Source organism: Heptranchias perlo, chromosome 35 (genome assembly GCF_035084215.1).
Source record: "Heptranchias perlo isolate sHepPer1 chromosome 35, sHepPer1.hap1, whole genome shotgun sequence".
NCBI lineage: Eukaryota > Metazoa > Chordata > Chondrichthyes > Hexanchiformes > Hexanchidae > Heptranchias > Heptranchias perlo.
The window spans coordinates 6848797-6920885 of NC_090359.1; the positions used below are offsets into that span (position 1 = coordinate 6848797).

At 45.3% G+C, this 72089-nt stretch overlaps 7 non-coding genes across 7 annotated transcripts; 1 reads left to right on the plus strand and 6 right to left on the minus strand.

Annotated features, from left to right (window-relative positions):
- The first annotated feature begins 14889 nt into the window (after positions 1 to 14889).
- On the plus strand, positions 14890 to 14961 carry trnah-gug (transfer RNA histidin (anticodon GUG)). The gene has a single exon. It is a non-coding gene; the product is annotated as a tRNA-His (tRNA).
- Positions 14962 to 31285: 16324 nt separating this feature from the next.
- Positions 31286 to 31357, minus strand: trnaq-cug (transfer RNA glutamine (anticodon CUG)). Its single transcript has one exon. It is a non-coding gene; the product is annotated as a tRNA-Gln (tRNA).
- Positions 31358 to 33303: 1946 nt separating this feature from the next.
- Positions 33304 to 33375, minus strand: trnaq-uug (transfer RNA glutamine (anticodon UUG)). Its single transcript has one exon. It is a non-coding gene; the product is annotated as a tRNA-Gln (tRNA).
- A 1022-nt stretch (positions 33376 to 34397) lies between these two features.
- Positions 34398 to 34469, minus strand: trnaq-cug (transfer RNA glutamine (anticodon CUG)). Its single transcript has one exon. It is a non-coding gene; the product is annotated as a tRNA-Gln (tRNA).
- Positions 34470 to 37509: 3040 nt separating this feature from the next.
- Positions 37510 to 37581, minus strand: trnaq-cug (transfer RNA glutamine (anticodon CUG)). The gene has a single exon. It is a non-coding gene; the product is annotated as a tRNA-Gln (tRNA).
- Positions 37582 to 39525: 1944 nt separating this feature from the next.
- Positions 39526 to 39597, minus strand: trnaq-uug (transfer RNA glutamine (anticodon UUG)). The gene has a single exon. It is a non-coding gene; the product is annotated as a tRNA-Gln (tRNA).
- A 25849-nt stretch (positions 39598 to 65446) lies between these two features.
- Positions 65447 to 65528, minus strand: trnal-uag (transfer RNA leucine (anticodon UAG)). The gene has a single exon. It is a non-coding gene; the product is annotated as a tRNA-Leu (tRNA).
- Positions 65529 to 72089: the final 6561 nt, after the last annotated feature.

Consider the following 72089-nt stretch of genomic DNA (forward strand, 5'->3'; position numbering starts at 1 on the left):
AAATAAATAAATCGCAGTATGTGTGCAGAGATACTCGTTTTAACGGGACGTCATTGTGTACTTTGATTGATACTTCACGTTATTCACATCTTGCACTCGCAACATCTCCGAGCGGCAATCAGGTCTTTGCAGATTTGACCAGAGCTCAGCGAGCAATGCAAAATTCATCCACCGTGGCTTTGGATTGGACCGAGACCCTGGACTTCTGGTTGAATATAAAGAAGAAACCAACACATCAAGCGGCAAATGGAATAATGGCGCGGATGTGATACAAAACCATGCATGCAGAGCACAATGGATTAGGAGTCCATCACCTCAACCACACGGTCACCTCGTCGCATGAACAGTGCTCAGAAAGCCCATTTTTTTTATTCGCTCAATTGAAAATCCTCAACGCAAAGTTTAAAAATCAAGAAAGCCACATTTCAATCACCAGATAGCAGATTCTGAACAAAAGCCATACACAGGTGATAGCGGGGCCGATTGGTCTGAAGCGCTGGATTAAAGCTGCAATCGCTGCGGGGGGTTGTTCGAATCCCGCTGCGGGTAGATGGTATAGTAATATGCAGTCAGGAGGACGTGTCCCTGTGAGTGCTCGACATGTCATCAGGCCAAATATGGGCAAGGCAACCTCTTAACGATTACCAGATGTCACCTGCTCTCTGCTGATGAATCAGTCCTCCTGCATCCGCAGTATTTTACATCTAATATCTCCTTTTGTGGCTCGGTATCAACTTTTGATTAAAAACGCTCCTGTGAAGCGCCTTGGACGTTTTGCTACGTTTAATGCGCGATATAAATGCACGTTGTATTTGTCGTTGTTGTCGTTAAAACTGAAAACAGCTTCACCGTCACCCAGTGTCCATGTCAGTGTTTACTGTCAGTCTGCAGCAGAAAGTTATCGGTTGATCAATGGCGATTACAACAATTATTCATCTTTCACAGAGTTTCATTTATTTTCTGTAAATAATGTAATCAGGTTCTTGACGCTGCATCCTCAAACTTTAGCTCGGTGAATTAATGGTTTATTTTGAAACAAATCGTGTTACCTGCGAAATGCAGCCGCACACGAGTTCCAAATCCACACTCTCAGCACCATAACATCATTAGACCATAAGAGATAGGAGCAGGAGTCGGCCATTTGGCCCTTCGAACCTGCTCCGCCATTTAATGAGATCCTGGCTGATCTGATTTTATCTCAACTCCACTTTTCCGCCTTTTCCCCTATCATTTGACTCCATCGCCACTCAGCAATCACATTAACTGAACTTTACTCTGGCCCAGTGTCACCGCGCTGAAATCGCGTCTTTCTCGGGCAGGTGATTTTAACATCAGGGTTGCTGGTTTACGAGTGAAAAATGATCCCGCTTCACTCTAGGGTCATTGGACAAATTTGTAGATGCCGTGTATTCGGTGCTGGGACCACTGCTTTTCTTGATATGTATTAATGATTAGACTTGGGTGTACAGGGCTCAATTTCAAAATGTGCAGATGACACAAAACTTGGAAGGGTAGTAACCAGTGAGGAGGATAGTGACAGACTTCAAAAGGATTAAACAGGCTGGTGGCATGGACGGACAAGTGGCAGATGGAATTTAACAGCGCCGGTTGAGAAAGCGGTTAAAAAAGCATACGGGATCCTGGGCTTTATAAATAGAGGCATAGAGTACAAAATAATGGAAGTCACGATGAAGGCCTTATAGAGGGTGCAGAAGAAATTTCTAGAATGATTCCATGAATGAGGGACTTTAGTTAGGTGGATTGACTGGAGAAGCTGGGGTTGTCCTGCTTGGAACAGAGAAGCTTGCGAGGAGATTTGATAGAGATATTCAAAATCATGAAAGATGAGGAAACAGAGGGGATAGAGGAGGGTAATGAGCTTGATGTGGTGTATATGGACTTCCAAAAGGCGTTTGATCAAGTGCTGCAAAATAGGCGTGTCATCAAGATTGAAGCCCGTGAAATAAGGGGGGCAGCAGCAGCATGCATACAAAATTGGTGAAGTAACAAGAAGCAGATTGTGTTTGTGAACGGTTGTTTCTCGGACTGGAGGGAGGTGTACAGTGGTGTTCACCAGGGGTCCGTACTGGGACCACTGCTTTCCTTGGTATATATTAATGACTTGCACTTGTGTGTACAGGGCACAATTTCCAAATTTGTAGGTGAAACAAAGATTGGGAGTGTATTGAACAGTGAAGAGGACAGTAATAGACTTCAAGAAGATATCGACCGGCTGGTGAAATGGACGGACACGTGGCAGGTGAAATTCAACGCGGAAAAATGCAAATTAATAAATTTTAGTAGGAAGAATGAAGAGAGGCAATATATACTAGAGGGCACAATTTAAAAACGGATACAGGAACAGAGAGACCTTGGGGTATATGTGCACAAATCATTGACGGTGGCACGGCAGGTTGAGAAAGTGTTTTAAAAAATATGGGATCCCGTGTTTTATAAATTGAGGCTTAGAGTACAAAAGCAAGGAAATCTTGAATCTTTATAAAATAATGATTCGATCACAACTGGAGTATTGTGTCCTATTCTGTGCATCACACCCTAGGAAAGATGTGAAGGCCTTATAGATGGTGCAGAGATAATTTTCTAGAATGATTAGAGGGATTAGGGCGTTTAGTTACGTAGATAGATTGGAGAAGTTGAGTTTGTTCCCCTTGGAACAGAGAATATTGAGAGGTGATTTGATAGAGGTATAAAAAATCATGACGGGTCCAGACAGAGTCGTTGGAGAGAAACTGTTCCCATTGGATTAAAAAACAAAGGTGAAATGAGGAAAAACGTTTTTGCACAGCGAGTGGTTCGGATCTGGAATGCGCTGTCCGAGGGGTTGGTGGAGGCAGATTCAATCATGGCCTTCAAAAGTGAACTGGATAAGTAATTGAAAGGAAAAAAAAATATCAGGGCTACGGTGATAGGGCGACTTGCTGGATTGCTCTTGCATAGAGCGGGCGCAAACTCGATGGGCCGAATGGCCTCTTTCCGCGCTGTAAACTTTCTGTGATTCTAGGATTCTAGTGGGCCAAATAAAGGGTCGGGGCAGATAATGCCGATAACAATTTAAAAAGTAGCACAAGTTGATAAAACCAGCGCTGGTGAAAATGATGGATGGATATTTAAAGGCCTGGCCGTGGGAGAGGCTGCACCGCTATTCTGCCACAATTTGAGGCGCTGCTTATTTGGCTTCTTCATAAAAAATCCTTCTTTGCAAAGCAGTGCGGCGCACGCTATTGCTGAGGTTCGGGCCCATTGTTCACAGCTGAGGTGTGGCGACGTGATCTGATAGTGGTTAGTACTCTGCGTTGTGGGAGAATGGGTCCTCTGTGCGGGAGGAATAATCCTGGCCAAAGAAATGGGCGCGGAGGCGAAGGAGATGGAAGAACAGCTCGGCATCATGTCGAAATTTCTTCCACAGTGCTGTTCGGAAGGAAGTTTCAGGATTTTGTCCCAGCGACGATGAAGGAACGGCGATATATTTCCAAGTCGGGATTGTGTGTGACTTGGAGACTAACGTGCAGGTGGCGTTGTTCCCATGCAGCTTCTGCTCTTGTCCTTCTCGGTGGTAGAGGTCGCGGTTTGGCAGGTGCTGTCGCAGACGCCTTGGTGAGTTGCTGCAGTGCATCCTGTGGATGGTACATACTGCAGCCACAGTGTACCGGTGGTGAAGGGAGTGAAAGTTTCGGGTGGTGGATGGGGTTACAATCAAGCAGGCTGTTTTTTTCCTGGATGGTGTCGAGCTTCTTGAGTGTTGTTGGAGCTGCACTGCACTCATCCAGGCAAGTGGAGAGTATTCCATCACACTCCTGACTTTTGCCTTGTAGATGCTGGAAAGGCTTTGAGGAGTCAGGAGGTGAGTCACTCGCTGCAGAATGCATATTCTCTGACCTGCTCGTGTCGCCACAGCATTTATATGACTGGTCCAGTTCCGTTTCTCATCAATGATGACCCCCAGGATGTTGAAGGCGGGGGATTCGGCGATGGTAATGCCTTTGAATGTCAAGTGGAGGTGGTTAGACTCTCTCTTGTTAGAGATGGTTATTGCCTGGCACTTGTGTCTGGCGCGAATGTTACTTGGAACTTATGAGCCCAAACCTCGAAATCAAAACCAATACAAATAACTTTTAGATTTATATTAGGAAAAAGAGGGTTGTCAGGACCAGTGTTGGCCGCTGAATAACTGAAAGTGGGGATATTGTCATTGACAATGGGGAAATGGTGGACAAGTTGAACAATTACTTTGTGTCAGAATTTACAGTCGAAAAAGAGGAAAGCGTGCCGGAAATCCCAAGGAAACTAATATTGAATCGGGGACAGGGACTCGATAAAATTAACATAAGTAAAGCAACAGTAATGAAGAAAATAATAGCACTATAGAGTGGCAAATCCCGAGGACCACATGGTTTCCATCACAGTGTTTTAAAAGAAGTTGGTGAGCACATTGCAGATGCCATAACTATAAGCATTCAAAGTTCTCCAGGTTCAGGAACTGTCCCACAAAATTGGAAAATTGCAGATGTCACTCGGCTTTTTATGAAAGGAGAGAGAGGGAAACCGGGGAATTATAGACCAGTTACCGTAACATCTGTTGTGGGGAAATTGCTGGAGTCTATCATTAAGGATAGGGTGACTGAACACCTCGATAATTTTCAGTGAATTAAGGAGAGCCAGCATAGATTTGTGAAAGGTAGGTCGTGCTTGACAAATCTGATTGAATTTTATGATGAGGTGACTAAAGTAGTGGACAACGCTAACCCTAACCCCAATGCAGCGTCAATGGATGTTATTTATATGGACTTCCAGAAGGCGTTTGATAAGGTCACACATAAGGGACTATTAGCTAAGTTAGAAACCCAAGGAATCGAGGGAAAAGTACGGACTTGGTTAGGAAATTGGCTGAGCGAAAGGCGCCAGAGAGTAGGGATTTTAGGTAAGCAATGACATTGGCAGGATGTGACTAGTGGAGTCCCGCAGGGATCTGTCTTCGGGCCTCAATTATTCACAATATTTATTAACGACTTAGATGAAGGCATAGAAAGTCTCATATCTAAGTTTGCCGATGACAGAAAGATTGGTGGCAATTTAAGCATTGTAGATGAAAACATAAAATTACAAAGGGATATTGATAGAGTACGTGAATGGGCAAAACTGTGGCAGATGGAATTCAATGTAGACAAAAGTGATCAAAAAAAGGATAGAACAGGGTAGTTTCTAAATGATAAAAAGTTAAAAACAGTGAATGTGAAAAGTGACTTCGGGGGTTCAGGTACATAGATCATTAAATTGTCATGAACAGGTGCGGAAAATAATCAAGAAGGCTAATGGAATGCTGGCATTGATATCGAGAGTACTGGAGTACAAGGGGGCAGAAGTTATGCTGCAGCTATACAAAATCCTGGTTAGACCACACCTGGAGTACTGTGAGCAGTTCTGGGCACCGCACCTTCAGAAGGACATATTGGCCATGGAGGGAATGCAGCGTAGGTCTAATAGAATGATACCCGGACTTCAAGGGTTAAGTTACGAGGAGAGATTACACAAATTGGGGTTGTATTCACTCGAGTTTCGAAGGTTAAGGGGTAATCTGATCGAAGTTGATAAGATGAATGCATGGCTGCAGGGATGGTGTAGTAGGGAGGGATTTAGATTCCTGGGACATTGGGACCGGTTCTGGGGAAGGTGGGACCTGTACAAGCGGGACGGGTTATACCCGAGCAGAACCGGGACCAATGTCCTCGGGGGTGTTTGCTAGTGCTGTTGGTGAAGGTTTAAACTAGAGTGGCAGGGGGATGGGAACCTGAGCGGGGAGTCAGAAGAGAATAAATTTGAGTGCAGCAAGAGAGGGGAAGAACCAGCGGAAATATACAATACAAATAGTACAAACAGTTGTTCATGAACAAGTGAAAGGGAAAAGCGTAGACCAGCAGAAGGAAAGTGTACTTTAGGCACGACAGATAAAATAAAAACTAGAAGACCTAAGGCGATTAACCCAGCATCAAAGCTGTGGCAGTGGGTTGGGAACCTGAGCAGGGAGACAGAGGAAAGAGTGTCGGGAAGGGACAGAAGGTATGGAGTAAAAGATAAAGTGTTAAAAAAGGAAAAAGCAGGAACTAAGTGTCACAAAACATATTTGAAAGTTCTTTATGTGAATGCACGTAGCATTCGTCATAAAATGGACGAGTTAACGACACAAATAACGACGTGTGGGTATGATCTTGTGGCCATTACAGAAACATGGCAGCAGGGTTCAATGACTGGGAATTAAATATGCCAGGGTATTTAACAATCAGGAAGGACAGGCAGGAAAGAAGGGGAGGTGGGATGGCTATGTCAATAAAGGATGGAATCACTGTAATACAGAGAAATGATATTGGGACAAAAGATCAGGACAATGAAACAGTTTGGGTAGAGATAAGGAATAATAAGGGGGAAAAACATTAGTCGGAGTAGTATGTAGGCCTCCTGATCGTTGCAACTCTGCTTGAAGAAGTATTAATCAGGAAATAGTCGGGGCATGTAATAAGGGAACAGCTATAATTATGGGGGGTTTTAACTAGCATATTAACTGGACAAATAAAAATTGGGCAGGGCAGCCTTGAGGAAGAGTTTATTGAGTGGATTAGGGATGGATTTCTTGAGCAGTATGTAACTGATCCTACAAGGGGGCAGGCAACCTTGACCTGGTCCTGTGTCATGAGTCAGGTTGAATTAATAATGTCCGAGTTAAGGATCCCCTTGGAATGAGTGACCATAACATGGTTACATTCCATATCCAATTAGAGGGTGAGAAGGTTGGTTCTCAAACAAGCGGACTGAGCTTGAATAATGAAGACTATGTTGGTATGAGAGCGGAATTGATTAAAGTGGACTGGGAAAATAGATTAAAGGGTAAGACGGTACATGAGCATGGTGTTCATTTTAGGAGTTATTGTACAACTTTCAAAAAATATATGTTCCACTGAGGAAAAAAGGATGTAAAAGAAATGACAGCCATCCGTGGCTAATAAGGAAATTAAGGATAGTATCCGACTAAATACAAGGACATATAAGGTAGCCAAAGTTAGTGGTAGGATAGAAGATTGGGAAGTCTTCAAAGAACAGCAAAAAGTAACTGAAAGATTGATTAAGAAAGGGAAGATAGATTATGAAAATAAATTAGCAAAAAATATAAAAACAGATAGCAAGAGTTTCTATCGTTATATAAAAAGAAAAAGGGTGGCTAAGGCAAACGTAGGTCCCTTAGAGGATGAGGCCGGGAAATTAATGGTGGGAAACATGGAGGTGGCAAAAATGCTGAACAAATATTTTGTTTCAGTCTTTACGGTAGAAGACACTAACAATATCCTAACACTGGACAAACAGGGGGCTCTAGGGGGGAGGAGCTAAATACGATTAAAATCACTAAGGAATTGGTACTCAGTAATTTAATGGGACTCAAGGCGGATAAATCCCCTGGACCTGATGGCTTACATCCTCGGGTCTTGAGGGAAGCGGCAGTAGGGATTGTGGATGCTTTGGTAATAATTTTCCAAAATTCTCTGGACTCGGCAAAGGTCCCGGCAGATTGGAAAACTGCTAATGTAACACCCTTATTTAAAAAGGGTAGTAGGCAGAAGGCTGTAAATTATAAACCAGTTAGCCTAACATCTGTGGTGGGTAAAATTTTGGATTCTATTATTAAGGAGACAGTAGCAGAACATTTGTATAAATATAACTTAATAGGACAAAGTCAGCATGCCTTTATGAAGGGGAAGACATGTCTGACAAATTTGCTTGAGTTCTTTGAGGACATAACGTACAGGGTGGATAAAGGGGAACCAGTGGACTTACAGAAGGCATTCGACAAGGTGCCACATAAAAGATTATTGCTCAAGGTAAAGAATCACTGGATTTGGGGTAATGTTCTGGCATGGGTGGAGGATTGGTTATCTAACAGGAAGCAGAGAGTGGGGATAAATGGTTCATTTTCGGACTGGCAACCAGTGGCCAGTGGTGTTCCGCAGGGGTCGGTGCTGGGTCCCCAACTCTTTACAATCCATATTAACGATTTGGAGGAGGGGACCGAGTGTAACATATCAAAGTTTGCAGATGATACAAAGATGGGAGTGAACGTAGAGAGTGAGGAGGACATAAAGCACCTACAAGGGGATATAGACAGGCTGGGTGAGTGGGCGGAGATTTGACAGATGCAATACAATATTGGAAAATGTGAGGTTATGCACTTTGGCAGGAAAAATTGGAGAGCAAATTATTATCTGAATGGCGAGCAACTGGAAAGTACTGCAGTACAAAGGGATCTGGGGGACCTAGTGCAAGAAAATCAAAAAGTTAGTATGCAGGTGCAGCAGGTGATCAAGAAGGCCAACGAAATGTTGGCTTTTATTTCTAGGGGGATGGAATATAAAAACAGGGAGGTATTGCTGCAGTTATATAAGGTATTGGTAAGACCACACCTGGAATACTGCATACAGTTTTGGTGCCCATACTTCAGAAAAGACATACTTGCTCTCTAGGCAGTACAAAGAAGGTTCGCTCGGTTAATCCCGGGGATGAGAGGGTGGACATAAGAGGAGAGGTTGAGTAGATTGGGACTCTACTCATTGGAGTTCAGAAGAATGAGAGGCGGTTTATTGAAAAATATAAGATTGTGAAGGGGCTTGATCGGATGGATGCGGTAAGGATTTTCCCAAGGATGGGTGAAACTAGAACTCGGGGGCATAATCTTAAAATAAGGGGCTGCTCTTTCAAAACTGAGAAGAGGAGAAACTTCTTCACTCAGAGGGTAGTAGGTCTGTGGAATTTGCTGCCCCAGGAAGCTGTGGAAGCTACATCATTAAATAAATTTAAAACAGAAATAGAAAGTTTCGTAGAAGTAAAGGGAATTAGTGGTTACGGGGAGCGGGCAGGAAATTGGACATGAATTTAAATTTGAGGTTAGGATCAGATCAGCCATGGTCTTATTGAATGGCGGAGCAGGCTCGTGGGGCCGATAGGCCCACTGCTGCTCCTATTTCTTATGTCCTTATGTTCTTATTAAGGAACAGATAGGGTGGATAGAGAGAAACTATTTCTCTCGTTGTGGATTTTAGGAGTAGGGGGCACAGTCTAATAATTAGAGCCAGACCTTTCAGGAGCGAGATTATAAATCATTTCTACACACAAAGGGTTATAGAAATTTGGAATTCTCTTTTAGAAAAGGCAATTAATACCAGCTCAATTGCTAAATTTAAATGTCAGATCGATAGCTTTTTGGCAACCAAAGGTATTAAGTGATATCGTCCAAAGGCAGGTATATGGAGCTAGATCACAGATCAGCCATGAACTTTTCAAATGGCGGAGCAGGCACGAGGGCCTGTTTGGCCTATTCCTGTTCCTATGTTCCTATGTTCTGCATGCGGGCTCGGACTGCTTCATTATTTGAGGGGTTGCGAATGGAACTGAACACTATGCAATCATCAGAGAACATCCCCATTTCTGATCTAATGATGGAGAGAAGATCATTGATGAAGCAGGTGAAGATGGTTGGGCCTAAGACACTGCCTTGAGGAATTCCTGCAGCAATGGCCTTGGGCTGTGATGATTGGCCTCCAACTACAACTACCATCTTCCATTGTGCTAGGTATGACTCCAGCCACTGGAAACTTTCCCCCCTGATTCCCATTTTACTCGGGCACCTTGGTGCCACATTCGGTCAAATACTGCCTTGATGTCAAGGGCAGTCACTCTCACCGCAGGAGGTAAGCTCTTTTGTGCATGTTTGGAACAAGGCTGTAATGAAGTCTGGAGCCGAGTGGTCCTGGCGGAACCCAAACTGAGCATCGGTGAGCAGGTTATTGGTGAGTAAGTGCAGCTTGATGGCACTGTCGACGACACCTTCCATCACTTTGCTGATCATTGAGAGTGGACTGATGGGGCGTAATTGCCCGGTTTGGATTGTTCATGCCTTATTGTGGACAGGGCATACCTGGCCAATTTTCCACAATGCGAGCAGATGCCAATGTTGTAGCTGTATTGGAACAGCTTGGCTGGAGGCGCGAGACGTCTTCAGCACTGGAGCCGAGATATTGTCGGGCCCATAGCCTTAATCTGTATCCAGTGCACTCAGCCTTTTCTTGAGGTCAAGTAGAGTGAATCAATTTGCTGAAGACTGGCTTCTGTGATGGTGGAGATTATCGGGAGGAGACCGAGATTGGTCATGCGCTCGCCCCTTCTGGCTGCAAACGCTTTCTGAGCCTTGTCTTTTGCACTCATCTGCTGCACGCCACCACAGAGCCTAATCCACCACAATTCACGACTGCAGAGCTTTGATTTTATTCGTTGGTGAAGGAAAATGTCTATAAGCATGTGACTTCGACTCCGTTCGTCACCCCTCTGTTCGGTATCCTGATCCTCGATACTCCTCATTGAGCCATGTGTATGCCCTTCGTGTTGTTTCGGTCACCATCTGCTGCTGCAGGCCTCGTCTGGCAGCTATGTCCTTGAGGACTCGGTCAGCAGTGGTGCTGTCAAGCCACTCTTGGTGATGAACGTTGAGGTCCCCCACCCAGAGTACATTTTGCGCCCTTGCCGTCCTCAGAGCTTCCTCCAAAGGAGACTCATCAATTGCTGAAGGGCAGTAGATCGCAATCAAAAGGAGGTTTTTTTGTCTTGTTTGATCTGATGCTATGAGATTTCGTGGGGTCTTGAGTCAATGTTGAGGATTACCCAGGAGCATTCTTTTCTGATTTGTCTTGCAGGCAGCGGTTGGTTTCGAACTCACGCCCACGCAGCGACTGGAACCTTAATTCAGGGACAGAGACAGCTCCACCAATCTACCATCTGTTTACGTTTGCAGTTCAGAATTTGCTATCTGGTGATTGAAATGTGGCTTTCTTGCTTTTTCACCTTTGAGTTGAAGATTTTCCATTTAACGAATAGAATAAATGAGCTTTCTGAGCAATATTCATGCGAGGAGGTGAGCGAGTGGTTGAGGTGATGGATTCCTAATCCATTGCGCTCTGCACGCATGGTTTTGTATCCCATCCGCGTCATTATTACATTTACCGTTTGATGTGTTGGTTCCTTCCTTATATTCAACCAGAAGTCTTGGGTCTCGGTCAAATCCGAAGCCACGGTAGATGAATGTTGCATTGCTCGCTGAACTCTGTTTGTTCAAATCTGCAAAGTCCTGATTGCCGCCTGTCGGTGTTGCGAATGTATGATGTGAATAACTTGAACTATCAATCAAAGTGCACAATGACGACCCGATAAAGTGAGTATCCCTCCACAGATACTGCGATTTATTTATTTATGCAACTGTCTTTTACGAAATGAACGAATGCATTTATTTATATATCTGTACGGGTAAGGATAACCCCACTTTGATGATTTCCAGGAAACAGTCAAGTACATAAATTAGTTTGTCAAACAAAAAACAACCGCTGGGATTTGCTAATTGAAAATTTCAATGGAAATCCAGACCGTCACTAAATATTGGAACAAATATTCTGAAAGTGACAATCACCTGTTTACTTTTTTCTTCTGTTCTATTTTTCTCCGTAGTTTTGTAAGAAGAAGCTAGCCGAAGATATAAAATTAAAAGTTGGCTTCATAAAATTCTTCCTCCCCGTGGGGGAATTGAATCCCGGACGAGGGCGGGGCAACTCACCACGATAAGAGAGAAAGAAATACCGAAAGAAAGACAGAGTCAGTTGTTCGTTGCCTAAAAAAAAGATGGGAATGTGAAAGGTTTTATCAACAGTGGCCCGTGGAAAATCAAACAAACTGTCATCAAATAAATAATTTTTAAAAATGCACTGACACACGAAGGATGTCTCACGCCATCTGGGGTGAGTGCACCATCAGTGCAGAATTTCCTCGTTAGTATAGTGGTGAGTCTCCTCGCCTATCACGCGGGAGACCGGGATTCAATTCATCCAACAGGGAGTTTAGAATTTGATCCGCCTTTAAAAGCTTCATTTTCGTTTATCTGAAGTAAAAACAATGTAGAACTGACTCGGAGTTGACTCCCACTTGACTTACTTTCATCCCGCTGATGTTCCAGCGGTTTTAAAATCTGCTCTCTGCGTCAATCTTCACCTCGATGTTAAACTGGCTTCTGTGATCGTGGGGATCTCGTGAGGAGGCCGACATGGATCGTCCACTCGGCACTTCTGGCTGAAGATGGTTGCTTCTCTCTGCAGGTCGGCCTCTCTCTGTTTCAGGCTGGTGACTGAGACCTGGTCTGTTCACAGCACGATTCTTCGTTTTATTTCGTGCACATTATTGTAATTCTCACATCGAGCTGAAGAGTGAGGAAGAGAGCAGATTTTAAAATCGCTGAGAAATCAAATTGTGGAAGTGAGCAAGGCCGAATAAGTTTTTCATTGTATTTTCCACATTCAATATTACAGATAAATGAAAGTGAAACTTCTCAAGGCAGCAACAACCTCCTCATCAGAGAATTGAACAGCAGCCTCCCAGATGATAGGCGGGGATACTCAGCACTATAGTAACGAGGAATTGGTCAAAGTGGTGTTTTCCATACCCGTACAGAAATATGAATAATATATTCGCACATTTCGCAAATGACAGTTGCATAAATAAATATATCGCAGTATCTGTATTTAGATCCTCGTTTTTCCGGGGCGTCATTGTGCACTTTGATTGATACTTCACGTTATTCACATGTTGCACTCGCAACACCTCCTGGCGGCAATCAGGACTTTGCTGATTTGAGCAAACAGAGTTCAGCGAGCAATGCAAAATTCATCCACGTGGCTTCGGATTGGACTGAAAACCAGGAATTCTGGATCAATGTAAGAAAGGAACCAACACATCAAACGGTAAATGCTATAATGTTGTTGGTGGGTTACCAAACTATGTGTGCAGAGCACAGTGGATTAACTGTCCATCACATGGGACACCTCGTCGCATGAACATTGATCAGAAAGCTTTTTATTTCCTTCTTTCAATGCAAAATCTTGGACTCAAAATCAAAGAGCAAAAAAGCGACCTTTCAATCACCAGTTACCAGATTCTGGGCATTTGTGTTTTGGTTGCGTGGCCGAGCGGTCTAAGGCGCTGGTTTAAAATTTCAATATCTGCGGAAGACGTGGGTTCGAATCCTATCGCTGTCAGAATTTGAGGTGCTGATTATTTTGGCCTTATCACCAAACACCCTGTTTTACTGAGCAGTGGCCTGCGCGACATTGCTGTGGTTCGACGGCAACTGCAACACCTGACTTGCGTGGCGGTGATCGTGTCCTGTTTCGGACTCTGCATTGTAGTCGCAGTAACTACCGTTCAAATCTGAGTTATTGTGAGGCTTCATTGACCTATTTGATCCTCTGATACATATGTTAATAGAAAGCAGCAAGAAATCAATATTTAGCACATGAAATAAATATTTTTGTTGGTGAAAACCGATTCATTCCGTCAAATCCGAGCACTCTCACATGCCTGTACTTGATGTTCCACAGTTCAAACCCGCCATCTCTGAACCTTCCCTTCCATTCCTCGACTTCGCTATCTCCATTTCCGGCGATAGGCTGTCAACCAATATATATTACAAGCCCACTAACCCCCACAGCTACCTTGATTACACTTCCTCCCACCCTGCTTCCTGTAAGGACTCTGTTCCCTTCTCCCAGTTTCTCCGTCTCCGTCGCGTCTGTTCTGACGATTCCACCTTTCACACCAGTGCTTCCGATAAATCTTGTTTTTTTCTCAACAGAGAATTCCCTTCCACTTTAGTTGACTGGACCCTCGACTCTGTCCACCCTATTTCCTGCACTTCTGCCTTTACAACTTACCCTCCCTCCCAGAACCATGATAGGTTCCCCTCGTCCTTACCTCCCACCCCACCAGCCTCCACATTCAACGTTTCATCCTCTGCCATTTCCGCCACGTCCAAGCGCGACGCCACCACCAAAAAACTTCTTTCCCTCCCTCCACTTTCAGCATTCTGAACGGACCGTTACCTCCAAGACACCCTGTTCCACTCTTCCATCACCCCCAACACCAGCTCTCCTCCCAACGGCACCTTCCCATGCGGGTGCACAAATGCAGCACCTGCCCTTTCACCTCCTCCCTTCCCACTGTCCAGGCCCCAAACACTCCTTCAGATGAAACAGCGATGTATTTGTAATAGCTTTTCTGAACACCTCCGTTCAGTCCACAAGCGTAACCCCGAGCATCCGTTCGCTTGCCATTTTGAGTCCCCGTCTGAATCCCACTCTGACCTCTCTGTCCTCGGCTTCTTACACCGTTCCAATGAAGCTCAACAAAAGCTCGAGAAACAGCACCTCATCTTTCGATTGGGCTCTTTACAACCTACTGAACTCAACATTGATTTCAATAACTTCAGATCATAAACACTGCTCCCATTTTTTTCGGAGAGCAAGTGCTGGTTGTGGTTCGAATGTTGCCATTTACAGCGCCTCCAGACCCATCTTTTGTTGCCTTACTTGTCCCATTAACAACCTCCTTGACTTGCACCATCATTCCTTTTGTCATTTCATCACTCCAGCCCTCCACCCAATCAGAGACCTTCCCTTTTGTTCTTTCCTCCACTCCCCTTCCTCCCCCATCGTTTTCCTGACTCTGGACTTGCTTAAAAACTGATTAATCTTCAACATTTTCCAGTTATGACGAAGGGTCATCCAACTTAAACTTTAATTCCGTTTCTCTCTCTACAGACGCTGCCTGACTTGCTGATTATTTGGAGCATTTTCTGTTTTTATTTCCAGCATCGTCAGTATTTTGCTTCGAATATCTCCTTATTTGGCTCGGTGTCAAATTCTTTTCAAAAACGCTCCTGTGAAACGCCTTGGGTCTTTTCACTCCGTCAAATGCGCTATTTAAATAGTTCTGGCAGAAACTACACCACTGACGTGTGGCGCCGTGATCGTATAGTGGTCAGTACTCTGCGTTGTGGCCGCAGCAACCTCGGTTCGAATCCGAGTCACGGCATATGGTCCGTTGCTTCTTTTGTTCTCTCCCGTGCTTGCGAATATAATGCAACAGCATATCAATATTGAATACATGATGGCGAAAACATATTGATTCCATCAAATCCTCGCACTCTCACATTCCTGTACTTGATGTTCCGCATTTCAAACCCACCTCTTCTCCCCGCTTTGTCTTCCTTCCACAATCGATCGGCCGCCTTGACTTCCCTCCTTCCATTCACTTTCACGATCTCACGCCCTGAGGTTTGCTCTGCTCCGACCGCCGTTTCAATTGGGCACATGTCCTATTCGCACCAATGTTCATTTGTGCCTTGAAACCAGTCGATAAATTTCGACCTGCGTGACCGCCCGACAGACAAGCACCACGAAAGCAGGGCTGGACCCTGGAAAGAAAGCCGCCCGACTGTTCACGAAATTTACTTGGGGAATCTTGTGATCCAGGGGATGCTAACTGAAGAACTGGTTTTTGTTTTGATGCTTGTTGGCTCTTTTCTCTAAGCAGTTGAGGTGTGTGAGCGATGGGCAGCGCTGCAGAGCTGCGAATGGCGGATGAAAGTTGAATATTTGGCAAGTTGGGGCGGTGAAGTAAGATCGGAAGTGTTCCGCCTTGATCTCAATAGTTCTGTTGAAACGTGCGATTGAATCGAGTAGAGGATAAATATAAAGAGTGACAGGCCATGAGCGAACGAACATTGAAATTCTCGTGGCGCAGGACGCTGTGTGCGGAAACGGCAGATTTTCGAGCTCGTGTGTAGGAAATTAAAGTGCGATCTTGTGTGTGAGAAGAGCACAAGAAAGTTGTGCTTGAAGCTGCGCCCTAGAGGCAAGTTGCAGGTTGTCAGGAAAACTGCCATGGTGAAAACTCAAAATTGAACCCAGAAACTGCTGGCAACACTCAGCAGGTCAGGCAGCATCTGTGGAGAGATATTCGCTTTACCAGGTCGTCATTGTGCACTTTGATTAATACTAAAGACCTGTACAAGATAAACAGGTTGCATCTCAACCGGGCTGGGACCAATGTCCTCGCAGGGATGTTACTCTTGACTTATCAGCGAGCGATACCGGCCTTTACTGGGCCTTAGTTTTTAAAATCTATATTGGTGTAATGCATCCAAGATCTCTGACGATACAAAGCCACGTTGGAAAGTAAGCGGTGAGGAGGACACAAAGTGTCTTCAAAGGGATATAGACAGGTTACGTGAGTGGACAAGAAGGTGAAAGATGGAGTATAATGTGGGGAAATGTGAGGTTATTCACTTTGGTAGGAAGAATAGTAAAACAGAATGTTTTGAAAAGGAGAACAACTATTAAATATTTTTGTTCAGAGAAATTTTGGTGTATTGGTACAAGAAACACAGAAAGTTAACATGTCGCTGCAGCAAACAATCAGGAAGGCAAATGGAATGTTGGCCTTTATTGGAAGGGGTTGGAGTACAAGAGTAAGGAAGTCATGCTGCAATTGTACAGGGCTTTGGTGAGACCGCAGCTGGAGGACTGTGTACAGTTTTGGTCTCCTGACCTTAGGAAGGTGAAACTGGCCTTCGAGGCAGTGTAACGAAGGTACACTACATTGATTCCTGGGATGGGAGGGTTGTCCTATTGGGGAGATTGTAGAATGGGCCTATACTTTCTGGAGTTTAGAAGACTGGGAGGTAATAACATTGAAGCCTATAATATTCTGAGCAGACTAGACACGGTAGATGCTGAGAGATTCTTTGCCCTGGCTGGAGAGTCTTTAACGAGGGGCATAGTCTCAGGATAGGGGATCGGCCGTTTATGACTGAGATGAGGAGAAATTTTTTCACTCAGAGGGTTATGAATCTTTGGAATTCTCTACCTCACAGGGATATGGATGCTCAGTCGTTTAGTATATTCAAGACTTATATTGATAGACTTTTGGACTCTAAGGGAATCAAGGGAATTGGGACTGGGCCGGAAAGTAGAAATGAGGTCGAAGATCAGCCATGATCTGTTTGAATGGCAGAGCAGCCTCAACGGGCTGGATGGCCTACTCCTGTTCCTATTTCATATATTCTTATGTTCTTAGAATGTGGAAAAGGGTGCCACAAGGGATAGTTGATGCGACAACCATAGATGCATGTAAGCGAAAACTGGACAAACATATGAGGGAGAAAGGAATAGGGAATATTTTGATAGCGTGCGGTGAAGACGGGTGGGAATGTGGAACATCAACACAGTCATGGAATATTTGGTCCGAATGGCCTGTTTCTGTGCTTTAAATTGAATATAATTCTATTATAGACGCAATAATAGAAGATGGAGACAGCTGATAAATTTATTCAATGTAGACTATTGTGCGATAATACATTTTAGTGGAAAAAGAACAAGTAATGGAAGTGCACACGCAATAGAACGGCGCAGACGGCTGTGAATGAACAGAGAGACCTCACGTTTCAAAGATATACTCTATGAAAGTTCAAATCCAGGTTGATAATGCCTTAAAAGGATGTTTCTTCCAGTTGACTTCTCACAGTTTCTGAAGCAGGCTGCCAATCTCCAGAATTTTAAGACACACACAGTTCAGTGTCAACATCACAATTTCAAACCAGCACGATAAAAACCAATTCATTACAGTTCGTACACAATGTGATCACAATATTACAATTCAAGCACAATATATTTCCTTTGATTCACGGTTTACAATGCAATACAAAGTCTTTATACGGTGGCCTTTCCCCATAGACACTTTGCGTTGGTTGCACCTCACTTTAGTGCATCCAGTCGCACGTTCTCCTGGACCTTGGAGTGTGCCAGTCGGTCGCATTCTACCTTCGACCTCCAGACAAAGTGGATGATAGTTCGGGTGACTGTGACGGCGGAGTTGTGGGGAATGGGACATAACTGTGCCACGGAGAGCAACACCGTGAGTATCTCACACCTTATCACCAGTTTCCTGCTGGTTGTGAAATGGGATCGCCCCAACCACATACCAAGCTTTTGTTTGACCCTCGTGATCCGCTCCTCCACGTTATTTGTGCAGGTCAGGGGCCCCTCGAACCATATCCCCAGAACCTTCAGGTAGTCGGTCTTGACGGTGAACGGGACAAAAAATCAGGCCTCGCAACTGCCAAAGAACATGGCCTCAGTTTTAATTCAGTGCATCCTGGCCCGCGAGGCCAGCTCGAAATGGACGCAGATGCCCTTCAGTGTGTGGAATGACTGCTGATCGGAGCAGAGGATGGTGACATCGTCCATGTTGAGGGAGGCTTTAACCTGAGAGCCTCCACTTCCTGGGATCTTCACCCCCTGATACCTGCGTCCTTCCTGATGGGTGTGGCAAACCGCTTGGTACAACATACGAACGAGATCGCAGTGAAAGGACAGCCCTGCCTAACTCCAGATCTGATCGAAAAGCTCTCTTACTCCCACCGGTTGATTAGGACTGAACTATGGATGTCCGTGTAGAGCAGTTGGATCCAATCACGGATTCCCTCCCCAAAACCCATTTTGGAGAGCACGATAATGTGGATGTGGGATATTATGTCCAAGGCCATCTCCTGATCCAGGCTGATCAGACAGGTGTGCACTCCCCTGTTCTGCAAGTAGGCGATCGTCTCGCTAAGCAGAGCAAGGCTATCAAAACTCTTGCTGCCAGGTACAGTATATGTCTGATCCGGGTGGATCACCCGCTCCAGAGCAAGCTTGAGCCTGTTGGCAATGGCCTGTTACAGAATCTTTTTGTCGACATTTTGCAAGGAAATGCATCGCAAATTTTTGATTTCTTCCCTCTCCCCCTTCTGCTTGAAGATGAGGGTGATGGTGCCTTTCCTCGTGGACTCTGACATGCTGCCTGCAGGAAGCATAACCCTGAACACTTCCAGTAGGTCTGGGCCTATCCAGTCCCACAGAGCCAACGGCAGTTTCATGCCCGAGCGCCAGTTCAAAATCTGCCCTCGTGATGAGGAGGGGTCGACATATGTCTTCACCGACTGGAGGTCATTTGGTGGGCGAATCGCCCGCCGTTTATACAAACCGCGGTAATTTCCCTGCTGTTCATTTCAGTGGGAAACATAATGTTCTTGGTCTGTAGCACAATGTGGGTGGTAGCGGATAGGCCGCGCATCGCGCATCGCACCAGATATTCAGTTCCCTTGACTTCAATGGATCTTGACTGAATAAGAGGAGGGAGTTTCAGCGAGCGATACCGGCCGTCAGACGGGACCGTCCAGGAAGAATTCCTGCCCTATGAGGTTTTAATAACAAGCGGTCAATCCGCACAGCCAGTTTTAAAGCAGGTCGCCAAACCCAAACTTTACCCCAAAGAGTCGACATTTATTCGTTCTGGGAACTCAAATATATAGAAATTCAAGACAATATTTTTTCTGAATTCGAACATTTCCCGTGGAACAAAGGGTTTTGTGTTAACATTGCAGAGAATCCAATGGAAATCCACATTTTGAATTGACACATTCAACATTGCATAAATTACGGATTGGCGTCGGTCATTCAAACATTATCATAGACACTCGCTTTGTTTCATCTTATTCATTTCTCGCCCACCGTGAGAAATATATCTATGAGCGACATATATTTTCATCAGGTTCATCACTAAAAACAAATGGGTTATCATTCGTACAGCTGATTCATACACTCAAAGAGGTCTCTTTTCGGCCTCTGTGAATGATCAATAAATGGATTGAAAATGGTAGGTCAGTTAAAATCGTTTTATTTACCGTATTAACAAACAGCAAAGTGATTTGGAGATTCTAATTACCAGTTTAGTGCAGACACCATGTGATAAGTTCAGCACTCACTCTGAACCAAACTGAGAGTTGGTCTGTTTCTTGCTCTGCGATATTGGAAGGAGTGACTGGTTGTGTTTCAGAGGTCTGTGTTGTGCTGATGACTGGAGCAGAAAAAAATATCTTTGGGCTGAAATCTAGGCCTGATTCTTTGAGGCCTCATGCGTTTGGGCATTTGAACATCTGCTTTGCTCAGACAGCCTGCCATTGTTCTTCTTAGACAACCAAATACATGGAAAGTATACAATCCTAGAAACTCACAGCACGGAAGGAGGCCAGTCGCCCCATCGTGCCAGTGCCAGCTCTTTGAAGGAGATATCAAATTACTCCCATTCCCGTGCTCTTCATCCATTAGCTCTGTAATTTTTGCCTTTTCAACTATTTATCCAATTCTCCTTTTAAATTTACGATTGAATCGAGCTCCACCATTCTTTAAGGCAGTGCGTTCCAGGCCATAAAAATTCGCTGTGTAATAAATCTCATTATTTCCCTTCTAGTTCTTTTGCCAATTATCTTAAATCTGCGTCCGTTGGTTGCCGACCCTCCCGCCAGTGGGTTCAGTTTCTCCTTATTTACTCTATCAAAACCCATCATAATTTTGAACACGTCGATTACTTCTACCCTTAACCTTCATTGCTCTAAGCAGAACAATCCCAGGTTCTCGAGTCTCTCTACATAACTAAACCCCATCCCTGATATAATTCTGGTAAATCTCCCCTCCATCCTCTACAAGCCATTAACATCGATAATGAATTATAGCGCCCAAAATTGGACACAATACTTCAGATGAGGCCTGAACAATGATTCATAAACGTTTAACATAACTTCCTTGCTTTTGAACTCTGTTTCTCTATTATCAATCCAAGGAACATTATGCTGTTTTAACGGCTTCACCAACTTTTGCTGCCACATTCAAAGATGTTGATGAAAATTATCAGGAACACATTGAGTCAGCACACTCGGCACAGGCCCGGGACTCAACCTCGGCTTTTCTTCCTCCGGGGCTCAGTAGCAACACGTCGTGAGATCAGCTATCTCAATACAGACTGGAGATTGAAAATGTGCACATCCTGCTCTGTGTGGGACTCAGTACCACACCAGTTGAGATCAGCTCACTCAGTGCAGGCCGGGATGGCGGAGAGAGACAGAGATACGTGTTCTGATCTGATCCAGGGATGAACGCAGAGGGAAGTGGGTTAGTCCCACTCGCCTGCTCTTTCTCCACAGCCCTGCAATTTTTTACACGTCAAGTATTTATTCAATTCCCTTTTGAAAGCTGGTATTGAACCTGCTTCCACCTCACTTTCAAGGAGTGCATTCCAGATCATAACAACACGCTGTGTAAAAAAATTCTCTCCTCATCCCCCCCACCACCCGTGACTGTCTTTCAATTTATCTTAAATCTGTGTCCTCTGGATATTAACCCTTCCATCACTGGAAACAATTTCTCCTTACATACTCTGTGAAAACCTTTCATAATTGTGAATACCTCCTTTAAATCGTCCGTTAACTTTCCGGTTGTAGTTTCAGTGCCCTTCCTGCTATTTTTTTTTCAGTTCCCTCTGGTCTCGCGGTTTTCACCCAAGCACCCCGCGTTCGACTCCCGGTGTGGGAATAACGATCTTTTCATCCCAGCCTCCCAATTTGCCTGCGGGTTGTGGCTGCTGCTTCCTCTCTCGCTTCTGTGTCGGCCCCACAATCACACTGAGAAATGAGGCAGACCACAGCTCTGTCAGGGACAGTGCACCAAAAACCCAGTCCCACAAGCTGAAGAGAAGCAAGAAACAATGTACCTACAGGTCACTCAGCAGCTCATGGCCAAGTGTTCGACGACAATCCTTTTATCACTTACTGTAAAGCCCGAGTCTGAGTGAAATACACACGCATAACATTCTGGAAACATTCAGCGGGTCGGGCCCCATCTGCGGAGTAAACAGACCAATTAACTGAGAGCCTCAATGAGACGAGCAACGAGACACGGCCCCCTGTGAGAAATAAGGAACTTGCATTTGCATAGCATCTTTCACTTCCTCAGGACAACCCAACGCACTTCACGAGAAGTTCAGTCACTCGTCACTATCGTTTTATAAGAGAACGTTGCAGCCAAATTGTGTACAGCAAGACCCCACAAACAGTGATGAGATATTGAGCAGATCTCCTGTTTGTTGGGTGCAGATGGTTAAGGGAAGAATGTTGTCGAGGACACTGGGTAACTCCCTGCTCTTCACAAATCGGCACGGGACCTTTTACACCTAGGAGCAGAAAGAAGGGACCTCCATTAAACACCTCATTCAAAGGACAGCACCTCTCATGATGCAGCTCCCTCTCGGAACGACACAATCAGTCTGGATCATGTATCCCAGTCCTGGAACGGAAGATGGAACCCCTACCCTTGTAAACACCTGACTGACTCCCTGGTGTTACTCTCACTCTTGACTCGTCATGAAACAGATTGTGCCACTCCCAGAGTAACGGTTGACCGCAGCCTCAGCCCTGGGTCCCAATCTGCACCAGAACCGCAGCCTGTTACCGCTCATAGAAAGTGGCGTGGGATTCCTGAGTTCATTCTGTGATGTGCATTGGGGGAGTGGAACTACATGCATTGATCTTGCACAGACCCGGTAAGGACTCGATGGGCCAAATGGCCTCCTTTCGTACTGTAACCTTTCTATGATTCCATGTGGGTGGAGAGGGGTACAAGGTGATCAGAGATGGCATTAATCATGATTGACACGGTCGGGAGTAGAGAGGTCACGTGAGATGGCAATGTCAATGGTTTGGCCATGAATTGGGGTAGGGGCGTTTCTATGCAGGGAGAAATTAAGGGAGGATTAAGTATCACATAATAGACTTGTTAGCCAAATTGAAGCCCATGGGATTAAACAGACAATGAAAGCGTGGATACAAATTTGGCGAAGGAGCAGAAAACACAAAGTATTGGTGAACGGTTGTTTTTCAGACTGCAGGCAAGTATATAGCGGTGTCCCCCAGGGCTCGGTGATAGGACCACTGCTCTTTTTGATATATATTAATGACTTGGACTTGGGAGTACAAGGTATAATTTCAAAGTTTGCAGATGACACGAAGCTCGAAAATGTAATAAACAATGTGGAGGATAGTAACAGACTTCAGGAAGACAGACTGGTGAATTGGGCAGAAACATGGCAGAAGAAATTTAATGCAGAGAATCGTGAAGTGATACATTACAGTAGAAGAATGAGGAGAGGCAATATAAACTAAATGGTACAATTTTAAATGGAGTGCAGGAATAGAGACAACTGGGGGTATATGTATAAGTCTTTGAAGGTGGCAGAATGAGTTGATAAGGCTGTTAATAAAGCAAATGGGGCCCTAGGCTTTATTAGTTGAGGCATAGAAGTAAATAGCAAGGAATTGACACTAAACATTTTATAAATCACTGGTTAGGCCTCAGCTAGAGCATTGTGTTCAACTCTGGGTACCAAACATTAGGAAGGATGTCAAGGCCTTAGAGAGGGTGCAGAGGAGATTTACTAGAATGGTGCCAGGGATGAGGGTCTTCAGTTATGTCGAGAGACTGATTAAGGTTCCATCTGAACCGCCCCATCATGCTCTCCCAGGACAGGTACAGCACGGGTTATATGCAGAATGGTGTTCCCTCTACACTGTCAAATCAAACACTCCCAGGGCAGGTACAACACGGGTTTGATACACAGTAATGATTCCTCTGCTCTGTGCAGTTTAGATCTCCCCTCAGATTTCAGAAAAAAATTGCTTTGCTGGGCAGTCTGCTGGTGTCTCTTTGTATCCCTGTACACGGTGACACCGCTCTCTACCTCCCTCTGCTGGTGTCTCTCTGTATCTCTGTGCTCAGTTGCACCGCTCTCAACCAACCTCTGCTGGTGTCGCACTGCATCTCTGCACTCAGTTACACCGCTCGGTCTGTCCCCGCAGCTCCGTCGGGAGTTTGATGATTTTGAAATGAAGACTTTTTCCTGTGTGACTGGTGAAGTTTTGATCAGTGAAATGTTTGTGAAAGAGAAGGATTGAGAGCTTTAGTGTGGGACAGAAGTGATGTTGTTTAACGGAGAAGCCACATGATGCCATAATTTGAACAGCGATTCCCTTGGTGTAGCGGTTATCACGTTTGCCTCACACGCCAAAAGTCCCCCGTGTGATCCCGTGCGAGAATACTTTTTGGGCATTTGTTCCAACCGAATCTCCAGGGTGAGTTTCTTTTCCTGTGAGAAGGAGGCGATAATTGGCTTTTCCTGTTAATTTTGGCAACGGCTGCACCACATCCCTTCAGGGAAGAAGCGATTTGGGAGAAGGGAAGATGGAAGAATGTGTCCGTGAACCTGATTAAAAGAGGCCAAATACAAAATAATATTAGGATGTCATCAGCTGAAAATTAACATTGCCTGAGCTCCGAAATCTGAGCGGGTCCCATTCCCCCAGAGTGAGGAATGATCGGAAGGGGAAATTCCACCCAGTTTATATTTTCGTTCAAGGTGATGTCACAAAGTCCAATTTCGATTGGAGCCGAAATAGTTCAGTTTGGAGAGCGTGAGTTTGAAGATCTAAAGGTCTCTGGGTTTGATTCTGTGTTCGGGAATTTTTGGCTGCTTTGTTCTCGTTGTTTGGGTCGATTCTCGCATTCATTTACATTGATTTGTTTTACCGGAGCAGAAAGGTTGTGGAAGAAATAGACAGGTATCAAAAATGGCAAATATTGAAAGCGTCTTTATTGAGCTATTATTTCTCGTTCCTCTTCTGCATTTTTCTCTGGAATTTTTATTCCTCGGTGCCGGGAGACCATTTGATTTGAGGCATTTGTCCTGAACTGATGTCTTTTCCACAACTCGGGGCGGTCAGTCCAGCTCTGTCTGTTACTACTTGTGACCATGAACGGGAACAGGCCGCGAGTTAAACGTTTATCAGCAAATCGACAGAGAGGTAACAGAACGGGAATCAAACGCATTGCGCATGATTTTATCGGGGAGGGGGGCTCATGGGAGGCGATCAGGGGTCATGGGTGGGTCAGTCATCGGAGCGAGTGCTCAGTCATCGGGGGTCGGGGTCATCGCGGTGGTCACAGATAACGGGGTTCGTAGCTCCTGCAGGGGTGTCAGAGTTTTTGAGGGGGTCGGCCGATCGCCTGTGTGGGAGCATGGCAGGTAGGCTTGTTGGGTCTGGCGGAAGCACTCCTGCTCCTCCGGGCCCACAAGCTGTGCAATAAAGGCACTTACCTGCTGTTTCGGGCTTTCTCACCTCCTCTCATGTGGTGTGAAGGAGAAGGTCCAGGAATCACGGCCCCCAGGAGCTGAAAATAAAAAAGCTGTGAAAATGGAGGCCTGCAGCCTCCTTCAAAGCTTTCACTGACCGACACGCCTCGGTTTCAACCAGAAGTGGACTGATTGGTATCGGGTTTTAGTTAATTTTACTATTTTACCCTGAGGCAATGGATACAGTCGGCTTATCAACAGGGCTGAGTCCCTGCCCGCTGCACTCTGTATCTGTCTGTCTCCCGGTATATCAGTCTGATTAAGTCTCTGCTTTATTCTCAGGCATCCATGTTCAAGATGCTGAGCGCTGAAATTGACTTTCTCCCCCGCTGCTTCCCACTGCCTTTTGGACATTTGTGTGGAGGGCCTCTTGCTCCCCCCAACCCCCTCTGCGGATATCGGATGTCCCCCCTTCTGTCCACCAATTGCACCAAGGGTCTCGAGTGCATCTTCAGAGAATCTTGTTGCATGCTCTCTTGCAGGCCTGGTAAGAATACAGATCGGCAGATTGGTGAGGTCAGGCGTGCAGATTGGAAGATGTGGAATTTAGTTGTGCGCAACCTTTATTCAATGATTTAACACAACTCATCAATGTGTAAACAAAGGGATGGGACCTGCATCTATGTTTTACGTGTGCGATGTCTGATCTCCATTCAGACTCCTTGCACACAGTAGACTGTTATTTTCATCAAAACAACAGGTACCAGCAGCCTTTTGGAGATTTCCAAGAAACATTCTTCCTTTATGAGATTCAGCTTCCTGCTGGTGGTGAAAAGTGTGAATTGCATTGATTCCCGGTGCAAGGCCCGGAAAGGAACGCTGATTGCAGGTGAGTCCTGGAGTCGGCCGAAACTTGCATCCTGCCTGCGCAGGGCTCATTGGGCGTTGGGTAATAGCACATCACGATACCCCCGCCCAAAACCGAACCCGATCCTATTTTTCCACCGAGGTTTTTTATTCCCGCTGTGTTATCTCTCTGGCAGTTTGCAGATAAATGTTTAACTCGCGGCCTGTTCCCGTTAATGGTCACAAGCAGTAACAAACAGACAGAGCGCGTCTGACCGCCCTGAGGTATGGAAAAGGCATCAGTTCAGGACAAATGCATCAAATCAAAAGTTCATTGGGCACCGAGAGAAACAAAAACCAGTGAGAAAGGCAGAAGGAAATAGAGAAATAAAAGGTAAATACAGACGGCATCCTTGATGTCTCTCTATTCCATCCACAACCGTTCAGTGTCGGGTATAAATGTCAGTGTAAGTAAATGTTCGAGAAGCGGCCCAAAGAAGAAGAAATAAAATAACTCAAAATTGCCAAAACCCAGAATCGAACCAAGAATATTTAGATTTTCAATTCAACGCTCTCCCAAGTGAGTTATTTCGGCCCCAGTGCAGCAACGGATTTTGTTCATCCTCTTGGAATAAATTTTAACCCAGGGTGGAATTGCCCCTCCCGCTCATTCCTCACTTCGGGAGAATGAGACCGACCATCAAAGCGAGATTTTCTGATAATGTCGTTGAATCTCATTTATATTAAATATTCCTTCAACTCTCTGCCGGCGGGATTCAGACCTGGGGTTCGCGATGAAGCAGCTTCCCCTCAATTCGCAGCTTTATAAGTGAATCGACCAACAAACGCTCGACAGAGTTCAGGTTATATTAATAATAAAAACATAAATTGCGGGAAACACTCAGCAGGTCAGGCAGCATCTGTGGAGAGAGCAACATCCTTTCAGTTCGATGACCATTCATCAGAACTCTGTCCACAGATGCTGACTGACCTGCTGAGTATTTCCAGCATTTTCTGTTTTTCCTTCAGATTTCCAACATCTGCAATATTTTGCTTTTGTTTTACAGCTTGTATTAATGTTCTCCTGATGATATCTTAATATTATCTTATTTTTGGGCCACTTTAATCTGGTTCATGGATCGATTCTTCCATCATCCCTTCTCCCACGTTGCTTCTCTCTCTCATTCATTCTTTCCTTCTTTCAATCCAGAATAGGGCGGGAATCAGAGCTCACAAAACCGCCCCCCCCACACGCCCACCCCCGACCAAATCTTCCGCACACAGACCCCCATTTTTATACGTTCATGGAATGTGGGCTTCGCTGGCGAGGCCGGCATTTATTGCCCATCCCTAATTGCTCTTGAGAAGGTGGTGGTGAGCCGCCTTCTTGAACCGCTGCAGTCCGTGTGGTGAATGTTCTCCCACAGTGCTGTTAAGAATGGAGTTCCAGGATTTTAACCCAGCGACGAGAAAGGAACGGCGATATATTTCCAAGTCGGGATGGTATGTGACTTGAAGGGGAACGTGCAGGTGGTGTTGCTCCAATGTACCTGCTGCTCTTGTCCTTCTCGATAGTAGAGGTCGCAAGTTTGGGTGTTGCTGTTGAAGAAGCCTTGGCGAGTTGCTGCAGTGCATCCTGTGGATGGTACACACTGCAGCCACTGTGCGCCGGTGGTGAAGGGAGTTAATGTTTCGGGTGGAGGATGGGGTGCCAATCAAGCGGGCTGCGTTGTTCTGGATGGTGTCAAGCTTTTTGAACGTTGAAGGAGCTGCACTCATCCAGGCAAGTGGACAGTATTCCATCACACTCCTGACTTGTGCCTTGTAGATGGTGGAAAGGCTTTGGGGAGTCAGGAGGTGAGTCACTCGACGCAGAATACCCAGCCTCTGACCTGCCCTTGCAGCCACAGTTTTATGCGGCTTGTACAGTTCAGTTTCTGGTGAATGGTGACCACCAGGAATATTGATGGTGGAGGATTTGGCAATGGTAATGCCGTTGAATGTCAAGGGGAGGTGGTTAGACTCTCTCTTGTTGGAGATGGTCATTGCTTGACACTTATAGAATCATAGAATTATAGAAGTTACAACATGGAAACAGGCCCTTCGGCCCAACATGTCCATGTCGCCCAGTTTATACCACTAAGCTAGTCCCAATTGCCCATATCCCTCGATACTCATCTTACCCATGTAACTGTCCAAATGATTTTTAAAGGACAAAATTTTACCCGCCTCTACTACTGCCTCTGGCAGCTCGTTCCAGACACTCACCATCTTTGAGTGAAAAAATTGCCCCTCTGGACCCTTTTGTATCTCTCCCCTCTCACCTTAAATCTATGCCCCCTCGTTATAGATTCCCCTAACTTTGGGAAAAGATTTTGACTATCTACCTTATCTATGCCCCTCATTATTTTATAGACTTCTATAAATCACCCCTTAACCTCCTACTCTCCAGGGAAAAAAGTCGCTGTCTATCTAACCTCTCCCTATAAGTCAAACCATCAAGCCCCTGCAGCATCCGAGTAAATCTTTTCTGCACTCTTTCTAGTTTAATAATATCCTTTCTATAATAGGGTGACCAGAACTGTACACAGTATTCCAAGTGTGGCCTTACAAATGTCTTGTACAACTTCAACAAGGCATCCCAACTCCTGTATTCAATGTTGTGACCAATGAAACCAAGCATTTCGAATGCCTTCTTCACCACCCTATCCACCTGTGACTCCACTTTCAAGGAGCTATGAACCTGTACTCCGAGATCTCTTTGTTCTATAACTCTCCCCAACGCCCTACCATTAACGGAGTCGGTCCTGGCCCGATTCGATCTCCCAAAATGCATCACCTCACATTTATCTAAATTAAACTCCATCTGCCATTCATCGGCCCACTGGCCCAATTTATCAAGATCCCGTTGCAATCCTAGATAACCTTCTTCACTGTCCACAATGCCACCAATCTTGGTGTCATCTGCAAGCTTATAACCATGCCTCCTAAATTATCATCCAAATCATTAATATAAATAATAGCGGACCAAGCACCGATCCCTGAGGCACACCGCTGGTCACAGGCCTCCAGTTTGAAAAACAACCCTCCGACTTCAAGCCAATTTTGCATCCAATTGGCTGCCTCACTTTGGATCCCTCAAATGCTGATTGGAGGAGGATTCGAACCCACGCCCCCGCAAAAATTAGAACCTGAATCCAGCGTCTTAAACCGCTCGACCATACTACCACCTAGAATTAACAATCACTTGTCTGGCACGAATGTTACTTGCCACTTACCAGCCCAAGCCTGGATGTTGTCCAGGTCTTGCTGCATGTGGGCACGGACTGTTTCATTATTTGAGGGGTTGCGAATGGAAATGAACATTGTGCAATCATCAGCGAACAACCCCATTTCTGACCTTATGATGGACCTAAATCTGTCATATCTCCTCTCAATCTTCTCTGTTCCAAGAAGAACAAACCCAGCATCTCCAGGCTATCCACGGAACAAAAGTCCCTCATCCCTGGAATCATGCTAGTTTATCTTTTCTGCACCCTCTCTAAAACCTTCACATCTTTCGTGAAGTGCGGTGCCAAGAACTGGACCTAATGCTCCAGTTGTGGTCGAACTAGTGTTTTATAAACCTTCATCATAGCCTCCTTGCTTTTGTACTCTATGCCTCAAAATATAAAGCCCAGCATCCCATATGATTTGTTGACCGCTTTCTCAACCTACCTCGTCACATTCAACGGTTTGTGCACATATACCCCCAGACCTCTCCGTCCATCGACACATTTTAGAATTGTGAGCTTTAGTTTATATTGATTCTCCTCGTTCTTCCTACCGAGATGTATCACCTTGCATTTTTCTGCGATAAATTTCGATATCCTCTTGAAGTCTATCACTATCCTCCTCAATGTTCACGATACTTCCAATGTTTGCGTCATCTGCAAATTTGGAAATTGTGCCCTGTACACCCAAGTCCAAGTCATTAATAAATATCAAATAGGGCAGTGGTGCGAGCACCGAACTGTGGGGAGCATTACAGTACACCTCCCTCCAATCCCCAAAACAACCGTTCATCACTCCTCTCTGGTTCCTGTTACTGAGGCAATTTTCGAAACATGTTGTTATTGCTCCTTTTATCCTTTGTGCAGCAATCTTGATGACAAGGCGATTAGAAGGCACTTTATCAAACGCCTTTTGAAAGTTTACAGACACCACATCAATCGCATTGCCCTCAGCAACCCTCTCCGTTACCTCATCAAAAACTCCATCAAGTTAGTTCAATACGATTTGCCTTTAACAAAAGGCCAAATTAATACAAGGAGCTCGAACCTCATTGATTGAGGCTGCGAACTTCCCACGAAGAGGGATGGGATTCCAGGTGCCTTTTATTTGTTTCCCAAAAAGTTGCAAACGAAAGGGACAAAAGTTGAGGTTCCACCGAGATTTGAACTCGGATCGTTGGATTTAAAGTCCAGAGGGCTCACCGTTACACCATGGAACCCATTCATTAAAATATGCGGCCCCCTTCCCTTCAAAGATACTGGGCTCCTTTATCAGCATCGCCATGGCGCTGCATCAGTGACTTCACGTGGCGACTGGCAAACGTCTGCCATCAGCAAAACTGCAAGCACTGGTCAATCCCAAACTGCCACTTTGGCCTTTTCTCATCCATACTTCCAGCTTCCCCACTTTCCCCTCTGATAAATAGAGATGCTTAGCCAATCACACAGCTGCTGTCAAATCCATCGCTTCCAACGTTGATGCTTCTGTTTCACACTGCTCAGCGCAGCTCGTCTTGTTGGATAATCAGTGCATTAACATTGCAAGGCACTGATGCATGAAGTTCGGTGTGAAAAGAAAAGAGCTCGATCCTCATTGATGAAAGCTGCGAACTCCCCACCAACAGGGATTAGATTCCAAGTGATTTTAACTTGTTTGCCTTCAATTTGCAAATGAATAGAACAAAATTCGAAGGTTAATCGAGATTTGAATTTGGATCGCTGTAATCCATGTCCAGAATACTTATTATTGCACTGTGTGAACCAACTGACTACTTCAGCTGGCACCCACCAGTCAAAGACACTTGGCTGTTTTATTAGCACTGCCATAATGCCACATCATTGACACCTCGAGGCGACCGACAAACCTCTCCCAATCTCAAAACTGCAACATCTTGACAAGAAAATGTCAACATTGCCCGAGGACATGATCCAAGCAATTCTTGCACTTCAAGAAACAATGCTTTGAATTTCTGCATGCTTGATTGCTGAATGCAGATTACAAAGAAAAGTTCTGCAAACACCATTCTCTGGTGCAGTGAAACTCAGCATTAAACAAAATACAGCTTTCTCTTCTGTTGATTTGGGAAAGCTAAAGTCCGGTTGAGCTGATGAACTGAAACCGATAGAAGCAACTGGAACCTCATTGATTGACAGTGACTTCCCACCAGCAGGGAGTGGATGCCCGCTGCATTTTGTTTTTTTTGCCCTGCAGTTGCAAACGAATGGGACAAAAACAAACCAGGTTCCACCGAGATTCAAACTCGGATCGCTAGATTCAGAGTCTGGAGTGCTCACCATTACACCATGGAACCCATTTGTTAACAAACGTCGCACCCTCCATCAAAAGACATTTGGCTCTTTTCTAAGCACGGCCACGTCGCTGCATCACTGACTTCTCGAGGCTGTTGCCACACCGCTCCCATCAGCAAAACTACAAGAACTTGACAATTCCAAACTGCCACTTTGACTTGACCCTTTCTCATCTCTTCCTTCAGCTTCCAACCTTTTTCTTCTGCTTAGTATCGATGTTCAGCCAATCACACAGCAGCGAGTCAAACCTATCGCTTCCCTCGTCACTGCTTCTCTTTCAATCTGCTCAGTGCAGCTCCGATGACAGTCGTGCCGGATAATCTGTGAATAAATATTGCAAGGCACTGATGCATGAAGATTGGCGTAAAACAAAATGTAAACTTTGTGCGAGGGCACGATCCAAGCAATGCCTGCATTTCAAGAGACAGTGCTTTGAATTTCTGCATGTTTGCCTGCTGAATGCAGATTGCAAAGAAAAATTCAGCAAACACCATTTTTGGTGCAGTGAAGCGCAGCGTTGCACATAAAGCAACTTTGTCTTCTGAAGATTTAGGAAAGCAAAAGACAGGCTGAGCTTATGGACTCATAGAAAGGTTACAGCACGGAAGTAGGCCGTTCGGCCCTTCGAGTCCTGACAGCTCTATGCAACAGCAATCCAGCCAATCCCACTCCCTCGCCCTCTCCCCGTAGCCCTCGGCATGTTTTCCTTTAAAGTATTTTTCAGTTCCCTCTTGAAAGCCACGATTGAGTCTGCCTCCACCACGACCCCTGGCATTGCATTGCATTTCCTAACCACTCTCTGTGTAAAAAAGGTTTTTCCTCAAGTCACTTTTGATTCTTTTGCCAGTCACCTTAAATCTATGTCCTCTGGTTCTTGACCTTTCCGCCAATAGGAACAGTTTGTCTCCATTTATTCTGTCAATACCCCTCATGAGCTTAAATAGCTCTATCAAATCTCCTCTCAATCTTCTCTCTTCCAAGAAGAACATGCCCAGCTTCTCCAGTCTATCCACGCCACTAAATTCCCTCATCCCTGGAATCATTCTCGTTCATCTTTTCTGCACCCTCTCTTAGACCTTCGCATTTTTCCTAAAGTGCGGTGCCCAGATCTGGACACAATACTCCAGCTGTGGTCGAACTAATGTTTTATAAAGGATCATCATGAATTCCGTGCTTTAGTGTTCTATGCCTGTATTTATAAAGCCCAGGATCCCGTATGCTTTTTGAACCGCATTCTCAACCAGCCTCGCTACATTCAACGATTTGTGCACTTTTCCCCCATATCTCTCTGCTCCTGTACCCTTTTCGAATTGAGCCCTCTTATTTACATTGCTTCTCCTCGTTCTTCCGACCACTGAGATGTATCACCTTGCATTTTGCTGCGTTCAATTTATATATCCTCTTGAAGTCTATCACTATCCTCCTCACTGTTCACTATAATTCCAAGGTTTGTGTCATCTTGAAATTTGGAAATTGTTCCCTGGACACCCAAGCACAAGTCATTGATAAATATCAAAAAGGGCAGTGTTGCGAGCACCGACCTGTGGGGCACATTACTGGACACCTCCCTCCCATCCGAAAAACAACCGTTCATCACTCCTCTCTGGTTCCTGTTACTGAGGCAATTTTGTATCCATATTGCTACTGCTCCTTTTATTCTATGGGTATCAATCTTGATGACAAGGCTATCATAAGGCACTTTATTAATCGCCTTTTGAAAGTTTACATACACCACATCAATCGCATTGACGTCAGCATCCTTCTCCGTTACCTCATCAAAAAATCTATCAAGTTAGTTCAATCCGATTTGCTTTAACAAAAGCCCAAATTTATACAATTAGCTCGAACCTCATTGATAGAGGCTCCGAACTTCCCACGAACAGGGATGGGATTCCAGGTGACTTTTATTTGTTTCCCCAAAAGTTACAAACGAAAGGGACAAAAGTTGAGGTTCCACCGAGATTTGAACTCGGATCGCTGGATTCAAAGTCCAGAGTGCTCACCATTACACCATGAAACCCATTCATTAAAACATGCGACCCCCTTCCCTTCAAGGATACTGGGCTCCATTATCAGCATCGCCATGGCGCTGCATCATTGACTGCACGAGGCGACTGGCAAACGTCTGCCATCAGCAAAACTGCAAGCACTGGTCAATCCCAACCTGCCACTTTGGCTTTTTCTCATCCATACTTCCAGCTTCCCCACTTTTCCCTCTGATAAGTAGAGATGCTCAGCCAATCGCACAGCTGCTGTCAAATCCATCGCTTCCCTCGTTGATGCTTCTGTTTCACACTGCTCAGCGCAGCTCGTCTTGTTGGATAATCAGTGCATAAACATTGCAAGGCACTGATGCATGAAGTTCGGGGTGAAATGAAAAGAGCTCGATCCTCACTGATTAAAGCTGCGAACTCCCCACCAACAGGGATTAGATTCCAAGTGATTTTAACTTGTTTGCCCTCAATTTGCAAACGAAAAGGACAAAATTCGAAGGTTGATCGAAATTTGAATTTGGATCGCTGGAATCCAAGTCCAGAATGCCCTTGTTATTGCACTGTGTGAACCAACTGATTACTTCAGCTGGCACCCACCAGTCAAAAACACTTGGCTGTTTTATCAGCACTGCCTTAACCCCACATCACTGACACCTCGAGGCTACCGACAAACCTCTCCCATCATCAAAACTGCAACATCTTGATAAGAAAATGTCAACATTGCCCGAGGACATGATCCAAGCAATTCTTGCCTTTCAAGAAACAATGCTTTGAATTTCTACATGCTTGATTGCTGAATGCAGATTACAAAGAAAAGTTCTGCAAACACCATTCTCTGGTGCAGTGAAACTCAGCATTAAACAAAATATAGCGTTCTCTTCTGTTGATTTGGGAAAGCTAAAGTCCGGTTGAGCTGATGAACTGAAACCGATAGAAGCAACTGGAACCTCATTGATTGACAGTGACTTCCCACCAGCAGGGAGTGGATTCCCGCTGCATTTTGTTTTTTTTGCCCTGCAGTTGCAAACGAATGGGACAAAAACAAATCAGGTTCCACCGAGATTCGAACTCGGATCGCTAGATTCAGAGTCTAGAGTGCTCACCATTACACCATGGAACCCATTTGTTAACAAAAGACGCACCCTCCATCAAAAGACATTTGGCTCTTTTCTAAGCACGGCCACGTCGCTGCATCACTGACTTCTCGAGGCTGTTGCCATACCGCTCCCATCAGAAAAACTACAAGAACTTGACAATTCCAAACTGCCACTTTGACTTGACCCTTTCTCATCTCTTCCTTCAGCTTCCAACCTTTTCCTTCTGCTTAGTATCGATGTTCAGCCAATCACACAGCAGCGAGTCAAACCTATCGCTTCCCTCGTCACTGCTTCTCTTTCAATCTGCTCAGCGCAGCTCCGATGACAGTCGTGCCGGATAATCTGTGAATAAATATTGCAAGGCACTGATGCATGAAGATTGGCCTAAAACAAAATGTAAACTTTGTGCGAGGGCACGATCCAAGCAATGCCTGCATTTCAAGAGACAGTGCTTTGAATTTCTGCATGTTTGCCTGCTGAATGCAGATTGCAAAGAAAAATTCAGCAAACACCATTTTTGGTGCAGTGAAGCGCAGCGTTGCACATAAAGCAACTTTGTCTTCTGAAGATTTAGGAAAGCAAAAGACAGGCTGAGCTTATGGACTCATAGAAAGGTTACAGCACGGAAGTAGGCCGTTCGGCCCTTCGAGTCCTGACAGCTCTATGCAACAGCAATCCAGCCAATCCCACTCCCTCGCCCTATCCCCGTAGCCCTCGGCATGTTTTCCTTTAAAGTATTTTTCAGTTCCCTCTTGAAAGCCACGATTGAATCTGCCTCCACCACGACCCCTGGCATTGCATTGCATTTCCTAACCACTCACTGTGTAAAAAAGGTTTTTCCTCAAGTCACTTTTGATTCTTTTGTCAGTCACCTTAAATCTATGTCCTCTGGTTCTTGACCTTTCCGCCAATAGGAACAGTTTGTCTACATTTATTCTGTCAATACCCCTCATGAGCTTAAATAGCTCTATCAAATCTCCTCTCAATCTTCTCTCTTCCAAGAAGAACATGCCCAGCTTCTCCAGTCTATCCACGCCACTAAATTCCCTCATCCCTGGAATCATTCTCGTTCATCTTTTCTGCACCCTCTCTTAGACCTTCGCATTTTTCCTAAAGTGCGGTGCCCAGATCTGGACACAATACTCCAGCTGTGGTCGAACTAATGTTTTATAAAGGATCATCATGAATTCCGTGCTTTAGTGTTCTATGCCTGTATTTATAAAGCCCAGGATCCCGTATGCTTTTTGAACCGCATTCTCAACCAGCCTCGCTACATTCAACGATTTGTGCACATTTCCCCCATATCTCTCTGCTCCTGTACCCTTTTCGAATTGAGCCCTCTTATTTACATTGCTTCTCCTCGTCTTCCGACCACTGAGATGTATCACCTTGCATTTTTCTGCGTTCAATTTATATATCCTCTTGAAGTCTATCACTATCCTCCTCACTGTTCACTATAATTCCAAGGTTTGTGTCATCTTGAAATTTGGAAATTGTTCCCTGGACACCCAAGCACAAGTCATTAATAAATATCATAAAGGGCAGTGTTGCGAGCACCGACCTGTGGGGCACATTACTGGACACCTCCCTCCCATCCGAAAAACAACCGTTCATCACTCCTCTCTGGTTCCTGTTACTGAGGCAATTTTGTATCCATATTGCTACTGCTCCTTTTATTCTATGGGTATCAATCTTGATGACAAGGCTATCATAAGGCACTTTATTAATCGCCTTTTGAAAGTTTACATACACCACATCAATCGCATTGACGTCAGCATCCTTCTCCGTTACCTCATCAAAAAATCTATCAAGTTAGTTCAATACGATTTGCCTTTAACAAAAGCCCAAATTTATACAATTAGCTCGAACCTCATTGATAGAGGCTCCGAACTTCCCACGAACAGGGATGGGATTCCAGGTGACTTTTATTTGTTTCCCCAAAAGTTACAAACGAAAGGGACAAAAGTTGAGGTTCCACCGAGATTTGAACTCGGATCGCTGGATTTAAAGTCCAGAGTGCTCACCATTACACCATGAAACCCATTCATTAAAACATGCGACCCCCTTCCCTTCAAGGATACTGGGCTCCATTATCAGCATCGCCATGGCGCTGCATCATTGACTGCACGAGGCGACTGGCAAACGTCTGCCATCAGCAAAACTGCAAGCACTGGTCAATCCCAACCTGCCACTTTGGCCTTTTCTCATCCATACTTCCAGCTTCCCCACTTTTCCCTCTGATAAGTAGAGATGCTCAGCCAATCGCACAGCTGCTGTCAAATCCATCGCTTCCCTCGTTGATGCTTCTGTTTCACACTGCTCAGCGCAGCTCGTCTTGTTGGATAATCAGTGCATAAACATTGCAAGGCACTGATGCATGAAGTTCGGGGTGAAATGAAAAGAGCTCGATCCTCACTGATTAAAGCTGCGAACTCCCCACCAACAGGGATTAGATTCCAAGTGATTTTAACTTGTTTGCCCTCAATTTGCAAACGAAAAGGACAAAATTCGAAGGTTGATCGAAATTTGAATTTGGATCGCTGGAATCCAAGTCCAGAATGCCCTTGTTATTGCACTGTGTGAACCAACTGATTACTTCAGCTGGCACCCACCAGTCAAAAACACTTGGCTGTTTTATCAGCACTGCCTTAACCCCACATCACTGACACCTCGAGGCTACCGACAAACCTCTCCCATCATCAAAACTGCAACATCTTGATAAGAAAATGTCAACATTGCCCGAGGACATGATCCAAGCAATTCTTGCCTTTCAAGAAACAATGCTTTGAATTTCTACATGCTTGATTGCTGAATGCAGATTACAAAGAAAAGTTCTGCAAACACCATTCTCTGGTGCAGTGAAACTCAGCATTAAACAAAATACAGCTTTCTCTTCTGTTGATTTGGGAAAGCTAAAGTCCGGTTGAGCTGATGAACTGAAACCGAGAGAAGCAACTGGAACGTCATTGATTGACAGTGACTTCCCACCAGCAGGGAGTGGATTCCCGCTGCATTTTGTTTTTTTTGCCCTGCAGTTGCAAACGAATGGGACAAAAACAAATCAGGCTCCACCGAGATTCGAACTCGGAACGCGAGATTCAGAGTCGAGAGTGCTCACCATTACACCATGGAACCCATTTGTTAACAAAAGACGCACCCTCCATCAAAAGACATTTGGCTCTTTTCTAAGCACGGCCACGTCGCTGCATCACTGACTTCTCGAGGCTGTTGCCATACCGCTCCCATCAGAAAAACTACAAGAACTTGACAATTCCAAACTGCCACTTTGACTTGACCCTTTCTCATCTCTTCCTTCAGCTTCCAACCTTTTCCTTCTGCTTAGTATCGATGTTCAGCCAATCACACAGCAGCGAGTCAAACCTATCGCTTCCCTCGTCACTGCTTCTCTTTCAATCTGCTCAGCGCAGCTCCGATGACAGTCGTGCCGGATAATCTGTGAATAAATATTGCAAGGCACTGATGCATGAAGATTGGCCTAAAACAAAATGTAAACTTTGTGCGAGGGCACGATCCAAGCAATGCCTGCATTTCAAGAGACAATGCTTTGAATTTCTGCATGTTTGCCTGCTGAATGCAGATTGCAAAGAAAAATTCAGCAAACACCATTTTTGGTGCAGTGAAGCGCAGCGTTGCACATAAAGCAACTTTGTCTTCTGAAGATTTAGGAAAGCAAAAGACAGGCTGAGCTTATGGACTCATAGAAAGGTTACAGCACGGAAGTAGGCCGTTCGGCCCTTCGAGTCCTGACAGCTCCATGCAACAGCAATCCAGCCAATCCCACTCCCTCGCCCTATCCCCGTAGCCCTCGGCATGTTTTCCTTTAAAGTATTTTTCAGTTCCCTCTTGAAAGCCACGATTGAATCTGCCTCCACCACGACCCCTGGCATTGCATTGCATTTCCTAACCACTCACTGTGTAAAAAAGGTTTTTCCTCAAGTCACTTTTGATTATTTTGCCAGTCACCTTAAATCTATGTCCTCTGGTTCTTGACCTTTCCGCCAATAGGAACAGTTTGTCTACATTTATTCTGCCAATACCCCTCATGAGCTTAAATAGCTCTATCAAATCTCGTCTCAATCTTCTCTCTTCCAAGAAGAACATGCCCAGCTTCTCCAGTCTATCCACGCCACTAAATTCCCTCATCCCTGGAATCATTCTCGTTCATCTTTTCTGCACCCTCTCTTACACCTTCGCATTTTTCCTAAAGTGCGGTGCCCAGATCTGGACACAATACTCCAGTTGTGGTCGAACTAATGTTTTATAAAGGATCATCATGAATTCCGTGCTTTAGTGTTCTATGCCTGTGTTTATAAAGCCCAGGATCCCGTATGCTTATTCAACCGCATTCTCAACCAGCCTCGCAACATTCAACGATTTGTGCACTTTTCCCCCATATCTCTCTGCTCCTGTACCCTTTTCGAATTGAGCCTTCTTATTTATATTGCTTCTCCTCGTTCTTCCTGCAGAGATGTATCACGTTGCATTTCTCTGCGTTAAATTTCTACATCCTCATGAAGTCTATGACTATCCTGCACACTGTTCACTATACTTCCAAGGTTTGTGTAATCTGCAAATTTGGAAATTGTGCCCTGCACACCCAAGTCCAAGTCATTGATAAATATCAAAAAGGGCAGTGGTGCGAGCAACGACCTTTGGGGAACATTACTGTACACCTCCCTCCAATCCCAAAAACAACTGTTCATCACTCCTCTCTGGTTCTTGTTACTGAGGCAATTTTGTATCCATGTTGCTGCTGCTCCTTTTATTCTATGGGTATCAATCTTCATGACAAGGCTATTATAAGGCACTTTATCAAACACCTTTTGAAAGTTTGCATACACCACATTGATCGCATTGCCCTCAGCAACCCTCTCCGTTACCTCATCAAAAACACTATCAAGTTAGTTCAATTCGACTTGCCTTTTACAAAAGTCCAAATTTCGACAAGGAGCTCGAGCCTCATTGATTGAGTCTGCGAACTTCCCACGAACAGGGATGGGATTCCAGGTGCCTTCTCTTTGTTTCCCCAAAAGTTCCAAACGAAAGGGACAAAAGTTGAGGCTCCACCGAGATTTGAACACGGATCGCTGGATTCAAAGTCCAAAGTGCTCACCATTACACCATGGAACCCATTAATTAAAACAAGCGGCCCCCTCCCTTCAAAGATGCAGGGCTCCTTTATCAGCATCGCAATGGCGCTGCATCAGTGACTGCAGGAGGCGACTTGCAAACCTCTGCCATCAGCAAAACTGCAAGCACTGGTCAATCCCAAACTGCCACTTTGACCCTTTCACATCCATACTTTCAGCTTCCCCACTTTCCCCTCTGATAAGTAGAGATGCTTAGCCAATCACACAGCTACTGTCAAATGCTTTTTGAACCGCATTCTCAACCTGTCTCGCTACATTCAAAGATTTGTGCACATCTCCCCCAGATCTCTCTATTCCTTTCCCCCTTTTCGAATTGAGCCCTCTAATTTATATTGCTTCTCCTCGTTCTTCCTACCGAGATGTATGACCTTTCATTTTTCTGCGTTAAATTTCCATATCCTCTTGAAGTCTATCACGACCCTACTCACTGTTCACTATACTTCCAAGGTTTGTGTCATCTGCAAATTTGGAAATTGTATCAAAAAGGGCAGTGGTGCGAGTACCGACCTGTGGGGAACTTTACTGTGCAACTCCCTCCAATCCGAAAAACAACCGTTCATCACTCCTTTCTGGTTCCTGTTACTGAGGCAATTTTGTATCCATGTTGCGACTGCTCCTTTTATTCAATGGCTATCAACCTTGATGACAAGGCTATCATAAGGCACTTTATCAAATGACCTTTGAAAGTTTATATACACCACATCAATCGCATTGCCCTCATAAACCCTCTCCGTTACCTCATCAAAAACTCGACCAAGTTAGTTCAATACGATTTGCCTTTAACAAAAGGCCAAATTTATACCAGGAGCTCGAGCCACATTGATTGAGGCTGGGAACTGCCCAGGAACAGGGATGGGATTCGTGGTGCCTTGTATTGATATCCCAAAATGTTACAAACGAATGGGACAAAAGTTGAGGTTTCACCGTGATTTGAACTAGGATCGCTGGATTTGAAGTCCAGAGTGCTCACCATGACCCCATGGAACCCGTTCATTAAAACAAGCGCCCCCCCCCCTTCAAAGATACTGGGCTCCTTTATCAGCATCGCCATGGCGCTGCATCATTGACTGCAGGAGGCTAATGGCAAACCTCTGCCATCAGCAAAACTGCAAGCACTGGTCAATCCCAACCTGCCATTTTGGCTCCGCTCTTTCTCATCCATACTTTCAGCTTCCCCACTTTTTCCTCCGAAAAGTATAGATGATCAGCCAATCACACAGCGACTGTCAAATCCATCGCTTCCCTCGTTGTTGCTTCTGTTTCACACTGCTCAGCGCAGCTCGTCTTGTGGGATAATCAGTGCACAAACATTGCAAGGCACTGATGCATGAAGTTCGGGGTGAAAAGAAAAGAGCTCGATCATCACTGATTGATGTGGAAATGCCGGTGATGGACTGGGGTGGACAAATGTCACGAGTCTGACAACACCAGGTTATCGTCCAACAACTTTATTGGAATCACAAGCTTGTGATTCCAATAAAGCTGTTCGATTGCAACCTGGTGTTGTCAGACTCCTCACTGATTGAAGCTGTGAATTCTCCTCCAACAGGGAGGGCGAGATACAAACAGACCGTCTCAACAACCGCTCATTTTCCCCGCTCCCGAATCCAGCCGCTGCTTGCCGCTGATTAACGGAGAAGCCACACGATGCCATGTCAAAAGCAGCGGTTTCCGTCGTTTTGCGGTTATCACGTTCGCCTCACATGTGAAAAGTTTCTGGTTTGATCCCATACGGGAACGTTATTTGGGAATTTGCTCTTGTGAAATGGGGGCGATAATTGGTTGTTCCTTTTAAATTTTGCAACGGCTGCACCACTTTCCTGGTGTCTTAAACACTGAACATTTTCACCAGACTCTTAAAATACAGTCTTTAAAATGATGAAAGTTCATCACATGCAGAACACAATAACTGACTCACGTGTCACTGTCATTCGGCAACCATGTTGGTATTTTCGTCAGCCATTTTGCAGAAAATTATCGCTTCATTCAAAGCGATTACAACAATAATTCATCTTTCACAGAGTTTCATCAGTTTCGAGTATTCATTTCATAAAGTTCATCACTGTTTTGTGAAAATTATTTACTGACCGTGAATCGAACCCACACCGCGCAGGTAAAAGCCCCGAATCCAAACCACCAGATGCCGCGAAGTGGGTCGACACGAAGAACAAATTAAAAAGTAGAAACAGAAAATGTTGAGAACTCTCAGCAGGTCAGACTGCATCTGTGGAGAGACAAACAGAGGGAACGTTTCAGGTCGGTGACCTTTCATCAGAACTCGCTCCACAGATGCTGCCTGACCGGCTGAGTGCATCCAACATTTTCTGTTTATATTTCAGATTTCCAGCATCCGCAGCACTTTGCTTTTGAAATTAAAGAGTAGCTCAAGTTGATGAAAGTTGCACCAGTGCTAATCCTTGGTGGAGATTTAGAAGATGCGACATTGGGAAGGGCTGGACTGCGATTCGAACAGTCCTCCAAGCAAAGTTCGGGGAAGTTATCGAAATTTAAAAGAGGACTTGGGACGGAAAAGGAACGACAGGCTCACGAGATCGGTCGTTGGTATTCGGAATGTACAAAATGCATTCCCCACTGCTCTGGTTATCCGAATCAGACAAATAGTAATTCACAACACAGGACAAATCCATTTGATTTTAGTTTTGGAAACCCGTTCAAAGCAGCAGCTGTCTCCCATCAGTTTACATTTCCAAACTAAAGGGTGTGAAGCTTGCACGAGTAATGATCTGTGCTGTATTATTTCTGAGCAGCAGACTCACCTTGTTCCATCGATGCCTACTTGTTGGAAGGCGCAGTCCCCATTGGTAGAGGGGATCGGTTTCTCGAGCTGTGATTCATCATCGTCTATTTCAGTAATATTCGGGTTTGCTGAAATTGAGATGAGATGAAACGAGCAGGTCCAACGAGCCGGTCTGTAACACTACACGGCATCTACAAAGTTGTCTCTTGCACTTACAGTGAAGCGGGGAACAGTTTTCACCCTTAAACCAGCAAGTTAGGTGGCGCAGTAAGTAGTGTAGATGGGAGCAGAAAGTAGTGAAGGGACATTGATGATTAAATGAGAGGGTAAAACAATGACAGATGGAGTTCAATGTGGAGAAGTGTGATATAATCCACTTCGAACATTAAAAAGATGAATCAGGGTATTTTCTATCTGACGAGAAACTAGGAGCTATGGAGGAGCAGAGAGGTTCAGGGGTTCAACTCCAGAAATCACTAAAAACTAGCAGACAAGTACAAAAAATAATTAATGGAATGTGAGCCTTCATCTCAAGGGGCTGGAATAAAAAGTGTGGAAGTAATGCTACGGATGCATAAACATATGGTTAGACCACATCTGGAGTACAGCATTCAGTTTGGGGCACATTACCCAGGAGGGACATATTGGCCTTGAATGGGATGGAGAATAGATTCACCAGAATGATATTGCGGCTAAAAAGGTTATATGATGAGGACAGGTCGTGCAGACTAGACATGTAGTCTCTTGATTATAGGAGATTAAGGGGTGATCTAATTGTAATGTTTAAAAAGATAGGGTGGAGAGCGAGAGGCTATTTCCTTTGAGGGTGTCTAGAACAAGGGGGCTTAATCTTAAAATTAGAGCAGGGCCGTTCAGGAAACACTTCTTCACAGGAAGGGTAGCGGGACTCCCACACACTGAGCAGGGCCCAGGATGTTTTTGGTCAGTGTGCTGAGTCCCACATAACCTGCGGGATTGGATCAGTTACACATCTCCTGGCTCTCTGAAATGTTTCACTCATCTCAAATCTCCGCGGTCAGACTGTCGATTGTTTATTGATCAGGTAGATGACTGGTAATAAGAGGTGAGAACAGAGCAGCAGGGAATGATCCCAGAACAATAGGAGCCAGCAGCTCGCCGTCTGGTCCCCGTGTCTGGGACAATACACAAAACCTCAGCTCCAGACCAGGAACAGAGAGCTGCTGTTAACGTGGCCCAGCCCTCGCAAACTGCTGGAATTGTGGGATGGAAAGCAGGCTTTTCGTCTCGGAGGCTGCTTTTGGGGCTGAGTGGCTCATCGAAAGAATGGTTTCTATTAAAGAGCAGGGCTCTGCTCCATCACAGATTGATACTGTACAGTACATGGCAGCGTAAAGCTCGCTCTGCACTGTGCCATCAAACACTGCGGGGGCAGGTGCAACAAGGGTTAGATCAAGATTAAATCTCCCTCTATACAGTCACAGAGGATGTCATTTGTGACTTTGATAAGGGCCGTTTCAGATCTGTGGCAGGGGTGGAAACCTGATTGGACGGATGTGTGGGAAAGATGGACACGGATTTGTGAGGTGACAACACGTTCAAGGACTTGAGAGGAAAGGAAGGTTGGAGATGGTGTGGCAGTTTGCATGGTCAGATGGTCAAGGTGGGTCTTTTGATAAGGAGGGTGATGACAGCAAATTTGATCGGGAGGAGGACAGTCACTGAGGAGAGCGAACCGTTATCAGTGTCAGCTAACATGGGGCCAGGAATGGAGGTTTGGTGTCCAACAGTTTGGTGGAAATAAGTTCGAGGCATCAGGAGGTGGGTCTCATGTTCAAAATGAGCTCAGAGAGGGCATGAGGGGAGAGAGGACAGAAACTTTGTGGGCTTGAGGAAGGGATGGAAGTGGCAGAGGCAGCTGTACTGAGGCTCTCAATCTAAGTGACAAAGAAGTCCATGAGCTCCTCGCAATCACTTCGTTAAAGAAAATCTCTCCTCATCCCCCCGTGACTGTTTTCCAATTTATCTTAGATGTGTGTCCTATGGTTATTTATGCTCCCATTACTGGAAACAGTTTCTCCTTATTTACTCTATCAAAAGTTTTCATAATTGTGAACAGCTCCATTGAATCGCACCATAACCTTCTGGGTGCAGTCTCAGTGCCGTTCCTGGTGGCTTTTTCATCGGTTCTCATGTTGTCCACCGGTTCGGGCTCCTTGTTCGTATCCAATTAACGCGAGTTCGACTCCAGGTGTTGGATTAGTCAACTTTTCGCCCCAGCCTTCCAATTTGCCTGCAGTGTGGGCTGTGGCTGCTTTTTCCAAAAACCCAAAACCAAAAGCTGAAGTGAAGCAGCAGCTCATGGCCAAGTGTTTGACTACAATCATTTTATCATTTACTGTAAAATATAAGTCTCAGTGAAACATACACAGAACATTCTGGAAACACTCAGCGAGTCCGGCCCCATTTGTGGAGAGAACGGACCAATAAACTGAGAGCCTCAATGAGACGAGGAACGAGACACGGCCCCCTGTGAGAAAAAAATAACTTGGATTTGTACAGGACCTTTCAGATCATCAGGACATCCCAACTCACTTCACTGGAAGTTCAATCACTATCGTTTTATAAGAGAATGCAGCAGCCAAGTTGTGTCCAGCAAGATCCCATAAACATTGATAAGATATTGAGCAGAACTCCTGTTTGTTGGGTGTTCATGGTTAAGGGAAGAATGTTGGCCAGGAAAACGGTAGAATTCTCTGATCTTCACAAATTGAAACGGGAACTTTACACCTCGGAGCAGAAAGAAGGGACCCACATTAAACACCTCATTGAAAGGACAGCACCTCAAACAATGCAGCTCCCTCTCAGCACGACACAGTCAGCCTGGATCACATATCCCACTGCTGGAACTGGAGTTGGAGCCCACAACCTTCCAAACACCAGCCTGACTCCTTGGAATGAATCTCACCCCTGGCGAGTCATGAACCAGACTGTGCCACTCCAAGAGTGACTGATGACCACAGCCTCAGCTCCGGGTCCCGATCTGAACCATTGCCGCAGCCTGTTATCGCTCATAGAAAGTGGCGTGGGATTCCTGCGTTCATTCTGTGATGTGCAGGACTGGCAGCTCAATGTTCCAGGGTACAGATGCTATAGGAAAGATAGAGCAGGAGGTAAGAGAGGAGGGGGAGTTGCGTTCTTGATTAGGGAGAACATCACGGCAGTAGTGAGAGGGGATATATCCGAGGGTTCGCCCACTGAGTCCATATGGGTAGAACTGAAAAATAAGAAGGGAGAGATCACTTTGATAGGATTGTACTACAGACCCCCAAATAGTCAACGGGAAATTGAGGAGCAAATATGTAAGGAGATTACAGACAGCTGCAAGAAAAATAGGGTGGTAATAGTAGGGGACTTTAACTTTCCCAACATTGACTGGGACAGCCATAGCATTAGGGGCTTGGATGGAGAGAAATTTGTTGAGTGTATTCAGGAGGAATTTCTCATTCAGTATGTGGATGGCCCGACTAGAGAGGGGGCAAAACTTGACCTCCTCTTGGGAAATAAGGAAGGGCAGGTGACAGAAGTGTTAGTGAGGGATCACTTTGGGACCAGTGATCATAATTCCATTAGTTTTAAGATAGCTATGGAGAAGGATAGGTCTGGCCCAAAAGTTAAAATTCTAAATTGGGGAAAGGCCAATTTTGATGGTATTAGACAGGAACTTTCAGAAGTTGATTGGGAGAGTCTGTTGGCAGGCAAAGGGACGTCTGGTAAGTGGGAGGCTTTCAAAAGTGTGTTAACCAGGGTTCAGGGTAAGCACATTCCTTATAAAGTGAAGGGCAAGGCTGGTAGAAGTAGGGAACATTGGATGACTCGGGAGATTGAGGCACTAGTCAAAAATAAGAAGGAGGCATATGACATGCATAGGCAGCTGGGATCAAGTGGATCCCTTGAAGAGTATAGAGATTGCCGGAGTAGATTTAAGAGAGAAATCAGGAGGGCAAAAAGGGGATATGAGATTGATTTGGCAGATCAGGCAAAGGTGAATCCAAAGAGCTTCTACAAATACATAAAGGGCAAAAGGGTAACTAGGGAGAGAGTAGGGCCTCTTAAGGATCAACAAGGTCATCTATGTGCGGAACCACAAGAGATGGGTGAGATCCTGAATGAATATTTCACATCGGTATTTACGGTTGAGAAAGGCATGGATGTTAGGGAACTTGGGGAAATAAATAGTGATGTCTTGAGGAGTGTACATATTACAGAGAGGGAGGTGCTGGAAGTCTTAACGCGCATCAAGGTAGATAAATCTCCGGGACCTGATGAAATGTATCCCAGGACGTTATGGGAGGTTAGGGAGGAAATTGCGGGTCCCCTAGCAGAGATATTTGAATCATCCACCGCTACAGGTGAGGTGCCTGAAGATTGGAGGGTAGCAAATGTTGTGCCTTTGTTTAAGAAGGGCGGCAGGGAAAAGCCTGGGAACTATAGACCAGTGAGCCTGACATCTGTAGTGGGTAAGTTGTTAGAGGGTATTCTGAGGGACAGAATCTACAGGCATTTGGAGAGGCAGGGACTAATTAGGAACAGTCAGCATGGTTTTGTGAGAGGAAAATCATGTCTCACGAATTTGATTGAGTTTTTTGAAGGGGTAACCAAGAAGATAGATGAGGGCTGTGCAGTAGACGTGGTCTACATGGACTTCAGCAAAGCATTTGACAAGGTACCGCATGGTAGGTTGTTACATAAGGTTAAATCTCATGGGATCCAAGGTGAGGTAGCCAATTGGATACAAAATTGGCTTGACGACAGAAGACAGAGGGTGGTTGTCGAGGGTTGTTTTTCAAACTGGATGCCTGTGTCCAGCGGTGTGCCTCAGGGATCGGTGCTGGGTCCGCTGTTATTTGTTATTTATATTAATGATTTGGATGAGAATTTAGGAGGCATGGTTAGTAAGTTTGCAGATGACACCAAGATTGGTGGCATTGTGGACAGTGAAGAAGGTTATCTAGGATTGCAACGGGATCTTGATAAATTGGGCCAGTGGGCCGATGAATGGCAGATGGAGTTTAATTTAGATAAATGTGAGGTGATGCATTTTGGTAGATCGAATCGGGCCAGGACCTACTCCGTTAATGGTAGGGCGTTGGGGAGAGTTATAGAACAAAGAGATCTAGGAGTACAGATTCATAGCTCCTTGAAAGTGGAGTCACAGGTGGATAGGGTGGTGAAGAAGGCATTCAGCATGCTTGGTTTCATTGGTCAGAACATTGAATGCAGGAGTTGGGATGTCTTGTTGAAGTTGTACAGGGCATTGGTGAGGCCACACTTGGAGTACTGTGTACAGTTCTGGTCACCCTATTATAGAAAGGATATTATTAAACTAGAAAGAGTGCAGAAAAGATTTACTAGGATGCTACCGGGACTTGATGGTTTGACTTACAGGGAGAGGTTAGACAGACTGGGACTTTATTCCCTGGAGAGTAGGAGGTTAAGGGGTGATCTTATAGAAGTCTATAAAATAATGAGGGGCATAGATAAGGTCGATAGTCAAAATCTTTTCCCAAAGGTAGGGGAGTCTATAACGAGGGGGCACAGATTTAAGGTGAGAGGGGAGAGATACAAAAGGATCCAGAGGGGCAATTTTTTCACTCAAAGGGTGGTGAGTGTCTGGAACGAGCTGCCAGAGGCAGTAGTAGAGGCGGGTACAATTTTGTCTTTTAAAAAGCATTTGGACAGTTACATGGGGAAGATGGGTATCGAGGGATATGGGCCAAGTGCAGGCAATTGGGACTAGCTTAGTGGTATAAACTGGGCGACATGGACATGTTGGGCCGAAGGGCCTGTTTCCATGTTGTAACTTCTATGATTCTATGATTCTATGATTCTATGCATTGGGGCAATGGGACGAGGTGTATTGCTCTGGAATAGAGCCGGTACTGACTCGATGGGCCAAATGACATCAGGAGTCGAGAGGCCACTTAAGATGGCAAGGTCGAGGGGGTGGCCGTGAATATGCGTCGGGGAGTTTCTATGCAGGGAGAGATTAAGTGAGGATAAAGTATCACACAATAGACCTGTTTGCAAAATTGAAGCCCATGGGATTAAAGGTCAATGGCAGCGTGGATACAAAATTGGTTAAGGGGCAGAAAACAGAGAGTAGTGGTTAACGGTTGTTTTTCAGACTGGCGGCAAGTATACAGTGGTGTCCCCCAGGGCTCGGAATTCGGACCTCGGCACTTTTTGATATTATATTAATGAACGGGGGTTGGGTGAACAGGGTATAATTTCAAAGAGTTTGCAGATGACACGAAACTCGAAAATGTAATAAACAACGTGGAGGATAGTGAAGGACTTCATTAATACATAGACAGACTGGCGAAATGGGCAGTAACATGGCACATGAAATTTAATGCTAAGAATTGTGAAATGACAAATTATGGTAGAAAGAATGAGGGGAGGCAATATGAACTAAATGGTGCAATTTTGATGGGAGTGCAGGAATAGCGAGACATGGGGTGCATGTACACAAATCTTTGAAGGTGACAGGACAAGTTGAGAAGGCTGTTAAAGAAGCAAATGGGCTCCTTCTCTTTTTTAATTGAGGCATAGAATACAAAAGCAAGGAATTAATACTAAACCTTGATAAAACATTGGTTCGGCCTCAGCTGGAGTATTCTATTCAATTCTGGGCACAAAACATTAGGAAGGATGTCAATGCATTCGAGAGGATGCAGAGGAGATTTACTAGAGTGGTGCCATGGATGAGGGACTTCAGTTGTGTGGAGAAACTGAAGAATTGGGGTTGTTCTCCTCAGATCAATGAAGGTTAAGGGGAGGTATGATAGAGTTGTTCAAAATCATGAAGCCTTTTGATAGAGTAAATAAGGAGAAACTTTCCAGTTGCAGTAGGGCAGTCACATCACGGGTTAGATAAAGAGCAAAGCTGCTCGACACTGTGACATCAAACGGTGCCAGGGCAGCTACAGCACAGGTTGGATACAGATTAAAGCTCCTGGCAAAATGTCCCATCAAACACTCTCAGGGCAGGCACAGCACGGGATAGGTACAGATTAAGGTTCCCTCTGAACTGCCCCATTGAACATTTCCAGGAAAGGTACAGCACGGGTTACATGCAGAATGAAGCTCCCTCTACACCGTCAAATCAAACACTCCCAGGGCAGAGACAACACAGGTTAGATACACAAAATGCTTCCTCTAGTCTGTGCAGATTAGATCTCGCCAAATATTTCAGATACAAGGTGGCTTTGCTGGACACTCTGCTGATGTCTTTCCATGTCTCTTCACTGAGATATGCCGCTCACAATCGCCATATCCTGGTCTCTCTGCATCTCTGGACTCAGTGACACCGCTCTCCACCTCACTCTTCGGGTGTCTCTCTGCATCTCTGTACTCAGTTACACCGCTCTCTACCTCCCTCTGCTGGTGTCTCTCTGTGTCACTCGAACCGCTCTGTTCTGTGTGATGCAAATAGACAATGAGACGGCTGATTAAAAACATGTGGGACAGTGACTCACACGGACAGAGAGAGACTGAGGCTGACTGAAGCACAGGGACATGCACACAGGCTGCAGACTGCACGGCGTTACAAGGGGACATGGGAATTGTTGGAAATCTGGGGATTATAAATGGAATGGGGTAGATGTGGAGAAAAGAGCAGAACAGATGTGGAGCATGGGGTGAAATCATCGGAAGACAGATTAAAGAACAGACAAGTAACAGAAAAACAAACGGCAGGTTAAAATGAAGAAAATAAACTTATGAAATAGGAAAATGGACGTGATTGAATGAAAGGAGTATCAAAAACAGCTTTTTATTTTTTTCGCATTTCCGCTCAGCTCAGGTGTGTGGGATGGAAGAGCAGCCAGGTTGACTCTTCACTGCCCTCTGGAGCGTCCGAAAAGCAGCCAATCAGATCAAAGCCGCGATTCTTTTAATTGGAGTCAGGTTACTGCAGGTTGTGCATAAATGTTGCTGGTCGGAGGGTAAAGTGAGAATTGAGTTGTTTAGTCTGATGGGGGATTTTGTAGTGAGAGGTTTGTTCCCGGTGTTGATGTTAGTTGGAGCGTTTTGTTGCTCTGATATTTGGCAACACTTTCGCGGACGGAGATGGAGGTGTCGTGCGTGGTGCAGTTGGTATGATACGCCACTTGAGAGTTGACCTCACTCAGCTTGCCCACTCATGTCAAAGCATTGAACTTGTTCTTGCACTGCATCCAGATGCTGTGCGCTGAAATTGACTTTCTCCCCCGTTGCCTCCCACAGCCTTTTGGATATTTGTGCGGAGGGCCCCTTGCTCCCCGCAAACCACTCTGCGGATATCTTATGTCCCCCTTCTGTCCCCCTCTTGCACCAAGGTCTGTGGTGCATCAGCAGAGAATCTTGTTGCATGCACTCTCGCAGGCCTGGCACCAACACAGATCGGCAGATTGGTGAGGTCTGGCGTGCAGATTGGAAAATGTGGGATTTCGTTGTGCGCAACCTTTATTCAATGTTTTAACATAATTCATCAATGTGTAAACAAACGGATGGGACCTGCATCTGTGTTTTACGTGTGCGATGTCTGATCTGCATTCAGACTCCATGCACAGAGCAGACTGTTATTTTCATCAAACAACAGGTACCAGCTGCCTTTAAGAGATTTCTGAGAAACAACCTCCCTTTCTGAGATTCAGCTTTCTGCTGGTGGTGGAAAGTGTGAATTGCATTGATTCCCGGTGCAAGGACCGGAACGGAATGCTGATTGCAGGTGAGTCCTGGGGTGGGCCGAAACTTGTATCCTGCCTGCGCAGGGCTCATTGGGCGTTGGGTAATAGCACATCACGATACACCAGCCCAAAACCGAACCCGATCCTATTTTCCCCCCCAGGTGTTTTATTCCCGCTGTGTTGTCTCTCTGGCAGTTTGCTGATAAATGTTTAACTGGCGGCCTGTTCCCGTTAATGGTCACAAGCAGTAACAGACAGACAGAGCGTGTCTGACCGCCCTGAGATGTGGAAAATGCATCAGTTTAGGACAAATGCATCAAATCAAATGTTCATCGGGCACCGAGAGAACCAAAAACCAGAGAGAAAGGCAGAAGGAAATAGAGAAATAAAAGGTAAATACAGACATTCTTGATGTCTCTCTATTCCATCCCCAACCGTTCAGTGTCGGGTAAAAATGTCAGTGTGAGTAAATGTTCGAGAATCGGCAAAAGAACAAATAAAATAATCCAAAACTGCTGAAACCCGGGATCGAACCAGAGACCTTTAAATTTTCAATTTAACGCTCTCTCAAATGAGCTATTTCGGACTCAGCAGAAAACGTATTTTTGGTCATCCTGTTGGAATAAAATATAACTCCGGGTGGACTTGCCCCTCCCGCTCATTCCTCACTTCGGGAAAATGAGACCGAACATCAAGTTGAGATTTTCTGATACTGTCGTTGAATCTCATTTATGTCAAACATTCCTTGAACTCTCTGCCGGGGGGATTCAGAGCTGGGGTTCGCCATGAACCAGCTTCCCCTCAATTCCCAGCTTCATCAGTGAATCGAGCACCAAACGCTCGACAGAGCTCAGGTTATATTAATAATAAAAACAGAAAATGCGGGAAACACTCAGCAGGTCAGGCAGCATCTGTGGAGAGAGAAACATCATTTCAGGTCGATGACCATTCATCAGAACTCTGTTCGCAGATACTGCCTGACCTGCTGAGTATTTCCAGCATTTTCTGTTTTTACTTCAGATTTCCAGCATCTGCAGTATTTTGCCTATGTTTTACAGCTTGTATTAATGTTCTGCTGATGATATCTTAATATTATCTTGTTTTTGGGCCACTTTAATCAGGCTCATGGACAAATTCTTCCATCATCCCTTCTCCCACATCGCTTCTCTCTCTCATTCATTCTTTTCATTCAATCCAAAAAATGGCGGGAATCAGAGCTCACCCCCAAAACCTTCCACACAGACTCTCGTCTGACACTCCGTGTGATCCAAGACACAATTCAATCCATTACACTCAATATAAACACAGGGGAAACAGCACGTTTCTGGACACGGAGTGAAATAAACTGAAATGTTTACAAAAAGCTACTGTTCACAACACGTGTCTCTCTCTCTCTCCGCCATCCCGGCCTGTGCTGAGTGAGCTGATTCAATGTGTCACTGGTTATTTTCATCAACATCTTTGTGTCTGGCAACACAAGTTGGTGAAGTTGTTAAATCAGCATATGGTTCTTTGGCTTAATAATAGAGAAATCGAGGGCAAAAGCAAGGAACTTATGTTGAAAGTTGATAAATCATTGTTCAGGCCTCTTCTGAAGTAATGTTTCCAATTCTGGGCACTATAATTTATTAACGAGGTCAAGGTCTTGGAGATGATGCAGAGGAGATTTACCAGAATTATACCAGGGATGGGTTTAGTTGTGCAGAGAGACTCGAGAACCTGAGATTGTTCCACTGAGAGCAATGAAGGTTAAGGGTAGAAGTAATCCACCTGTTCAAAATTAACAGGGGTTTTGATCGAGTAAATAAGGAGAACTGCACCCACTGGCGGGAGGGTCGGCAACCAACGGACGAAGATTTAAGATAATTGGCAAAAGAACGAGAAGGGAAGTTAGGAGCTTATTTTAAACAGCGAATTGTTATGATCTGCAACGCACTGCCTTAACGGATGGTGGAGCTCGATTCAATCGTAACTTTAAAAGGAGAATCGAATAAATATTTGAGTATCTCTCCACAGATGCTGCCTGACCTGCTGAGTGTTGCCAGTAGTTTCTGGGTTTATTTTTGAGCTTTCACTATCGCAGTTTTTCCTGACAAACTGAAACTTGCTTCAAGGGCGCAGCTTCAAGCACAACTTTCTTCTGCTCTTCTCACACAAAAGATCACACTTTTCTTTCCCACACCCGCGCTTCAAAATCTGTCTTTTCCACACACAGCGTCCTGCGCCACGAAAATTTGAAAGGCCTCCCGCTCATGGCTTGTCACCGCTCCTTTTTCGGCACAGCCGCTCTTCACATTCATGGTCGACTCGATCCAATCACAAATTTCAACAGGCCTAACTAGCCAAATGTGCACCTTTCAACCGCCATTCGCAGCTCTGCAACGCTGCCCGTCGTTCACGCACCTCAACTGCTTGGAGAAAAGAGCCAACACGTATCAAAACAAAATACAGTTCTTCAGTTACCGTCCCCTGTTTGAAAAGATTCTCCAAGTAAATTTCGTGAACAATCGGGCGGCTGTCCTTCCAGAGTCCAGCCCTGCTATCGTCGTCCTGTCTGCCGAGCGTTCACGCAGATCGAAATGTATCGACTGGTTCCAAGGCACAAATAAACATTGGTGAGAATGGGCAATGTGCCCAGTAGAAACAGCGGTCGGAGCAGAACAAACTTAAAGGCGTGATATCGTGAAAGTGAATGTTGGAGTCCGCAATGCCGCAGGAAAGTGTGCATGAAATAAAGGAGGAAAGTAAAGGCGGCCTATTGACTGTGGAAGGAATAAAAAGCTGGGAGAGGAGGCGGGTTTGTGGAACATCAAGTGCAGGCATGTGAGAGTGCTAGCGTTTGAAGGAATGAGTAGGTTTTCGCCACCAACAAAATATTATTTCTTGTCTACATTAAAGATTCATATGTTGCTGCATTCTTTTCGCATGTGTGGCAGAGGCCAAAGGAAATTAGAAAGTCATGTCGTGATGTGGATTCGAATCGATGTTGCTGCGATTACAACGCAAAGCACTGATTACAAGACGATCTCGGCGCCACACCTTAACTCGCAACCCTGACCCCAGTGCATCCCGTATCCTAACCTCTCGCAGTGTAAAAAAGTTTTTCCTCTTGTCACCATTTGCTTTTTTGCCAATCACCTTAAATCTATGCCCTCTGGTGCTTGAACTTTCTGCCAATTGGAGAAGTTTCTCTCTATCTACTCTGTCGAGACCAGTAATGATTTTGAACAGCTCTATCAAAGTTACTCGCTAACTTCTCTGTTCCAAGGAGAACTACTCCAGCTTCTCTAGTCTATCCATGTAACTAAAGTCCCTCATCCCTGGAATCATTCTTGCAAATCTCTTTTGCACCCTCTCTAAGGCCATCCGATCTTTCCTAAGGTGCGGTGCCAGGAACAGGACACAATACTCCAGTTGTACCGAACCAGTGTTTTTTAAAGGTTCATCGTGACTTCCATAATTTTTAACTCTCTGCATTTATTTATAAAGCCCAGGATCCCGTAAGCTTTTTTATCGGCTTTCTCAACTTGCCGTGTCACCTTCAACGTTTTGTGCACATATCCCCACAAATATCACTGTTCCTGTACCTCTTTTTGAGTTGTGCCCTCTAGATTATTTTGCCTCTTCTCGTTCTTCCGACTGAAATGAATCACTTCACATTTTCCTGCGTCAGATTCCATGTGCCTCGTGTCCGCTCATGCCACCAGCCTGTCTATATCCTCTTGAAGTCTGTCACTATCCTCCTCACTGGTTGCTACCTTTCTAATTTTTGTGTCATCTGCAAATTTTGAAATTGTGCCCTGGAAACCCAAGTCCAAGTCATTAATATATACCAAGAAAAGCAGTGGTCCCAGCACCGACTACACGGCATCTACAAAGTTGTCCAACGCCCCTAGATTGAAGCGGGATCACTTTACCCTCGTAAACCAGCAACACTGATGTTAAAATCATCTGCCAGAGAAAGCCGCGATTTCAACGCGGTGACACTGGGCCAGAGTAAAGTACAGTTAATGTGATTGCCGAGTGGCGAGGGAGTCAAAGGAAATGCGGAAAAGGCGGAACATTGGAGTTGAAGTAAAAATCAGATCCGCCATGATCTCATTAAATGGCGGGGCAGGCTCGAAGGGACAAATGGCCAATTCCTGCTCCAATCTCGTATGGTCTTATCGTCGTATGGTGGCGAGAGGGTGGATTTGGAACTCCTGTGCGGCAGCTTTGCGCATGTAACACGACTTGTTACAAACTAAACCATTAATTCACCGAGCTAAAGTTTGAGGTTGCAGCGACAAGAACCTGATGACATTAATTACAGAAAAATAATGAAACTCTGTGAAAGATGAATAATTGTTGTAATCGCCATTGATCATCCGATAACTTTCTGCTGCAGACTGACAGAAACACTGACATGGACACTGGCTGACAGTGAAATTTTAATCAGTTTCAACAACTACAAACACAACGCGCATTTATATCGCGCATTTAACGTAGCAAAACGTCCCAAGTCGCTTCACTGGAACTTTATTAAACAACATTTGACACCGAGCCACATAAGGAGATATTAGAATCAAAATACTGCGGAAGCTGGAAATCTGAACTAAAAATAGAAAATGCTGAAAAGACTCCACAAGTCAGGCTGCGTCTGTGGAGAGAGAAACAGAGTTAACGTTAAGGTCGATGACCCTTCGTCAGAAATGGAAAAAGTTGAAGATTACATCGTTTTTAAGCAACTACAGAGCCAGGAACTGGGCTGGGGGTGGAGGGAGAGGGGAGGAAAGAATATAAGGGAAGGTCCCTGATAGGGTGGAGGGCAGGGGTGAATCAAAAATAAAAGGGGTCATGGTGCAAGAAGGGTAGTATTGGGAAAATTAAAGAAACAAATGATGGGTCTCTTGGAGCTGTAAATGGCACCATTAAAACCAACACTTGCTCTCCGAAAAAAATGGGAGCAATGGTTATGATCTCAAATTATTGAAATCAGTGTTGACTTCAGAAGGTTGTAAAGAGACGAATCGAAAGATGAGGTGCTGTTTCTCGAGCTTCCGTTGAGCTTCATTGGAGCAGTGACTGAGGCCGAGAACAGAGATGTCAGAGTGGGAGTGGGACGGAGAATTAAAATGGCAAACGACCAGCAGGTCAGGGTCAAGCTTGCGGACCGAGCAGAAGTGTTCAGCAAAACGGCCACCCAATCTGCGTTTGGTCGCCCCAATGGAGATGTGGCCGCATTGCGAGCAGCGAATACCGGATAGTAAATTGAAAGAAGTAAAAGTAAATCACTGTTTCACCAAGAAGGAATGATTGGGGCCGTGATAGGTGGGAAAGGAGGAGGTGAACATAAGAACATAAGAAAAAGCAGCAGGAGTAGGCCAATCGGCCCCTCGAGCCTGCTCCGCCATTCAATAAGATCATGGCTGATGTGATCCGAACCTCAAATTTAAATTCATGTCATATTTCCTGCCCGCTCCCCGTAACTCCTAATTCCCTTTACTTCTTGGAAACTGTCTATTTCTGTTTTAAATTTATTTAACGATGTAGCTTCCACAGCTTCCTGGGGCAGCAAATTCCACAGACCTACTACCCTCTGAGTGAAGAAGTTTCTCCTCATCTCAGTTTTGAAAGAGCAGCCCCTTATTCTAAGATTATGGCCACTGGTTCCAGTTTCACCCATCCTTGGGAACATCCTTACCGCATTCACTCGATCAAGCCCCTTCACAATCTTATATGTTTCAATAAGATAACCTCTCATTCTTGTGAACTCCAATGAGGAGAGTCCCAATCCACTCAACCTCTCCTCATATGTCCGCCCCCTCATCCCCGGGATTAACCGAGTGAAACTTCTTTGTACTGCCTCGAGAGCAAGTATGTCTTTTCGAAAGTATGGACACCAAAACTGTATGCAATATTCCAGGTGCGGACTCACCAATACCTTATATAACTGCAGCAATACCTCACTGTTTTTATATTCTATCCCCCTACCAATAAAAGCCAACATTCCGTTGGCCTTCTTGATCACCTGCTGCACCTGCATACTTACTTTTCGATTTTTTTGCACTAGGACCCCCAGATCCATTTGCACTGCAGTACTTTCCAGGTTCTTGCCATTAAGATAACAACTTGCTTTCTGATTTTTACTGCCAAAGTGCATAACCTCACATTTTCCAATATTGTTTTGCATCTGCCAAATCTCCACCCACTCACCCAGCCTGTCTACATCCCCTTGTAGGTTTTTTATGTCCTCCGCACTCTCTACTTTCCCTCCCATCTTTGTATCATCTGCAAACTTTGATATGTTACACTCGGCCCCCTCCTCTAAATCGTTAATATAGATTGTAAAGAGTTGGGGACCCAGCACCGACCCCTGCGGAACAACACTGGCTACTGGTTACCAGTCCGAGAATGGACCATTTATCCCAACTCTCTGCTGCCTGTTAGGTAACCAATCCTCCACCCATGCCAGAATATTACCCCCAATCCAGTGATTCTTTATCTTGAGCAATAATCTTTTATGTGGCACCTTGTCGAATGCCTTCTGGAAGTCGAAATACACTACGTCCACTGATTCCCCTTTATCCACCCTGTACGTTATGTCCTCAAAGAACTCAAGCAAATTTGTCAGACATGACTTCCCCTTCATAAAGCCATGCTGACTTTGTCCTATTAAATTATGTTTATCCAAATGTTCCGCAACTGTCTCCTTCATAATAGACTCCAAAATTTTACCCACCACAGATGTGAGGCGAAATGGTCTATAATTTGCAGCCTTCTGCCTGCTACCCTTTTTAAATAAGGGTGTTACATTAGCAGTTTTCCAATCTGCCGCGACCTTTGCCGAGTGCAGAGAATTTTGGAAAATTATTACCAAAGCATCCACAATCCCCACTGCCACTTCCCTCAAGACCCTAGGATGTAAGCTATCAGGTCCAGGGGATTTATCCGCCTTGAGTCCCAATAATTTACTTAGTACCAATTCCTTAGTGATTTTAATCGTAGTTAGCTCCTCCCCCCGAGAGCCCCCTATTTGTCCAGTGTTAGGATATTCTTTGTGTCCTCTACCGTAAAGACTGAAACAAAATATTTGTTCAGCATTTTTGCCATCTCCATGTTTCCCACCATTAATTTCCCGGTCACATCCTCGATGTTTGCCTTAGCTACCCTTTTTCTTTTTACATAACGATCGAAACTCTTGCCATCTGTTTTTATATTGTTTGCTAATTTATTTTCTTAATCTATCTTCCCTTTCTTAATCAATCCTTCAATTATTTTTTGCTGTCTTTTGAAGACGTCCCAATCTTCTGTCCTCCCATTAAGTTTGGCTACCTTATATGTCCTTGTTTTTAGTCGGATACTATCCTTAATTTCTTCACTTAGCCACGGATGGCTGATTATTTCTTTTACACCCTTTTTTCCTCAGTGGAATATATTTGTTTTGAAAGTTGTAAAATAACCCCTTAAATGCACACCACTGCTCATGTGCCGTCTTACCCTTTAATCTATTTTCCCAGTCCACTTTAATCAATTCCGCTCTCATACCATCATAGTCTCCTTTATTCAAGATCAGTACGCTTGTTTGAGAACCAACCTTCTCACCCTCTAATTGGATATGGAATGTTACCATGTTATGGTCACTCATTCCAAGGGGATCCTTAACTAGGACATTATTAATTAATCCAAGCTCATTGCACAGGACCAGTTCCAAGGTTGCTTGCCCCCTTGTAGGATCAGTAACATACTGCTCAAGAAATCCATCCCTAATACACCCAATAAACTCTTCCTCAAGGCTGCCCTGCCCAATTAGATTTGTCCAGTTAATATGATAGTTAAAATCGCCCATAATTATCGCTGTTCCCTTATTACATGCCCCGACTATTTCCTGATTAATACTTCTTCCAGCAGAGGTGCAACTATTAGGAGGCCTATATACGACGCACACGAATGTTCTTTTCCCCTTATTATTCCTTATCTCTACCCAAACAGTTTCTTTGTCCGGATCCTTTGTCCCAATATCATTTCTCTGTATTACAGTATGACAGTGATTTCTTCCCTTATTAACATAGCCACCCCACCTGCCCTTCCATCCTGCCTGTCTTTCGTGATAGTTAAATCCCCTGGCATATTTAATTCCCAGTCGTTGTCACCCTGCAGCAATGTTTCTGTAATGGCCACAAGATCATACCCAAATGTAGTTATTTGTGCCTTTAACTCGTCCATTTTGTTACGAATGCTGCGTGCATTCAGATAAAGAACTTTCAAATATGTTTTGTACACATAGTTCCTGCTTTTTCCTTTTTTAACACTTTACCTTTTACTCCATACCTTCTGTCCCTTCCTGACACGCTTTCCTCTGTCTCCCTGCTTCGGTTCCAACCCGCTGCCACAGCTTTGATGCTGTGTTAATCGCCTTACGCCTTCTAGTTTTTACTTTATCTGTTGTGCCTCAAGTACACTTGCTTTCCGCTGCTCCACGCTTTTCCCTTTCTCTTGTTCTTGAACAACTGTTTGTACTATTTGTATTGTAGATTTCCCCTGGGTCTTCCCCTCTCTTGCTGCTCTCAAATTTATTCTCTTCTTACTCCCCGCTCAGGTTCCAATACCCCTGCCACTCGAGTTTAAACCTTCCCCAACAGCACGAGCAAACAACCCCGCGAGCACATTCGTCCCGGTCCTGCTCGGGTGTAACCCGTCACGCTTGTACAGGTCCCACCTTCCCCAGAACCGGTCCCAATGTCGCAGGAAACCAAATCCCTCCCTCGTACTCCATCCCTGCAGCAACGCATTCATCCTGTCTATTCTCCTGTTTCTCTTCTCACTTGCACGTGGCACCGGTAATAATGCTGTGATCACGACCTTTGAAGTCCTGCTTTTTAATTTATCTCCTAACTCCTTAAATTCACCTTGCAGGACCTCATCCCTTTTTTTACAAATGTCGTTGGTACCAATATGGACCACGACTACTGTCTGTTCACCCTCCCCCTCCAGAATGCCCTGCAGCCGCTCCGTGACATCCTTGACCCTAGCACCAGAGAGGCAACATACCATCCTTCAGTCACGTTTCCGGCCTCAGAAATGCCCATCTGTTCCCCTTACAATTGAATCCCCAATCACTATAGCCCTGCCACTCTTCTTCCTCCCTTCCTGTTGCATCTCCTGCACTTGCATGGAAAGGTGCTGTGGGAGGAGAGCGGGTTTTGGGGGTGATGGAAGAGTGGACCAGTGTGTCGAGGAGAGAGCAGTCGCTTGAGATTGTTGAAAGGAGAGTGGAGGAGACGATGTGGTTGCTGGTGGCATTGTGCTGCAGGTGGTTGAAATGGGGGAGGATGGTACGTTGAATGTGGAGGCTGGTGGTGTGGAAAGGAAGGACAAGAGGAACCCTATCATGGTTCTGGGAGGGAGAGGGTGAGGGCAGAAGTGGAGAAACTGGGACGGACATGGTCAAGGTCCTGTTAACTTGAGTGGAGGGGAATTATCGGTTGAGGAAAAAGGAAGGTATTTCGGAAGCACTGCTATGGAAGGTGGCATCGTGAGAACAGATGTGAAGGAGACGGAGAAACTGGGAGAAGGGAAAAGAGTCCTTAGAGGAAGCGGGGTGGGTGGATGTGTAATCAAGGTAGCTGTGAGGGTCGGTTGGCTTTTAGTTGACAGTGGTTGACAGCCAATCCCCGGAAATGTAGACAGAGAAGTCGAGGAAGGGAAGGGACGATTCGGAGATGGATCGTGAGAAGGCGAGTGAAGGGTGGAAATTGGATGCAATCTACATGACATTTCCCAGTTCGGGGTGAGAGCAGGAACCGGCATCGAAACAGTCATCAATGTACCAGAAAAAGAGGTGAGGGAGGGGACCTGAGTAGGACTGGAACAAAGGATGTTCCTCATATCCATCAAAAAAAGGAAGGCATAGCTAGGACCCATAGGGGAGCCCATAGTAACATCTTTTATTTGGAGGAAATGAGTGGAGTCAAAGCACAATGGATCTACCAGGTCAGTCCTGTTTGTATATCTTCGGAAGGAGGAAGAAGTGGGCTTTGCGGGGTTGGGGGGCTGTGAGGTTGGAGGCCGTGGGGGGAAGATCTCCAGAGGAGATGAGGACAGTGACGGTGTGGGAAACTATGGCTTGATGTTCGGTGGTGGGGTCACGGTCCAGGGGAAGGTCCGAGGAGGTATGAGAGAGTTGGCGTTCAGCCTCCGCAAGGTCGAGGTCTGTTCGCCTCATATCGAAAATAGCGCCACCCTTGTCAGCAGGTTGAATGCCAATGTCAGCGTTGGAACTGAGAGAACGGAGTGCGGCAAGTTCAGAGGGAAGTCGATCAGATTGAGTGAGGGAACCAGAGAAATTGAGACTGCCGATTTATTACCAGCAGTTCCCAATGATAAGATCAAGTGAGGGTAAGAGGATAGAGGGAGGGGTCCAGGTGTACCGAGAATTCTGGAGATGGGAGCAAGGGTCCGCTGTGCGGAGGGAAGACTCCTGGCCAAAGAAATGGGCGCGGATGTGAAGGCCACCGAAGAAGAGTTCAGCATAATATCTTGCTCGAAACTCATTGAGGTGGGGGCGTATGAGGATGACGCAGAGGCTTTTACTGAGGACTGACGTTCGGTTTCAGAGAGGGGAAGATCAGAGGGAAGAATGAAAATACGACAATGAGATTGGAGGGAGGGATGGGGTCAGAGGAAATGGAAGGGGAAGAAGAATCAGGAGGGGTGTGAATCGCATGTTTCAACAGAAGTATTAAGATCAAGGCGGAACACTTCCGATCTGACTGCGCCGCCACAAATTGCCAAATGTGCACCTCTCAACCGCAATTCACAGCTCTGTCGCGCTGCCCGTCGCTCACGCAACTCAACTGCTGAAAGAAAAAAGCGAAAAAGCATCAAAACAAAAACCAGTTCTTCAGTTACCATCACCTGGATCACAAGATTCTACACGTAAAATTCGTAAAGAATCGGGCGGCTGTCTTTCCCGAGGCCAGCCCTGCTTTCGTCGTGTTTGTCTGTCGAGCGGTCACGCAGATCGAAATGTATCGACCGGTTTCATGGCGCAAATGAACATTGGTGCGAATCGGACATCTGCCCAAAAGAAACAGCGGTCGTCGCAGAGCAAAATTAAAAACGTGAGATCATGAAAGTGAATGTTAGAGTCGGCAATGTGTCGGAAAGTTTCCATGAAATGGAAGGAAGATAGAAAAGGAGGCCGATTGACTGTGGAAGGAAGAAAAAGTGGGGACAACAGGAGAGTTTGAACTGTGGAGCATCAAGTACAGGCATGTGAGAGTGCTGGAGTTGAAGCAATGGATAGGTTTTCGCCAGCAACAAATAATATTTTTTCTTGTGAAAAATATTGATTTCTTGCTGAATTCTATCAGTGTATGTGGCAGAGAACATAAGAGGGAAACGAAACTATACTCGAGCTCGTATTCAAACCGAACAGACTGCGACCTCAACGCAGAGTGTGGACCAGAATACGATCAAGGCGACGCGCATCAGCTGGGGCAGTCATGCCCGAACAACAGCAATGTCGCGCACGGTGCTGCTTGGAAAAGAAGGATGTTTGGTCATGAGGAAAAAATAGCAAGCTCTTGAAATACTAGCAGGGGTGAGATTCGAACCTCCGCTCCCACAGAAACTGGAAACCAAATCCAGCGCTATGACACCGCTCGGCCACGCAACCACCTGCCAAACGGTTGTGTTCAGTATCTGATATCTGGTGATTGAAATGTGGTTTTCTTGCATTTTGACCTTTCGCTCTTGGCCTTTAATCGCGACTTTTTCGCCACAGGCGCTCTTTACATTTATCCTCTACTCGATTCAATCGCATGTTTCAACAGAACTATTAAGATCAAGGCGGAACACTTCCGATCTTCCTGGGCCGCCCCAACTTGCCAAATGTGCACCTCTCAACCGCCATTCGCAGCTCTGCAGCGCTGCCCGTCGGTCACGCAACTCAACTGCTGAACGAAAAAAAGCCAAAAAGAACCAAAAAAAAAACCAGTTCTTCAGTTCCCATCACCTGGATCACAAGTTTCGACAATTAAAATTCGTGAACAATCGGGCGGCTGTCTTTCCAGAGGCCAGCCCTGCTTTCGTCGTGTTTGTCTGTCGAGCGGTCACGCAGATCGAAATGTATCGACTGGTTTCAAAGCGCAAATGAACATTGATGCGAATCGGACATCTGCCCAATAGAAACAGCGGTCGTCGCAGAGACAACTTGAAGGCGTGAGATCATGAAAGTGAATGCTGGAGTCGGCAATGCCGCAGGAAAGTTTCCATGAAGTGGAAGGAAGAAAGGAAAGGCGGCCGATTGACTGTGGAAGGAAGAAAAAGTCGGGAAAACAGGTTGGTTTGAACTGCGCAGCATCAAGTATAGGCATGTGAGAGTGCTGGATTTGAAGGAATGGATAGGTTTTTGCCAGCAACAAAAAATATTGCTTTCTTGTGCAAAAGATTGATTTCTTGCTGCATTCTATGAGTGTATGTGGCAGAGAACAAAAGAGGTAAACGAAACGAAACTGTAGCTCGTATTCAAACCGAACTTGCTGCGACCGCAACGCAGAGTATGGACCAGGATCCGATCAAGGCGACGCGCATCAGGTGGGGCAGTCATGCCCGAACAACAGCAATGTCGCGCCCGGTGCTGCTTGGTTTGGTGATGAGGACAAAATAGCAGCCACTTTCAATACTGGCAGTGGTGAGATTCGAACCCACGCCCCCGCAGCGACTGGAGCCAAAATACAGCTCCTTAGACCGCTCGACCACGCTACCACCTATGAAAGCTCTGCCTTCAGAATCTGATATCTGGTGATTGGAATGTGGTTTTCTTGCATTTTGAACTTTGAGTCGAGGATTTTCCATTGAAAAAATCAAATAAATGGGCTTTCTGAGCAATATTCATGCGACGAGATGGCCGAGTGTTTGAGGTGATGGATTCAAAATCCATTGTGCTCTGCACGCATGGTTTTGTATCTCATCCGCGCAATTATTGCATTTACCGTTTGATGTGTTTGCTCCTTCCTCATATTCAACCAGAAGTCTTGGGCCTCGCTCCAAGCCGAACCTACGGTGGATGAATTTTGCGTTGCTCGCTGACCTCTGCTCAAATCAGCAAGGTCATGATTGGCGCAAGGAGCTTTTGCGAGTGTCAGATGTGAAGAACGTGAAATCTCAAGAAAGTGCACAACGACGCCCCGGGAAAGCGAGTATCTGTCCACAGATACTACCTGACCTGCTGAGTGTTGCCAACAGTTTCTGGATTTATTTTTGAGCTTTCACTGTAGCCGTTTTCCTGACAACCTGAAACTTTCCTCAAGGGCGCTGCTTCAAGCACAACTTTCTTATGCTCTTCTCACACACAACATCGCTCTTTAATTTCCAACACACGTGCTTTAAAATCTGGCTTATCCGCACACAGCTTCCTGCGCCACGAAAATTTGAAAGACCTTTTGCTCTTGGCCTGTCATCGCGACTTTTTCGCCACAGGCGCTCTTTACATTTATCCTCTACTCGATTCAATCACATGTTTCAACAGAATTATTAAGATCAAGGCTGAACACTTCCGATCTTCCTGCGCCGCCCCAACTTGCCAAATGTGCACCTCTCAACCGCCACTCGCAGCTCTGTAGCGCTGCCCGTCGGTCACGCAACTCAACTGCTGAAAGAAACAAGCCAAAAAGCATCAAAACAAAAACCAGTTCTTCAGTGACCATCACTTGGATCACAAGATTCGACAAGTAAAATTCGTGAACAATCGGGAGGCTGTCTTTCCCGAGGCCAGCCCTGCTTTCGTCGTGTTTGTCTGTCGAGCGGTCACGCAGATCGAAATGTATCGACTGGTTTCAAGGCGCAAATGAACATTGGTGCGAATCGGACATGTGCCCAATCGAAACAGCGGTCGTCGCAGAGCAAACTTGAAGGCGTGAGATCATGAAAGTGAATGTTAGAGTCGGCAATGCCGCAGGAAAGTTTCCATGAAACGGAAAGAAGAAAGGAAAGGCGGCCGATTGACTGTGGAAGGAAGCAAAAGTGGGGAAAACAGGCTGGTTTGAACTGTCCAACATCAAGTGCTGGATTTGAAGGAATGGATAGGTTTTTGCCAGCAACAAAAAATATTTCTTTCTTGTGCAAAAGATTGATTTCTTGCTGCATTCTATTAGTGTATGTGGCAGAGAACAAAAGAGGTTAACGAAACTATACTGCAGCTCGTATTCAAACCAAACTTGCTGCGACCGCAACGCAGAGTGTCAAACAGTGTCCGATCAAGGCGACGCGCATCAGGTGAGGCAGTCATGCCCGAACAACAGCAATGTCGCGCCCGGTGCTGCTTGGAAAAGAAGAATGTTTGGTGATGAGGACAAAATCGCAAACATTTTAAATGCTGGCAGCGGTGGGATTCGAACCCACGCCCCCGCAGAGACTGGAGCCTAAATCCAGCGCCTTAGACCGCTCGGCCACGCTACCACCTGCCAGAAGTTTGCGTTCAGAATCTGATATCTGGTGAGTGGAATGTGGTTTTCTTGCATTTTGACCTTTGAGTCGAGGATTTACCACTGAAAAAATCAAACAAATGGGCTTTCTGAGCAATATTCATGCGACGAGATGGCCGAGTGTTTGAGGTGATGGATTCCTAATCCATTGTACTCTGCACGCATGGTTTTGTATCTCATCCGCGACATTATTGCATTTACCGTTTGATGTGTTGGTTCCTTCCTCATATTCAACCAGAAGTCTTGGGACTCGCTCCAATCCGAAGCTACGGTGGATGAATTTTGCGTTGCTCGCTGAACTCTGCTCAAATCAGCAAGGTCCTGATTGGCACACGGAGGTGTTGCGAGTGTCAGATGTGAAGAACGTGAAGTCTCAATAAAGTGCACAACGACGCCCCGGTGAAGCGAGTATCTGTCCACAGATACGACCTGACCTGATGAGTGTTGCCAACAGTTTGTGGATTTATTTTTGAGCTATCACTACAGCCGTTTTCCTGACAACCTGAAACTTTCCTCAAGGGCGCTGCTTCAAGCACAACTTTCTTGTGCTCTTCTCACACACATCATCGCTCTTTAATTTCCGACACACGCGCTTTAAAATCTGGCTTATCCGCACAAAGTTTCCTGCGCCACGAAAATTTGAAAGACCTTTTGCTCTTGGCCTGTAATCGCGACTTTTTCGCCACAGGCGCTCTTTACATTTATCCTCTACTCGATTCAATCGCATGTTTCAACAGAATTATTAAGATCAAGGCGGAACACTCCCGATCTTACTGCGCCGCCCCAACTTGCCAAATGTGCACTTCTCAACCGCCATTCGCAGCTCTGCAGCGCTTCCCGTCGGTCACGCAACTCAACTGCTGAAAGAAACAAGCCAAAAAGCATCAAAACAAAAACCAGTTCTTCAGTGACCATCACTTGGATCTCAAGATTCGACAAGTAAAATTCGTGAACAATCGGGCGGCTGTGTTTCCCGAGACCAGCCCTGCTTTCGTTGTGTTTGTCTGTCGAGCGGTCACGCAGATCGAAATGTATCGACTGGTTTCAAGGCGCAAATGAACATTGGTGCGAATCGGACATCTGCCCAATAGAAACAGCGGTCGTCGCAGAGCAAACTTGAAGGCGTGAGATCATGAAAGTGAATGTTAGAGTCGGCAATGCCGCAGGAAAGTTTCCATGAAATGTAAGGAAGAAAGGAAAGGCGGCCGATTGACTGCGGAAGGAAACAAAAGTGGTGAAAACAGGCGAGTTTGAACTGTGGAGCATCAAGTACAGGCATGTGAGAGTGCTGGATTTGAAGGAATGGATAGGTTTTTGCCAGCAACAAAAAATATTTATTTCTTGTGCAAAAGATTGATTTCTTGCTGCATTCTATTAGTGTATGTGGCAGAGAACAAAAGAGGTAAACGAAACTCTACTGTAGCACGTATTCAAACCAAACTTGCTGAGACCACAACGCAGAGTATGGACCAGGATACGATCAAGGCGACGCGCAACAGGTGGGACAGTCATGCCCGAACAACAGCAATGTCGCGTACGGGACTGCTTGGAAAAGAAGGATGTTTGGTGCTGAGGAAAAAATAGCAAGAACTTTAATTGCTGGTAGCGGTGGGAGCACCGACCTGTGGGGAACATTACTGCACACCTCCCTCCAATCCGAAAAACTACCGTTCATCACTCGTCTCTGGTACCTGTTACTGAGGCAATTTTGTATTCATGTTGCTACTGCTCCTTTTATTCTATGGGTATCAACATTGATGACAAGGCTATCATAAGGCACTTTATCAAACGCCTTTTGAAAGTTTATATGCACCACATCAATCGCATTGCCCTCAGCATCCTTCTCCGTTATCTCATCAAAAATTCTATCAAGTTATTTCAAAACGGTTTGCCTTTAACAAAAGGACAAATTTATACAAGGAGCTCGAGCCTCATTGATTGAGGCTGGGAACTGCCCACGAACAGGGATGGGATTCCAGGTGCCTTTTATTTGTTTCCCCATCAGTTACAAACGAAAGGGACAAAAGTTCGAATTCCTCCAAGATTTCAATTCGAATCGCTACATTTAAAGTTCAGAGTGCTCAACATTACACCATGGAGCCCATTGATTAAAACAAGTGGCCCCCTCCCTTCAAAGATACTGGGCTCCTTTATCAGCATCGCCATGGCGCTGCATCATTGACTTCACGAGGCTCATGGCAAATCTCTGCCATCAGCAAAACTGCAAGCACTGGTCAAACCCAACCTGCCATTTTGGCTCCGCTCTTTCTCATCCACACTTTCAGCTTCCCCACGTTCCCCTCTGATAAGAATAGATGATTCTCCAATCACACAGCTAATGTAAAATCCATCGGTTCCCTCGTTGCTGCTTCTGTTTCACACTGCTCAGCGCAGCTCGACTTGTTGGTTAATCAGTGCATAAACATTGCAAGGCACTGATGCATGAAGTTCGGGGTGAAATGAAAAGAGCTCGATCCTCACTGATTGAAGCTGCGAACTCCCCACCAACAGCGATTGGATTCCAAGTGCTTTTTCCTTGTTTGCCCTCAATTTGTAAATGAATTGGACAAACTTCGAGGTTTAATAGATAGTTGAATTTGGATCGCTGGAATCCAAGTCCTGAATGCTTACCATTGCACGATGGAAATTAACTCACATCTTTAATTGGGACCCACCAGTCAAAGACACTTGGCTCTTTTCTTAGCACTGCCATCATGCCACATCACTGACACCTCGAGGCTACCAACAAACCTCTCCCATCATGAAAACTGCAACTTCTTGCAAAGAAAATGTAAACATTGCCCGAGGACATGATCCAAGCAATGCCTGCCTTTCAAGAAGCAATGCTTTAAATTTCGACATGCTTGACTGCTGAATTCAGATCACAAAGAAAAGTTCAGCAAACACCATTCTTTGGTGCAGTGAAACTCAGCATTAAACAAAATACAACTTTCTCTTCTGCTGATTTGCGAAAGCAAAAGTCCGGTTGAGCTTATGAACAGAAACCGATTGAAGCAACTGGAACCTCATTGATTGAGGCAGCAACTTCCCACCAGCAGGGAGTGGATTCCAACTGCATTTTATTTTTTCGCCCTGCAGTTGCAAACGAATGGGACATAAACAAATCAGGTTCTACCGAGATTCGAACTCTGATCACGAGATTCAGTGTCGAGAGTGCTCACCATTGCACCATGGAACCCATTTGTTAATGAAAGCCGCACCCTCCATCCAAAGACATTTGGCTCTTTTCTGAGCACTGCCATGTCGCTGCATCACTGACTTCTCGAGATTGTTGCCAACCATCTCCCATCAGTAAAACTGCAAGACATTGACAATTCCAAACTGCCACTTTGACTCGGCCCTTTCTCATCTCTTCCATCAGTTTCGACCCTTTTCCGTCTGCTTCGTATCGATGCTCAGCCAATCACACAGCTATTGGTCAAACCTGTCGCTTCCCTCGTCACTGCTTCTCTTTCAATCTGCTCAGCGCAGCTCCGATTCCAGTCTTGCCGGATAATCTGTGAATAAATATTGCAAGGCACTGATGCATGAAGATTGGCGTAAAACAAAATGTAACCTTTGGCGAGGACACGATCCAAGCAATGCCTGCATTTCAAGAGACAGTGCTTTGAATTTCCACATTTTGCCTGCTGAATGCAGATTGCAAAGAAAAATTCAGCAAACTCCGTTTTTTGGTGCAGTGAAGCGCAGCGTTGCACATCATGCAACTTTGTCTTCTGAAGATTTAGGAAAGCAAAAGACAGGCTGAGCTTACAGACTCATAGAAAGGTGACAGCACGGAAGTCGGCCGTTCGGCCTATCGAGTCCTGCCAGCTCTATGCAAAAGCAATCCAGCCAATCCCACAATGTTGGAGGGGAGTTCACAGCTTCAATCAGTGAGGAGTCTTACAAAACCAGATTCCAGTCGAACAGCTTTATTGGATGAACAAGCTTGGTGTTGTCAGACTCCTCACATTTGTCCACCCCAGTCCATCACCGGCATCTCCACATCAATCAGTGAGGATCTAGCTATTTTCTTTTCACCCCGAACTTCATGCATCAGTGCCTTGCATTGTTTATGCACTGATTATCCAACAAGACGAGCTGCGTTGAGCAGTGTGAAACAGAAGCAGCAACGAGGGAACCGATGCATTTGACAGTAGCTGTGTGATTGGCTAATCATCTATACTTATCAGAGGGGAAAGTGGGGAACCTGAAAGTATGGATGAGAAAGGGCGGAGCCAAAATGGCAGGTTGCGATTGACCAGTGCTTGCAGTTTTGCTGATGGCAGAGGTTTGCCTGTTGCCTCGTGCAGTCAATGATGCAGCGCCATGGAGATGCTGCTAAAGGAGCCAGTATCTTTGAAGGGAGGGGGCCTCCTATTTTAATTAATGGGTTCCATGTTGTAATGGTGAGCACTTCGGACTTTGAATCCAGCGATCCGAGTTCAAATCTCGGTGGAGCCTCAACTTTTGTCACTTTTGCGGAAACAAATTTCAGACACCTGGAATCCCATCCCTTTTTGTGGGCAGTTCGCAGCATCAATCAATGAGGCTCGAGCTCCTTGTATAAATTTGGCCTTTTGTTAAAGGCAAATCTTATTGAATTTACTTGATAGAGTGTTTGATGAGTTGACGGAGAGGATTGATGAGGGCAATGCGATTGATGTGGTGTATATAAACTTTGAAAAGGCGTTTGATAAAGTGACTTTTCATCGCCTTGTCATCAAGATTGATACCCATAGAATAAAAGGAGCAGTAGCAACATGGATACAAAATTGCCTCCGGAACAGGAACCAGAGAGGAGTGATGAACGGTTGTTTTTTTCGGATCGGAGGGAGGTGTACAGTAATGTTCCCCACAGGACGGTGCTCGCACCACTGCCCTTTTTGATAATTATTGATGACTTGGACTTGGGTGTACAGGGAACAATTTCCAAATTTGCAGATGACACAAACCTTGGAAGGAAAGTCAACATTGAGGTGGATAGTGATAGACATCAAGAGGACATAGAAATTTAACGCAGAAAAATGCAAGCTGATACATCTCGGTAGGAAGAACGAGGAGAAGCAATATAAATTAGAGGGCTCAATTCGATAATGGGTGCAGGAACAGAGCGGTTTGGGGGTCTTTGTGCACAAATCGTTGAATGTAAGCGAGGCATGCTGAAAAGGCGGTTCAAAAAAGCATACGGAATCCTGGGCTTTATAAATAGAGACATAGTGTACGAAAGCACGGAATTCATGATGAACCTTTATAAAACATCAGTTCGACCACAACTGGAGTATTGTGTCCAGAGCTGGGCACCGCACTTTTGGAAAAATGTGAAGGCCTCAGAGAGGGTGCAGAAAAGATGAACGAGAATGATTCCAGGGATGAGGGACTTTAGTTACGTGGATAGACTGGAGAAGCTGGGGTTATTTTTCTTGGAACAGAGAAGATTGAGAGGAGATTTGATAGAGGTATTTAAAATCATGAGGGCTATTTACAGAATGGGTGGAGACAAACTGTTCCGATTGGCGGAAAGGTCAAGAACCAGAGGACATAGATTTCAGGTGACTGGCAAACGAATCAAAGGTGACTTGAGGAAAAACTTTTTTTTACACAGTGAGTGTTTAGGATCTGGAATGCACTGCCAGTGGTCGTGGTGGAGGCAGATTCAATCGTTGCTTTCAAGAGGGAACTGTAGAAATAATTTAAAGGAAAACATGCCGAGGGCGACGGGAATAGGGCGAGGGAGTGGGATTGGCTGGATTGCTTTTGCATAGAGCTGGCAGGACTCGAAGGGCCGATCGGCCTACTTCGGTGCTGTAACCTTTCTATGAGTCTATTAGCTCAGGCTGTCTTTTGCTTTCCTAAATCTTCAGAAGACAAAGTTGCTTTGTGTGCAATGCTGCGCTTCACTGCACAAAAAAATGGTGTTTGCTGAACATTTCTTTGCAATCTGCATTCAGCAGGCAAACTTGCAGAAATCCAAAGCACTGTCTCTTGAAATGCAGGCATTGCTTGGATCGTGCCCTCGCACAAAGATTACATTTTGTTTTACGCCAATCTTCACGCATATACCAAGAAAAGCAGTGGTACCAGCACCAACTACACGGCATCTACAACGTTGTCCAACGCCTCCAGATTGAAGCGGGATGACTTTTCCCTCGAAAACCAGCAACCCTGATGTTAAAATCATCTGCCAGAGGAAGCCGCGATTTCAACACGGAGACACTGGGCCAGAGTAAAGTTCAGTTAATGTGATTGCCGAGTGGCAAGGGAGTCAAAGGAAATGGGGAAAAGGCGGAACAGTGGAGTTGAGGTAAAAATCAGATCCGCCATGATCTCATTAAATGGCGGGGCTCACAGGGCCAAATGGCCAAATCCTGCTCCAATCTCGTATGGTCTTATCTTCGGATGGTGATGGGAGGGTGGATTTGGAACTCCTGTGCGGCTGCTTTGCGCAGGTAACACGACTGGTTACAAACTAAACCATTAATTCACCGAGCTAAAGTTTGAGGTTGCAGCGACAAGAACCTGATGACATTAA